This window comes from Eretmochelys imbricata, chromosome 14 (assembly GCF_965152235.1).
Source record: "Eretmochelys imbricata isolate rEreImb1 chromosome 14, rEreImb1.hap1, whole genome shotgun sequence".
Lineage (NCBI taxonomy): Eukaryota > Metazoa > Chordata > Testudines > Cheloniidae > Eretmochelys > Eretmochelys imbricata.
The window spans coordinates 44,913,698-44,985,075 of NC_135585.1; the positions used below are offsets into that span (position 1 = coordinate 44,913,698).

General features: G+C 49.5%; 2 protein-coding genes and 1 pseudogene across 2 annotated transcripts; 2 read left to right on the forward strand and 1 right to left on the reverse strand.

Annotated features, from left to right (window-relative positions):
- Window positions 1-5,955: 5,955 nt before the first annotated feature.
- On the forward strand, window positions 5,956-6,885 carry LOC144275123 (olfactory receptor 14A16-like). The gene has a single exon (XM_077834259.1). The coding sequence runs from the start codon at window positions 5,956-5,958 to the stop codon at window positions 6,883-6,885; it is 930 nt and encodes a 309-aa protein (XP_077690385.1).
- Window positions 6,886-10,320: 3,435 nt separating this feature from the next.
- Window positions 10,321-10,893, reverse strand: LOC144274121 (olfactory receptor 6F1-like). The gene has a single exon (XM_077832776.1). It carries the CDS (start codon window positions 10,891-10,893, stop codon window positions 10,321-10,323), a length of 573 nt encoding a protein of 190 aa, XP_077688902.1.
- An 11,658-nt stretch (window positions 10,894-22,551) lies between these two features.
- Window positions 22,552-47,589, forward strand: LOC144274122 (von Willebrand factor A domain-containing protein 5A-like; annotated as a pseudogene).
- The last annotated feature ends 23,789 nt before the right edge of the window (window positions 47,590-71,378 follow it).

The window sequence follows — 71,378 nt, forward strand, 5'->3', positions numbered from 1 at the left end:
CAGTCCGACCTCCTGCACAACGCAGGCCACAGAATCTCACCCACCCACTCCTGCGAAAAACCTCTCCCCTGTGTCTGAGCTATTGAAGTCCTCAGATTGTGGTTTAAAGACTTCAAGGAGCAGAGAATCCCCCAGCAAGTGACCCGTGCCCCATGCTACAGAGGAAGACGAAAAACCTCCAGGGCCTCTTCCAATCTGCCCTGGAGGAAAATTCCTTTCCAACTCCAAATATGGTGATCAGCTAAACCCTGAGCATTTGGGCAAGATTCACCAGCCAGATACCCAAGAAAGATTTTCTGTAGTAACTCAGATCCCACCCCATCTAACATCCCATTACAGGCCATTGAGCCTATTTACCATGAATAGGTAAAGATCAATTAATTACCAAAATCATGTTATCCCATCATACCATCTCCTCCATAAACTTATCGAGTTTAATCTTAAAGCCAGATAGGTCTTTTGCCCCCACTGCTTCCCTTGGAAGGCTATTCCAAAACTTCACTCCTCTGATGGTTAGAAACCTTCGTCTAATTTCAAGTCTAAACTCCCCGATGACCAGTTTATATCCATTTGTTCTTGTGTCCACATTGGTACTGAGCTTAAATAATTCCTCTCTCTCTCCGGTATTTATCCCTCTGATATATTTATAGAGAGCAATCATATCTCCCCTCAACCTTCTTTTAGTTAGGCTAAACATGCCAAGCTCCTTGAGTCTCCATTCATAAGACAGGTTTTCCATTCCTCAGATCACCCTAGTAGCCCTTCTCTGTACCTGTTCCAGTTTGAATTCATCCTTCTTAAACATGGGAGACCAGAACTGCACACAGTATTCCAGGTGAGGTCTCACCAGTGCCTTGTATAATGGTACTAAAACCTCCTTATCTCTACTGGAAATACCTCGCCTGATGCATCCCAAGACCGCATTAGCTTTTTTCATGGCCATATCACATTGGCGGCTCATAGTCATCCTATGATCAACCAATACTCCAAGGTCCTTCTCCTCCTCCGTTACTTCTAATTGATGCGTCCCCAGCTTATAACTAAAATTCTTGTTATTAATCCCTAAATACATAACCTTACACTTCTCACTGTGAAATTTCATCCTATTACTAAAAAGAAAAGGAGTACTTGTGGCACCTTAGAGACTAACCAATTTATTTGAGCATGAGCTTTCGTGAGCTACAGCTCACTTCATCGGATGCATACCGTGGAAACTGCAGAAGACATTATATACACACAGAGACCATGAAACAATACCTCCTCCCACCCCACTCTCCTGCTGGTAATAGCTTATCTAAAGTGATCATCAAGTTGGGCCATTTCCAGCACAAATCCAGGTTTTCTCACCCTCCGCCCCCCCCCCCCCCCAACCTCACTCTCATGCTGGTAATAGCCCATCCAAAGTGACCACTCTCTTTAAAATGTGTATGATAATCAAGGTGGGCCATTTCCAGCACAAATCCAGGTTTTCTCACCCTCCCCCACCCCCCTCCAAAAACCACACACACAAACTCACTCTCCTGCTCTCATACACATTTTAAAGAGAGTGGTCACTTTGGATGGGCTATTACCAGCAGGAGAGTGAGGTTGGGGGGGCGGGGCGAAGGGTGAGCTGGGCCCATCTCAAATTAATTTGCAATTTCCTGATAGAAATAGTCTTCTTCTGTCAGCCACACAACCCTCAGCTCTTACATAGCAGGGAAGGCCCAGTCCTGATCCCACTGCCGTCACTAGCAATAATCCCGCTGACTGCAGCAGTTCCAGGGGTTGATCATAGAGGTGCACGCTGTGTGTTCATTAGAGCAAATTTCTCCAAGGAAATTTCTTCACTTCACAGGTTTTTGTTTCATTTTTTCCCCATTCCATGGAGAGGTGGCCACATCAAGCAAAGGACATTTGTATGGATGGAAATGTAGGTGGGGAAGGAAATGAAGTCCAGTGTTGCACAGTTAGGAACGGAGAGAGCTACAAACATGGGCTGGGGCTTCCAAGCTGTCTTACCCCAGTTCAAACAGAGAGATGTTAATGGCATCCCTGTGTGTTCCCCCACTGGTCATTGGTGCTGATACGCTCCCCCCGGGGAAACCAGGAGGCACCCAAATTTCAAAGCTATCCGAGTAACCATTCAGCTTCTAGTGCACTTCCAGAAACTGAGCTTTAAACCATACAAAATGGTGGGAATGGAAATCCTCTAGCCCTCCTTCTGCATTGGCACAAGCGCACAATCCAACACGCAGACTTTCTTAAACTCCATTCTCATTTCGGGTCCCCCAAGATTTCGTGGGGGCCGTGCACTACCTTGGGTAAAATGAGACAGATTGAGACCAGTTTGACCTGCCTCACATCAATAGTTTGATCTCTAGCTTTGAGCAAAATAAACAAAACCTAGAAACTTGTAACGGGGCTCATATCTCCACAACCCTTCACTCAAATGACCCCACATTTAGTTCACTAATCCTACCCTGCACCCTCCTAAGGCACATTAAATTTCAAAAGAATCTGACTAAGCATGTCTTCTGTTTTTTCCTTTTCTTTTTTTTTTAAGAAAGGAGGACCTTTAAACAGAAGTCATGGTGCAACCTCAACTAGAAGGGCGTTGCTGTGATGGTAATAATATTCATCAGTTCATTTACTGGTTGGGTACCCATCTTGCAGGTTTCTATGAACCCTGCTATTGGAATATTCCAGGAGCATTGAGATGGGATTGTGATGTTCAGCAATGAGAATCTCAGAGACAGGAACAAACAAAAGACTCAACATCACAGCACTGATATTTAGCTCATGTAACCTGGCCTAGTTCCATAGCACTCTGCCAACTTACATTCACTGAGGAACTGGTCTAATTGACTTCAGTGGGGCTGGGGCTGACTTACACAACAGCTGTTTGGGGATCTGGACCCTTTGAGTCCAAGGCAGCTAGAGGTGATTTACAGAAACTGGGGCACTGACCCATTCACTCCAGTGGAGCTACCCTGATTTGAACTTGCTGAGGATCAGAACCACTGATTCCAATCGGTCTCGGGCTGATTTCTACTCTCTGGCTCTTTGTATTTCATCAGTTTCTCTGACATGAATGTCTCGTGTAAATTACACATTTTTAAACAGTGCATCTGTAGCCAAAGGAGCCTTTTATTTTAATGTCGTCTGCCGGAAGGAAAACAATGTTACTACTTCGAAAGAAAGAAAGAAAGAAAGTAAAAGACCTGGGCTATTCATCCCAATAAAAGTTGAAGATCAGATGCAGAAAATCTCCACAACACTGTCCCCAGTTCTGTCCCAAGTGGGAATGAATCGCTCTGTCACACTTATAAGTTATACTTGTAATTCATCTGAGTGGACAAAGAGCTAGGAAAGAGGAGCCTGGTTACGAATGTTTGACTCTTCTTTGGTTGAGTTTCACAGGCAAAGGATATAGGTTGGAAACTGCGTCATGGGCCAGATCCCCAGTTGGTGTAAATGGATGTAGCTCCCTGGAAGTCAATGAGTCAGATCCCCAAGTGGTGTAAATAGCCCTCACTACTCTGAAGTCAGTGGAAGTGTATCAACTTACACCAGCCCAGGACCTGGTCCTTAGTTTTTAGTGTTTGTCTCTTAGTGAGGAACTTGACGCAGCCAGGGCAGCCTGAGCTGTGGGTTCCTCTGGTGGCTGCATCCCAAGAGCTGCTGGTGCAATGCAGGAGAAAAACATCTCTGCTCCCCTAGAGGTGACTATGTGGAGTTAATGAAGGAACAGGCTATTCCAGGCCAACTGAGACTCTGGTGCCAAGAGGCTCTTAGCTATTGTAGATCCCATGTCTGTGCTACAAATATATGTTTTATTTTGCCATCCTGTGGGGACCCCCTTTGTGATCCAGCCCTGCCTTGTTTTTAGCTAAAGGTCCTTCAAGAGATGCTGTCATCATGTGAGATGCAGGGCAGGTGCTGTTCCCCCTCTGGGGAGTTAGGGTCAACTAGGGCAGGTTGTCAGGATGCTTTGCTCCTGAGGTGAGAGCAGAGCTGGGCTCACAGCTCTGGAGACCAGATTCAGCTATTTAGCCCCAGAGCAGGGATATCTTGGGCTGTGACCTTATTTGAAGCTGGCACAAACCAGGATCAGCTCGACAGCTGGGAGTGTCTTTCAGTCCCTGATCCCATTTAGTCCATCACCTTTCACCCAAGCCTGCCCTAGGAGGGAAGCAGGGAGCGCCCATCTGTGCTAGGAACTGCAGAGAGACCCCTGCAACTCAGGACATCCAGCGAAGGGATCTGACAACAGCTGGTGAATACGACAGTGTTGCGGGAAGGAGAGAGAGAGAGAGAACCAAACAATCCTGGCAGTGGGTGAATAGATAGATAGATAGATAGATAGATAGATAGATAATGACCAATGATTCCTAACACAGTCGGATCAAATGCATCGCAAATTGGAATAAAGACCAACAAAGTAAGTTTTCTATTTCAATTAAATATGTTAGAGTATTAATATATGGGGCAAATTTAATATCAGAAATATGAATTGCAATTAGAACTCTTGAAGACTTTTACTATCAAATTATGCAGATATCTAGAGATGATCAGATTTTTTTTTCCACCAGAAAAAATTGACTTTTCATTGAGGTTGTGAGAACCAAACAGTTTCAGCCGAAAACTGTTTGAACCTGAAAATTTTTAGGCATAATCAAAAAAAGTTTTCATTTTTATGGATATCAGAGACTTTCCATGAAAATATATTCAACTGAAAACTGAATTTTCCTTTGAAATAAAGTAGAAATTGTCTGACTACTCCTACCTGGAAACTTAGCTTTTTGCCAGGGTGGGGAACATGAATATTGTCCAATAACACCATAATTTCCAACCCCATTCCCTCTATTGCAACCGTGTTTGTCTGTTTCAAAGGGGTAGCTGCAGGATGGTAAAACTGAGTAAGTAGCAAAGTTGGTCGCCCAGAGAATGTGTTTTAAACATACTAACCTCTCTAAACTAAAGCCCTGAGAGTCGAAGCTCCCAGACAAAGGCTGTCTCTCTTTCTCCTACCCAAGGACAGGCAGCAGGTTGATGGAACTAGAACCCAGATCTCCACTTCTACCATCATAGCCTCTGTCCCACACTGCTGCCTGCTAAACAAAAATACTGTCAACATGTACACAGAACATGCACATAGGAAGACACAATCCATCCCCAAAAGAGTTCACATTCAAAGTACACAAGACAGAGAAAGGGAAGGGGAGAAAAGAGAGGCAGCAGTGACTGCTCCATGGTCACAAAGTGACAGAGGCAAGACTAGAACCGAAGTCTCCTGACTCACACAGCACAGAAATAAAGTCACAGAGGGGAACCACACAACCCAGCAGCAACTGAGCGATGCGACCAGCCCATAATCACCCAGCAATGGGAGTGCAGCTGGGATCTGGTGCCATAAATCAACGTGTAAGTAGGCATCAGGAGGTATGTGGGATGTTGGGGTGGAATCATCACAGAAAAGCTGCCATGCGGGAAGCTGGGTGATTCTGTGCTGTGTTTCTCAGTTAAGTGGGAATCAGACTGTGCTGGCATTTTAGTAGTTGAGATGAGTTGGCCAAGTTGTGAGCCTGCTGTCTGTAGCAATAGGGGCATAATTTTGGCTCAAATTGTTGGATTTGGATTGTACTTTGTTCCATCTTTCATCCTGCATTTGATCAAGCCACATCTTGGGCCAGATCCTCAGATGGTGTAAACTGACCCAGCTCCAGTGACTTTAAGGGAGCAATGCCAATTTACACTCCTGTTATAACACACCAGAGCAGTGCCCTGGTTGTGAGCGGTAAGGAGCCCTCACTACTCCAGTCAATGGAAGTGACAAGTGCTGTGCACCTTTGACATTCACACCATGAAATATCATGGAGAGGGGAATCAGAGTCATTCCCTCTCTCGCTATAACCCTGACCATTGCTCTTCTCCTTCCCTCCACAGCCATCACACGATGAACTAAGAAAGAAAATGTCCAACCAAACCACCGTGACCGAGTTCCTTCTCCTGGGATTCTCTGATGTTCGAGAGCTGCAGATTTTGCACTTCATGGTGTTTCTGGTGCTTTACCTGGCAGCCCTGACAGGGAATCTTCTCATCATCATAGCCATAGCTCTTGACCACCACCTTCACACCCCCATGTACTTCTTCCTGATGAGTCTGTCCATCCTAGACCTCGGTGCCATCTCTGTCACCATCCCCAAATCTATGGCCAATTCCCTTATGAACACCAAGTCCATTTCCTATTCTGGATGTGTCGCTCAAGTCTTTTTCTTCATCTTCTTTGTTGTAGCCGACTTCGCCTTACTCACCATCATGGCGTACGATCGATACGTCGCCATCTGCAAACCACTGCACTATGAGACTATAATGAACAGGAGAGCTTGTGTCCAAATGGCAGCCAGTGCCTGGATCAGTGTAGTTCTCTATTCTTCATTGCATACCGGGAACACGTTTTCGTTAACCTTCTGTGGAGGCAACATGGTGGATCAGTTCTTTTGTGAAATCCCCCAGCTATTCAAGCTCGCCTGCTCTAACTCGTACTTCAATGAAGTTGGAGTTATTGCATTTGGTGTGTGTTTAACCCTAAGTTGCTTTGTTTTTATAATTGTGACATATGTTCAGATCTTGACCACGGTATTGAGAATCCCCTCTGAGCAGGGCCGACATAAAACCTTCTCCACATGCCTTCCTCACCTCCTTGTAATTTTCATGTTTCTTTCCACTGGTGTCTTTGCCTACATGAAACCCATCTCCAGCTCTCCGTCAGCTCTGGATCTCGTGGTGGCTGTTCTCTATTCCGTGCTGCCGCCAGTGATGAATCCGATCATCTACAGCATAAGGAACAAGGAAATCAAAGCTTCCCTGAGGAAACTAACTGGGTGGAGGTTATTCAACTAGAATAAAATGTCTGCGTTTCTCTGATGAACATGGTTTTATCTCTTTTTTTTACAAATACAATCAACTGATGACATTATTGTCCCCATAAGAATATGGTGTGTGATTTTTTTATGCAAAATGCTGTCTGTATAGTGGTAAATCCACACTAACTCCACTAAGTCAGTGGAGTTCTTCCAGGTTTATACTAGTATAAGTAAGATGAAAATCTATCGATCTCCTGCTTTTATACTGCCACCCCTCACCATGTTATCTGAGTACCTTCCACATAAAATCAGTAGCCATTAGAAAGTACCCAGTGGACTTCATGGAGTCTCTGGTTCTTCTCCTTTTCTGGGGTCAAAACTTTGCTTGGGGTATGATGGCTTTTGGGTTTCTGTTTGCTGATGTGACAGAGTGGGATATGGCAGCATCAGATCATGAACTCTGTGTTTTGCTGTCTGGGTAAAATATTGACATGGTGACTTCAGAAGCCTTGGCTTGCTCAATAGCCGTCTATCGCTCTTTGTTCATGGCAGCTCTCCTCCTACCTGAGAAAGGTGCATGTTACTTTGCTGAAGAAAGAAGAGAAATCACTCAGAGAAATCAAGACTGAAGTCTGGGGCCTTTGATTTTTGTTGCCTTTCACCTACAGGCCCTGCTGCATGGAACAAGTCTTTTGCTATATAGGGAGTCTGGAAGTGAGGGGGGGAGGGCGGGGGCATGGCTGGTGTGTCTGGAAGTCTTAATTTTAGCACATGACAAAGAGACAGGGGACCTGTTTAAGTGCAGAGTCCTACCCTGTGTCAGGTGCCAACCATAATCCCACGTAAGAAAGACTTGCAGGAGTTTGTTCTATCTAATCTAATCTATCTATCGTAGGATTCCACACTGTCACCCATCACCATGCTATCTGAGCACCTTCCACATAAAATCGGGAGCCATAGCAAAGCCCCTAGTAGACCCTGAGGAGCCAGAGACTCCATTCCTTTTTTTGTTCTTCCTTCTCAGGGTAAAAGATATGATTGTGGTATCAGTGCAGTTGTTTGGTTCTTGCTTCTTTCTCAGATTTTTTAAATTTTATTTTAGCTGGTTTTTTTTGTTTTTCTTTTACTGGTGAATTGATTTGTTTCTTTATGAGGTGGGAGTGCCTGGGGACAGGAGCGCTGGAAGCTCCCTAGAAGTGTGGGGGGGGGGCACCGACACCTGAACCAAGGTCCCACCCCCACACGTCCTCTTCCCCCAAGTCCCCACCCTCGTGCCGCCTCTCCCCCCCAAGGCCCTTCCCCACGCTTGCTCCTCTCTGCCCCTTCCCCACCATCGGTCTCCCTTAAGGCCAGTAAAAAGTGGGAGAACATACCCTTCCCACTTTTAAAAGTGATGGGGCCATGGCCCCCTGCCCCCCCACCCCCATCTCCAGTCTGGTTCCTCTGCCTGGGGAGAGGCTGAGTGTTTGGGTAGACAGTGTTGTCAGTGTTTTCTTCTTTATTGGGCGTGCCCGTATGTCATCTCCTTGATGGGGTTTTCCGAGCAGTGGGTGAAGTAACATCCTGTATTGGCCCAATTTCTGTTGTTGGGAAAGACAAATTTCCAAGCTTACACAGAGCTCTTCTTCGGGTTTGGGACAGATGTTCAGAATGTCACAGCTAAATACAAGTTTCAGAGTGGTAGCCGTATTAGTCTGTATCAGCACGTTTTAAATTTTCATCCAGATTTGGGATAAAAACCAATTTCAAAATATTGGAATTTCCTCTACAATGAAAATTCCAACCAGCTCTAATTAGGCCTGGGACTTCCAAAGATGCCAAAGGGACATAGGTGCAAAAATTCTATTAAAACTCTCTCAGGTTCCTTTGTTAAACCCAGCCTACGTCTTTACCTCCTTTGAAATCCCCAGCCTTAATAAGTAAAACACTTTCCAAAAGGTAGGGGGATACAAAGGTAAAAGTTAAAGTTTATTTACACTTTGATGATAAGACTGGTCTAGATACAAATAAACAAAAATACAAATAAGTCAGGCATCAAGGGCAAGATATGTAAAGGTATTCAGGAACCTAGTGGGATTCTCAAAAGCATCTAGGCATCTATCACCCATTAAAATGAACAGTTCCTATCAACAGTTATGTTTTGAGAACTATCAGTTAGCCAGTTTTTAATCAATTTACTATTGTTTTTGTGTAGTGTTATTTTTAAATAGTGTGATGTTACCCTGAATCAAACCTTTAGAAAAATGCAAGTCTATCACGTCAATACCATTGCCTTTAACAATCAGAAATGTCACAGTCAAATCAAGTTCATTTGATAAAAAACGTTCTGTGAAAACATATTGATCACCATTAATTGAAATTCTTTCGCCCTTGTAATTCCTTTTTGTTGAAAAATGACCATTTTCAAAAATAAAAATTTTTGTAAAGAACTGTTGATTTAGTGATTTTTTTTCTTTTTTTAATTCAATTTTTCATTTCAATTTTTGACCACATTTCAACGGAAAACTTTATAAAAAAACATGATTGAATTGTTTCCATTTACCAATATGTAGGACCCCCAAACTTAGAACCCTTAAAAAGGGAAATAAATTTGATTTTTTGAAATTCTTCACTAATTAAAAAAAAAAATCCACCATCGTTGTTCATCATTCTTTATTTCCTGCATGTTGTTCTTTAGTCTGCTGTTTAATAATTTTTCAGCTATTGAACCAAGGAACAGACACAATGTCGTGTGAGTTGGCCAACCAGTCATACATCACAGATAATGAAAATTCTGGAGTTGCTACAAATTTAAACTTAGGACAAACTTCTGAGTGCAGATTCAGTGTCACTAAGGTCTTGATCCTGCACACGCTTTATGCACAAGCTTTCTTTCCTAGTGTGAATAGTCCCATTAGAGTCAAGTGGACGACTCAAAATAATATAATTTAGCACTTGAGTGAGGATCTCAGGATGGGGGCCTAAATGTGAATTGCTAAAAGTAATGTCTACATAGGGCCTGATCGAAAGGCCATTTAATTCAGTTGAAAGATGTTCATTCATGCCAATGGGACCTCTCGAGAGATTTTAAGGGACAGATTTTCAAAAGTATTTGTAGCTACCACTGAAATCAATGGGATTTTGGTGCCTCATCTGCTGAAGTGCTTTGGAAAAGCCCACTAAACAACTATCTGCATCTTTAGACATCTAAATATCTTCGAAAATATGCCAGTAGATTTTCAATAAAAATTAGGCTCCTAGAAACCACATCTTTCATGGTGTTTAGGGGCCAATCTGAATCTTTAGGTGCCTAAATTCCTTTGCAAATCTGGCCCTTAGGCACTTCTGAACATTTTACCCAAATACAAAAGTTGTAAATGTAAAACTGGAACCAGGATTAAAAGAACAACAACAAGGACGGTTACTACCAAAGGGAACATGAGCACAGGCTGAGAATCAGACCCAGTAACATCTAAGCCATTCAAAAACAACTTCATCGCCCACTGAATACCTTCCATAAAGGCTCCTTCATCTCTTTGTTTCTCAGACTGTCAATGAAGAGGTTGAACAGCGGAGTTACAATAGTATTCAAAGTGTTGACAGTCTTGTTCATGTCCAAGGCATTCTGTCTGGAAGGCCTGACATACAGGAAGATGGTGGAGCTGTACCATATAATCACAAGAGTGAGATGGGCAGAGCAAGTGGAAAAGGCCTTTTGCTGGCCTTGGGCTGATGGGATTCTCAGTATGGTGGAGAGGGTGTAAATGTAGGAGACCAGAGTTATTGAACATAATCCTAGGATGACGATGATCGAGATGATAAAAGCTGCCATCTCAATCACATAGGTGTCTGGGCAGGAGAGAATGATGAAGGAATCTATGCTGCAGAAGAAACGAGTAATGACAGTGCCACAGAAGGACAATCTAACTCTCAGAGATTCTGGGATAGAAATAGCCAGGAAACTACACACCCAGGAGCCAAGGGCCAGCTGAGCAGACAAGGTGCTGTTCATGATGGTGCTATAGTGCAATGGGTAGCAAATAGCCAGATAGCAGTCATAGGCCATGGCAGAGAAGAGGAAATATTCTGTGCCCCCCAGGAAGAAAATGAAGTCCATCTGCAGGATGCAGCTACTAAAGGGGATGGTTCTACTTTTCCCCAGGAAAATCTCAATGGTCTTGGGAACACAAGTTGTGGTGTATCATATCTCCAGCAAGGAGAGGCTGCAAAGGAAGAAGTACATGGGGGTGCGGAGTTGATGGCTGGCCCTCACTAGGACTAGGACGGCAACATTTCCTGCAACTGTCAGGACATACATCATGGTAAACACCACAAAAAGAGAGATCTGCAAATATTAACTACGGGGGAAGCCCAGAAGGATAAATTCCTATATCCTGGAGTAGATTTCCTTCTCTATTCCAGTCACAGGCTCCATCTGTCAAGATACAAGAGATCATAATTAAGGAGAAGCTTTGTTACATGGATTGTTAGACATCACAGGTACAATTTTCAAGGGTGCCTGTCAAGATTCCTTCCCCACTCTGAACTCCAGGGTACAGATGTGCGGACCTGCATGAAAGACCCCCTAAGCTTATTCTTACCAGCTTAGGTTAAAAAAATTCCCCAAGGTACAAACATTGCCTTGTCCTTGAACCCTATGCTGCCACCACCAAGCATGTTACACAAACTACAGGGAAAGAGCCCACTTGGAGACGTCTTCCCCCAAGGTATCCCCCCAAGCCCTACACCCCCTTTCCTAGGAAAGGCTTGATCAAATCCTCACCAATTTGTACATGTGAACACAGACCCAAACCCTTGGAACTTAAGAACAATGAAAAAGCAATCAGGTTCTTAAAAGAAGAATTTTAATGAAAGAAAAGGTAAAAGAATCACCTCTGTAAAATCAGGATGGTAAATACCTTACAGGGTAATCAGATTCAAAACATAGAGCATCCCTCTAGGCAAAACCTTAAGTTACAAAAAGACACAAAACCAGGAATATACATTCCATTCAGCACAGCCTATTTTACCAGCCATTAAACAAAAGGAAATCTAACGCATTCCTAGCTAGAGTACTGACTAACTTTTTACAGGAGTTCTGAGCTGCATTCCTGATCTGTTCCCAGCAAAGGCATCACACAGACAGACAGACAGACCCTTTGTTCCTCCCCCTCCAGCTTTGAAAGTATCTTGTCTCCTCATTGGTCATTTTGGTCAGGTGCCAGCGAGGTTATCTTAACTTCTTAACCCTTTACAGGTGAAAGGGTTTTGCCTCTGTCCAAGAGGGATTTATAGCACTGTATGCAGAAAGGTGGTTACCCTTCCCTTTATATTTATGGCAGTGCTTAAACGATATAGAAGCCTAAATCCCATTACAAAATCATGTAAGTTGCTTAGGAGCCTAAGAGCTAGAGTTTCAAAAGTGTTTAGATGTCAACGGTGCAGACTGACAAAAATGCTTAAGCAGGTTAGGCACCTAAAGTGGTTAGGTGTTTTTGAAAATCCCGCTGAGCATCTATCTGAAGCTTTAGACATCTTCATACTTTTGAAAATCTGGCTCTGAAAGATTAAAGCTCTTTTGAAAATTGGATGTAGGCTCTCAAGTCACCCAGGGCCAGATTTTAAATGGTATTTAGGCATGTAGTGGGATTTTCAAAAACACCAAGGCACCTAAACTCATTGGTTTCATTGATTCATAGATTGCAAAGCCAGAAGGGACCATTGTGATCATCTAGTCTGACCTTCTGTATAACACAGGACATAGATCTTCTCCAAAATAATTTGTAGAGCAGATCTTTTAGAAAAACATCCAATCTTGATTGAAAAATTCTCAGTGATGGAGAATCCACCATAACCGTTAGTAAATTGCTCCAAAACTTAATTACTCTCACTGTACGCCTTATTTCCAGTCTGATTTTGCCTAGCTTAAACTTCCAGCCATTGTATGGTGTTATCCCTTTCTATGCTAGACTGAAGAGACCATGAAGGAATTTATAGACTGTGGTTAATTCACCCATTTACCTTCTTTTTGTTAAGCTAAATAGATTGAGCTCCTTGAGTCTGTCACTATAAGGCGTGCTTCCTAAACTTTTAATCATTCTCATGGCTCTTCTCTGAACCCTCTCCAATTGATCAACATTCTTTTTGAATTGTTGACACGAGAACTGGACGTAGTCTTTTTCCTCTTTATGCATCCAAGAATTGTATTAGTCCTTTTGGCACAGCATCACCCTGGGAGCTCATGTTCAGCTGATTATCCACCATGACCACCAAATCTTTTTCAGAATCACTGTTTCCCACAATAGAGTTCCACGTCCTGCAAGTATGTCTTACATGCTTTGTTCCTAGATGTAGACATTCACATTTAGCCATAGTAAAATCATATTGTTTGCTTGCGCCCAGCTTACCAAGCGATCCAGATTGCTCTGTAACCCTGTCCTCTTCATTATTAACTACTTCCTCAATTTTGTGTCATTTGCTAACTTTATCAGTGATGAGTTTATGTCATCTTCCATATCATTAAAAAATGTTAAATAGAGTTAGGATATGAACAGAACCCTCTTGGACCCCACTGGAAACATACCTGTTCCAAGACAATTCCCTTTAACAATTACATTTTGAGACCTAACCGTGAGCCAGCTTTTAGTCCATGTATTGTGTGCCATGTTATTTTTGTATCCTTCTAGTTGTTTAGTCAAAATGTCAGGCAGTACCAACTCAAATGCCATAGAGAAGTCTATTATATCAGCACTATTGCCTTTATCAATCACAATTGTAATGTCATCAAAAATGATACCTAGTTAGTTTGACAGGATACCATAAACCCATGTTAAATGACATTAATTATATTACTTTATTTCTTTATTAATTGAGTCCCTTATCAGTGTAACGATGCTGGTTCTGGCGGGACCCAACGGAGAGTGCCCATTCAGGACAAATTGCTTCAAGCAGGGCAGTTACAGCCCAAGGCTGGGGTTTCTGTGCACACCAAGGCAAAGCAAACCAGCCAGACAGAGAAGACTTTGCTTTTGCCCCACTGGCTAACCACAAGTCACACAAGCAATTCCCTTAGACACCCCAGTTTCCCAGTATCACCACCAGTGCCACAAGTTATGAGGACAAATGGTGATGAAAACCAAGACCCCAGTAAAGGGAAAAAGCTTCTCTCCATCCCAAAGGACCAAGCCCCAGACCCAGGTCAATATACAAATCAGATCTGACCCACAAATCACGCTGTTGCCAATCCTTTAGAATCTAAAACCTAAAGGTTTATTCATAAAAGGAAAACGATATAGATGAGAGCTAGAATTGATTCAATGGAATCAATGACATACAGTGATGGCAAAGCTCTTGGTTCAGGCTTGCAGCAGTGAGAGAATAAACTGCAAGTTCAAATCAAGTCTCTGGAGAACATCCACAGCTGGGATGGGTCTTTCAGTCCTTGGTTCAGAGCTTCAGTGGAGCAAAGTCCCTCCAGAGGTAAGAAGCAGGACTGAAGACAAGATGGAGGAGCTGCAGCAGCTTTTTACAGTCTCTTGCCATGTGGTCTTTCTTTCTTTGTGCCAAAGACAAGCTGTCCATCACCTGGCCTAGAAACACCTGAGAGTTCTGTCCATAGGTAGGTCCCTGAATACCTTGCTGAGTCCCAAGGCGTGTCTGCCTTCTCTCAATGGGTCAATTGTATATCTGGTGGTCCTTAATGGGCCATCAAGCAGGCTAGGCAGAGCTGACACCAACTTGTCTGGGGTGTCACGGAGAAGCGTAGCATAAGTTTGCAATACAGACAGTATAGAGCCAATATTCATAATTTTAACTACAAAAATAATACACACAAATAGACAGCATAATCAGAACCAGCAAACCATAACCTTGTCTTTGACACCTTATTTGACTCCCTTTATACAAGATTTGGTGCCACTACAGGACTTTGGTTGCAACAATGATCTATACGGTCCCAGCTCATGTCAATCACCTCACAATCAGCCACTCCCTTATCTTGCCTGACAGGCCTATAATTACCTTGGTCCTCCCATTTACCCTTTTTCAATATTGGCACAACATTAGTTTTCTTCCAGCGTTTCAACAGTAAAGGCCCAGTGAGCTCCTCAGCTAGCATTTTTTAAACTCCTGGATGCGGGTTATCTGGATCTGCTGATTTAAAAATGTCTAACTTTAGTAGCTTCTGTTTAATTAGTGAGCTCCTGAGGTACTAGTGGGTTTGAGTGGGTTTTAGCCACCTCGATGCTATTGAAAATCCCACTAGGTGCCTAAAAACCTTTAAAAATCTGACCCTTAGCTGCTGTAGAAAATTTTACCCCACCCCACACAGTGACCAAATTCATTTGGTCCACAGATTTCCTAACATCTGGAGAAACAAATGATACTTTGTATTGAATTCTGTTCTTCTCAGTCCTCCTGATGAGAAACAATCTCATCATCCATGGGAGTGGACACTTCCTTCCGTATGCAAATAGCAGCAATTGGGAAATCCAGGACTCAGAGGGTGAAAACCAGCACATCAAATCAGTTTTTCATCTCTACCCCAGTCTTGATTTCTGTAGGTCACAAGAGATGCTCATGGAGTTAAACAGTTAAAATGCATTATTTGATGTTCCTTGAATGTTCAAGTCAGAATCCTAGTGCCTGAATAATTATTATCACCTCCCCTATCTCCCGAAGCCTCAATCAGCTACAACTTACAACTAGAGTTTGTCAAGAAACAGGGCAAGGGAAGGGAAGGGGATCCTGATCATTTCATCATTTTTCCCATTGACATTGGAAATGTTGATGGCACTTTTGACCTACTAATTGTTCATTCAATCTTCAGCCAGTGCTATTCCTTGTCAAAAGTCCCTCCATGCTCTTAGCTGGGATTTTCAAAGGGGCTTAAGAGAGTTTGGTACCCAATACCCATTGAACTCCATTAGGTTATGGACACACAGTATGTAGAATTTCCCTTGATTCTGGATGTCCATATTTAAGGGATGATCTTGACTTGCAGTCTGGAGAATCACTGATATGCAAATCCCATTTTAACAGATTACGGAATTTAGCATGAAGAAGAATAGGAAGAAAAATATCCCAGTTTCCCTGAAAATTTCCTTTCTTCTAATATTAAGGTAAATGGGTCAGTCTTGTCCTCTGCTATTTTCTCCTTCATGAATCTCTGCTGTGCTCTGCGGCAGGCACGACTTGTCTTTGTTCCTCAAAGGCTCTACGATGAACATTTTACATTGCTATATTCCAAGGCAGAGAATCCTAATCTCTAGTTCCAGCACAACATTGCCAAACTTGAACTCCTAATCTTTTCTCCTAGATCCTCCCTCATTTTCCATTCTCCAGCTCATTTCAGAACTCAGCTACCCTTCCCAATACACACCTTTGGAACACTGGGGTTATTTATGTGTCTTCTTCTGAGTCCAGGACCATGATTTTTGTCTTTGGTGAAAATTTTCAGAGGCAAAGAGGGCAATTCTGTGGCCCAACTCCCATTGAAAATCCTTTGACAATCTCCCCCTTTGTATCGAACATGAAAACTGATTTTACAGTTTGCCCAGGATCAAATTCTAACAACCGAGGAACAGACGTCATGACTAGGCTTGGAAGGATTAGATTTGTATTGGTGAATGTTGGTAAATGTCGATTTCACCACACACACACACACACACACACAAACTGATGAAAATGTATTTCCATCGATAATACTCAAAATTTACAGATAGGCAAAGTAAGAAAAATACTGCGGGAGAACTTATTAGAGTCAAAATCCAGTGATTTAGACTTTTGAATTAGGCTTACAAATAGATTAGTGAATGAACAGTAAAAACAGGTATGATCTGTTGAATTAAGGATATTTACTTTCTATAGTTTAACACATGATGTTGACAATTTGTGTTTTAATGGTTTATAGAGCTTTCACTTTTTGAATCTCAGTGTTAACTATCATTTGTCTGACAGTCTCCCACGCCCCACCCCCATAATTTTGTACAACTATGAACACTGAAATAAATAAAAAGTGGAGAAAATGCTTAAAAACAAACAGTGACAGTACCCATCAAAATTATAAATAATAAAAATAAAATGCTGCCAAGCCTATCCATGACATATTAACGTACAAGTGAGAACAGAACAAGAATTTCATACAGAATTATGTACCAGACAGTGCTTAATTGTCAATGCTCATTAAGTATAATCCCTAGCTTTTGTGCAATGGTTTTCATCAGTAGATCTCAACACATTTTACAACTGGAGTCAGGGTCATTGTCCCCATTTTACAAAAGAAGAAATTATAAACCAAAATAAATGTACCTGATTTTGCAGTGCCGGACCTTAGAGGCACATTCCATGCTCAGCTGAGACGGAAATAAGACTTTGCCCTCAAGGATAAACGATTGATTGTCACTGTGCAATGGGATTTTCAAAGGAGTTCAAAGCAATTAAAAATTCAAATCTCCTTGTGATTCAGTGGAATGTAAATGCCTGATTCCCACAGACTCTTTTAAAAATCGTACCCATAATGATTATCCTCCTTATGCTAATCTGAGCTAGTCTGGCAAAGATAATAATACCTTGTACTTATAAACATCTTTACATCTTCAAATCACTGTCCAGTCCTAAGCTATTTTATTCTACAACAGGTTGAAAAGAACTCCCTTTGTAGCCATAACTTCAGTGTTGTTTGGAATGGGCCCAATGCCCTTCTGTAGTAAATAATTAAGCATTATCAATCCTCTGCCATATGAGGAGACATTAGGGCAGAGGGGTAAAGGATCTTGCTTAGGGATGCATCGGAAGTCAGGGGAAAAGCCCGGAACAGAGACCATCTCCTGCCTTCTAATACCCTAAACTTCATCGTTACAGAGGGCCTGATCCAATGACAGAGGATGTCAAAGTTATTCTATTCATTCACTCTAGTAGACTTGGGAAGAAATTCATGGTGCTTTTTCACCTGTAGATTTCAAACCATTTTACCAAGGTGGGTGAGTGGGATTATTTCATTTATTTACAGATGGGGAAACTGAGGCACAGACAGTTAATCTGACTTTCACACAGTAAATGAGTGACAGAGCTGGGACAAACTCCAACTCCTTATTTCCCATCTACCAGACCAGGCTACAGCTGAGATTTCAAAAGCTGCCTAAGGGATTATGGGGCAAATTCTTAAAGGCTTTTAGGTGTGTAGTGGGATTTTTCAAAGCAGCTAGGTGTCTAATACCCATTGCAATCAAGGATTTTTAGATGCCAAGATACTTCTAAAAATCTCATTAGGTGCCTAAAAACCTTTAAAAATCTGGTTCTTAAACAAACAAATGCCCGTGAAAATGAATGAGGAGTGGGTGTCCATGTGGCATTTGTGGCTATGAAAACCTAAGTCTACCTCTTAGAGAACTATCCAATCCATTTTTACATTCTTATCTATGGGACTCAATAAATTACAGCAGCAGCGAGTTCCACAGATCTATCATATAGTTATTTTCTCTTCTGCATTCAAGAGTTGAAAAAGATGAGTGAAATTTAGAAAGTGAGAAAGTAAGTGAGAGAGAAGGAAGTATGTTACAGATGAACCAATTACTCACTGGGAAACCTATTCCTTCCAACCAGATATGGCCCAGTAGGTCACTTTACCAAGTATACAAAAAATAGGTCTTAATACAAGTGGTTTAAAGTATATTTCTGGGATCCTCTCTCTCTCTCTCTCTAGTGGACCTAACTTATTAGCTTTTGCTGACAGAACTAGCCAGAACAGAGCTCCTTCACACATTATATTCTCTCCTTAGACTGAGGCGTTCTTGGATTCTGAGGAAAAAAATGCATTGCAAGCCATATTTTTTCCTCCAGCTATAAATCAAACATTTAAAGGTTTCATACACAAAATCTTCCTACTATTGCATAAATTTCTATATTGATTAGAATCTCATTGCATTACCATTTTGTCATCACCCTGCTGTCTTTTTCCCTTACCAGTTTGTTAGCCGACGGCCAAGGATGTTTGGTGAGGTGCCAGCTATGCCCGTTTATACCATCCGTGACTTTAACCGCTAGGACGCACTGTCCCTTCGCGGCGGGCAGCCCGGGCTAGGCTGACGGATGCCCCAAGGTCCTAACCACCCGTGACTTTAACTGCTAGAGCTCAGAGCTCCTTCGCAGCGGGCAGTCAATACTGACTGACAGGTGCCCCAATGGCAGCACTAAGAGCCTCTCCACACCCGTGACTTTAACTGCTAGAGCTCAGAGCTCCTTCGCAGCGGGCAGCCAGGATTGACTGACAGGTGCCCCAAGAGTTTGCCCCGTGGAGGCGGCACAACTCAACGCTAGGCTCTTAGTACTCTCACCTAATGGCCAGGCTTTAGAGCCAAAACGGCTGAGGTTCTTTAATTGTGTTGGCTGCTTTACAGTAAACCAGAGAAAACAAGTCAGGCTTATGCATAAATGGTTACCAAAATTTATTAAGCTAGATTCTAATCATATGGTTACAAAATTGCTAGTGCCTACTTATTTAAATGTAGAGATGTTACACACACAAACAAGTTACAAAACTGAAGCCACAATCCCAAAGAAAGAAAACAAAGTATAGAGCTCTATTTCAAAATATGTGTACATAAAGATAGGAGATCAGGTGTGGGTGCTTCTTACCCTCCTTGCATCTCTCGATTCCAGCGGAGCCAAGCCAGGATCGGTCACTCAAGTCCGCGGAAAGACGAATAAGGGACAAGGCGTAGGGACCCTCTTAGCTGCACAAGCCTTGGGAGGCTGTCACTTATCTGACCAGCAGATAGATAGTGAAAAGCACTCAAAAATCATGGTGCTGTAGGTCCCCTACTTATACCTCTGTACTCCTTTATTCTCTTTCTCCTTTCTTATGCCAAATTGAGGCTGGTCTGTCTGGGTGACGCCAGCTTTCGCAAGAGTAGTTTACACTTGCAAGGGAGAGAAACAATAAGTGTCGACTACTGGACATTTCTTTTATCAGGGTAAATATTTTCCCAACTAGGATGTTGGTGTGTGTGCATCACACTAGTTAGTAGGGGCTAAAAGCCATGTCTGTCACAGGGCCTCTGCCTGCTGTGAGCTTAATCGTTGTATCTGCTCCCAGAGGCACATTGTAGCAGCACACCTGTGCTTTCACAGCTTCAAAGGCTGTGCTGGAATATATGTTAAGTGCCCTGTTCCGGCTTCCTCCTGTGTTTCCAGCAATGCTGGTCTGAGGGGGGGGGGCTGGCTGTCTGGCTACACTGTTTCGTTTATGTATGGCAACTCAACAGGTCCAAGAAAGAAGACAAATTTATGTTCCTCAGAAGTGCTCTTGGGATTTGGTCTCAACAGAATTTCACTGTCTTCTCAAGAATGTGCCAAACCCCTGGCTTAGTGAGGACGGTGTCCTTGTTTAAAGAAGAGCACTGGAAGTTAGGAGACCTTGGTTCTGTGTCTCCATTGACTTGCTGATGGACCACTGTGAAATTGTTTAAGTTCTTTGTTCCTCAGTTTCTCCATTTGTAAAAGACAAAAGGACAGATTTCTCAAGGTATTTAGATGCCTATTGAAATTTCCAGAAGCACCTCGGAACCTACAACTCATTGATTTCTGTGGATGTTAGGTGCCTCTGTCCTTTTAATAATCTCACTAGGTGACTAAATACTTTTTCAAATCTGGCCCTAAGTGGCTGCCCAAAGTTAGGCAACTACGTCCACATTTAGGCAACCTAATAGGTGGTCTAAGATACAGAAGTATAAAGCACCAGAAGCTAAAGACATTCAGACATCTGAAGAAAGGCAGATAGGCACCTAGTGGGAATTTCAGAAGTACCTATGCAGGTTAAGCACATAACTCCAATTCAATTCAATGGGGTTTAGGGGCCTAGGCCTTTGAAAATCCCACTAGACACCTAATAACCTTTGAAAATCTGGTTCTAAGACACTTTGGTGCTTTTGAAATATTTGCCTCTAGTCTACACAAAAAGTTGTACTGACATAATGAAAGGTGTGATTTTATACCAATTTAGCTAAAAGAGTGCAACTTTGTATAGGGATATTATATTGGTTTAAACCTCATGTATATCAATTTTCAGGTGCAAACTGAACTGATATAACCAGTTTTCAACCTAAAGAGTCCACAAAGGCACAAAAGTTGCAGTGGACTAAATAAACATATTGAAGTTAAGTTGCTGTGTCTTCTCTGTATAGACAAGCCCTAGGGCCAGATTTTTAAAAGTATTTAGGCACCTAGTGGAATTTTCAAACCTTCTAGTTGCCTAACATCCATTGAAATCAATGATTTAGGTACCAAGGTGCTTTTCAAAATCCCACTAGGTGCCTAAATACCTCAACTAATCTGGCCACAAATCACTTTTGAAAATAGGATTGACAGTTAAATTTTCAAGTGCAGCTAATTGCCTAAAGAGCCAATGAGACTTAAGCTCCTAAGTCACCTAGGTGCTTTAGGAAATTTTACCCTAAGGCTCCCTAGTGTGCTTGAATGTAGTATAGTTTGAATTCTAGGGACTTCAATGGAAGTTAGACACCAAGGTGCTTTTGAAGATCCTGCTAGGCACCTGTTTGTCTCTTTAGCACCTTTATACCTTTGAGGATCTCAGCCCTGGTGCTTAGCTATCCAGTTCCACCGGGTTGTCATTGTGCTCATGAAATCCTGAACTGCTCAGAGCATTTGCCATCCACAGTGTAATATGCCGAGTTTCTAAAACACCTTCAGAAAAAAATACCAGGTTCCTAGTGCTGGCCAAAATATGGCCATTCACATGAAATTTACTCAGTGAAAATTACTGAGCAATATCAGGCATCATCCTGGTAAATACAATGGGAATTTGCTGGGCTAAGGACTGAATAAAATTTAAGTCAGGGGTAAAATAATTGCTGAAATTATGCACCTGATCTCCCTTCCCCTTCCAGAGATTTAGGCTGGGATTTTCAAAGGCGACTAAGGGAGTTAGGTTTCCAACTCCCATTTAAATTAATGAAATTTGGGCACCTAAATTCCTTTAGGCACATTTGAAAATACCAGTCCACTTTGGCATGGACTTAATTGAGGCAGGACTGGCCCCTAAAGCAGAAGCTACTCCCCATAATAGTGTAATACATGTGCGAAGAGAATCAGGATCTGTGACTTTATGGCCCTCAACTCAGTGAGAGATTCATGATAACATCGTTAGGCTTGGCAACATGGACACCCCATTCTAAGTGATAGGTCAGAGCTCCTAATGTAAATGAGCTGCAAGGATGAGAGCATGTGTGTTTGTGGCTAGAATACAGAAATTGTGACTTATTGCAGTTCAGAGCCAGTGGGCAGATTCTGTACGCCTTAGGGTGAAAATCGTCCTTTGCAGAGAAGTACTTACCTTACACCTAACCCTCACAGAATCACTTAAGGAGGTCTTCAGTAGTGCAGCGGCTGAATTCGATTCCTCATCTCAGCATGGGACACAGGACCAAAGACATAGGTTGACAGAAATCTACAGCTGATATAGTGAGTTGATGACCTGTATGATATGAATTAGTAAGTCTTTGCTCACATTGTGGTGGAGAAATATCAACATTGCATTTGTCACCAGTTTGCACCCTGTTGTTGGAGTCTAAGGAAAGCATCTGTAACAGTGACCAGTGCCTGGTGTTGGAAGAGTCCTACACATGGGTCTAGTCTGGTGAAGAAATGTGGACAGGCCAAGGTAATACTTATGCTAAGCTCACTGGCTTCAGCCAAGTTTTTGCTCGACATGAGTGTTGCTTGCGAAATTCGTCCGAGTGGAGAGACTTCTTTAAAGAATGCTTACAGCGGCTGGGTAAGACAAAGGTGTTTTGTACTGTGTTGAAGGACATAGATAAAAGGAATTTAATCAGTACAATACATAAAAGGTATTGCCAAAACGTCCCTGTATTGTGAAAAACAGAAAAGTCCCTATATTTGAGTGATACGATCCAAGTAAATAAACCAATTGGAAAAGGGACACGATGACATAAAAGTAGCCTGGACAGAAAAAGTTTTGTAAACTGAAGCCTGCACATGTATATACTATGGGTTAAGTAAGACACAATGCTTAATGTTGATTGGATGGTCAGATAACGTGTAAAGGTATAAATATGCTAGAGTGTAAGGGAATAGTCAGACCCTCATAGGAAAAATCGACAGTGACTACGCCCCCAAGAGAAGGTAATTGGGCAATATCTTTTTCTGTATATCTGTCATTCATTGCTTTACCATGCATTACCAGCAGGAGAGTGAGTTTGTGTGTGTATGGGGGTGGGTTTTTGGAGGGGGGTGAGGGAGTGAGAGAACCTGGATTTGTGCAGGAAATGGCCTAACTTCATTATCATGCACATTGTGTAAAGAGTTGTCACTTTGGATGGGCTATCACCAGCAGGAGAGTGAATTTGTGTGGGGGGGTGGAGGGTGAGAAAACCTGGATTTGTGCTGGAAATGGCCTAACCTGAAGATTACTTTAGATAAGCTATTACCAGCAGGACAGTGGGGTGGGAGGAGGTATTGTTTCATATTCTCTGTGTATATATAAAGTCTGCTGCAGTTTCCACGGTATGCATCTGATGAAGTGAGCTGTAGCTCACGAAAGCTCATGCTCAAATAAATTGGTTAGTCTCTAAGGTGCCACAAGTACTCCTTTTCTTATTGCTTTTATGGTAATTGTAACGTGCAGGGCCTTGCTTTTGGTTCAAAGAAAGGTTTGAATGAATAAACCTGACTGTCTCAGTCTCGAGTGTATGGTAATCCTCACCAAATTCTCATACTTCAGAAAGAGCTGTAAGAGGCCACATGCAGAAGCAGTTATGGGAACAGCCTGCCCATACTGGAAGTTTCTTCTGTTAGTACAAGCAAAAGTGAACAAGAACAAATGTAATGCATGATAGCAACTGCGAGCTGAACAGAAATTTCAGCCACCCACGGGATCATAAACTGTTCCTCAGAAAGTACCTCATGTGTGACTTTTTCATAAGACCTCAGAAAGGATGTAAACATTCTGTGGAGAACTAATCATAAGGGAGTTTGCAAACATACAAAATAACTCTTCCTCTCCCAAAGACCTTGTATTTTCCATCAATATCTGAAGCAACCACCAAACTTGATCTGAGGTTAGAAAATTATTTTAACTTTGTTAAAAGGGTATTATCTAGACCATCCCTGACAGTTTTCAGAGTAACAGCCGTGTTAGTCTGTATTCACAAAAAGAAAAGGAGTACTTGTGGCACCTGACAGTGTTTGTCTAACCTGCTCTTAAAAATCTCCAAAGATAGGGATTCCATAACTTCCCTAGACAATTTATTCTAGTGCTTAACTACGCTGACAATTTAGAAGTTTTTCCTAATGTCCAACCTAAACTGCCCTTGTTGCAATTTAAGCCCGTTACTTGTTGTTCTACTTCACAGGTTAATGAGAACAATTTACCTCCCTCCTCCTTGTAACAACCTTTCATGTACTTGAAAACTGTTATCATGTCCCCTCTCAGTCTTCTCGTCTCCAGACTAAACAAGCCCTTTCCCTCCTCCCCCCCCGCCCCAATCTTCCCTCATAGCTCATGTTTTCTAGACCTTTAATCATTTTTGTTGTTCTTCTCTGGACTTTCTCCAATTTGTCCACATATTTTGGCCAGCACTAGGAACCTGGTATTTTTTTCTGAAGGTGTTTTAGAAACTCGGCATATTACAGTTTTGCTGTATTTGTGGGGCTTGCTGTCTGTTGCTTAGCACAGGTGTCTAGGAGTGAGGGTACCTGGATTCTGTGCCGAGCTCTTTTAGGGATGTGTAGAATAGCTGTTGTATCAAAGGACCAGGAATCAGTACACTTGGGTTCTATTCCCATTCTTTGAGGGGAGTTAGGATCGTGGTTGGAGCAGAGCGGGGGCTGAGAATCAGGGCTCCTGGGTTCTATTAACGGTTCTGGTTGAGAAGTATGTTCCACTGACTAAACGGAGAGAAGAATTGCAGACTCCTGGCACAGCTGGTCAAAAATGTTTGAAATTCACAGTTTTGAGGAAATTCTTCATCAGAATTTAAAATTCTGATAAAAAAGGGATGCATTTTTTGTGATTTTGTTTAGGAAAATTGCTTCCTTTGTTCTTTGGTCCTCTCTGGCCCTGAGCTTTGCTGTAATTGGCGCATTGCATGGCCTTGCACACCTCAGTCTCAATTGGTCAAAGGAGGTTGCAACTGACTCATTTTCAACCACCCAAAATGAATGCAGGTTTATATATGTAAATGGTTATTTATGCTCCAAAATTGAGTAGCTGTCCTCTTAACTGCAACTTTGTATAACATCCCCACTCCAACTTGGGACTTCAGCAGGCTTAGAACCTGAGACTTTCTGCACAAAAAGAATTAAATGTCCTCTTGCATTGTAGGAAGGAAATTGACAGGTACAAATCTCATGTGTTCAGTATTGACCTAAGTCTGCTCCCACTGACTCAATGACAATAATCCTATTGACTTCCTTCCTCAGGAGCAGAAATAGGCCTATACTGAGAACTTTTGAAAAGCTCACCCTATTTAGCAGGGATTTTCAAAAGAGACGATGGGGTTTTGTTCACTTCTAAAGGAATCTCAGATTGTGCTGAATGCCTAACACCCATAGGTCTCATTTGAAAATGATTTGGCTCCTGAATCCTGAAGAATTTACAGGAAAAATGTTGTTTCTTCTGTTGACATTTTTCAGAGTTTTGTCAAAAGGACAACTCCCATTCCCGCCCCCCCACACACACACATCCAGAAAACAACTTTTTATTTGAACATTTTCAATTTAAAACAACAAAAATATCAATTAAAATAAAATCAATCTTGGGCTTTGGATGCTGACCGTGGAAAAAACATGTTTCATTGACAAAAACTAAAAATTGTCTTTTTCAAGGAACACCTGAAAATGGAATTTCTATCCGGAAAGTTTCTTTTTGGTCCAAAAGCCACTTTCCACTGGAAAAAAAGTTTCCACAGGAAAATTTAGGACAAGCTTAAATTCACCCTGTGAGCAGGAAGGCTCCAGAAATGTAATAGCAATAGGATATTTTCAGCCTTAAACCATTATTTCCTGCCTCTTTTAATTATCTGCTCTTTCTGTGCATCAAAATCATCTGTAACCCACAAAGCCACGGTTGTGTTTAATCAGTTTAATTTCATGTCTTCATTTGTTTTGGCAGGTAAAGCTGACCGCACTGGAAAAGGGCTATCACACCAGTGTGAAGGAATTTATTCTCCTGGGATTCCCTGGGACCCAATATTTGCAGATCTCGCTCTTTGTGCTCTTCCTTGTCACAGGAAATGTGGCGATCATAGTCCTAGTGGCAACCAGCCGTCCTCTTCGCACCCCAATGTACTTCCTTCTCTGCAATTTCTCCTTCCCGCAGGTATGGCAGACCACAGCTTGTATCCCAAAGACGCTTGCCAACCTTGTGTCCCAAAGCAAATCCATCTTCTTCGTCAGCTGTGTCCTACGGATGTATTTTGTTTTCTCCCTAGGATGCACAGAGATTTTCTCTTGGCTGTCATGGCCTACGATTGCTATTTGGCTATATGCTATCCTTTGCTCTACAGCTCCATCCTGAACAGCACCTTGACTGCTCAGCTGGCTGTTGGGCTCTTGGTTGTGTGGTTTCCTGGCTATTTCTGTCCCAGCATTTCTGATCACCAGGTTGTCCTTCTGTGCCCTAGTGTCATCCATCACTTTTCTGGGGACCTAGCACCGTGGATAGTTCTTTCCTGCACAGATACCTACCTTATTGATCTGGTGGCCTTTATCATCTCCTTCATCGTCATCCTGGGCTCCTGTGTCATAACCCTGCTCTCCTACCTTTACATCATCTCCACTGTACTGACAATCCCATCAGATAAGGAATGGAGAAGGGCCTTTTTAACTTGCTTTTCCCATCTCACAGTTGTGATTATCTGGTACGGTTCGACCATTTTCCTACATGTCAACCCTTCCATGCAGAACTCATTGGAATTGACCAAAATAGTCACCGTCTTGAATACTATTGTCACAGCCCTGTTGAACCCTTTCATCTACACACTGAGGAACCCAGAGGTAAAAGAAGCCCTGAAACATGTATTCAGGGAAGCGATGTTTTTCAAAATGTGCTGGAGGTCATTGGCTGTCACAGAAAATGTGGTGAAAGAAAAATGAGTCTGCACATGAAAGATATACCAAAGTTGATAGGGTATTGAAAAAACAACAACAATCCCTGAGGGCCAGAAGTCTAAAGATAATTAGCTGCCCAACTCCAATGGAAATCAGTGTGAGTTAGGTGACTAAATACCTTTAACAATCTGGTCCTTAGTGTCTCACATCCTTGAACATTTACAGCCAGATTGTTAAATGTATTTAGGTGCCTAATGGGATTTTCTATGAGTTTTAAGGGCCTAGATACTTTTTAAAACCCCATTAAGCACCTAAATACCTTTCAAAATCCAGCCCTTATGCATTGTTATCCTCTTACTTTGTATTTAATTTAAAATGAAACAAATTGCACATGTGCCAATTATTTATTTCTATTAAAGCCTGGCCTGTGGAGAGGATAGAGATATCGACAGGCTTGGCAGAATTCAATTTTTAATTTTTATAATTTTGACAGAGAATATCAAGGTTTATTTGTGAGCATTTTTTAAAAAAATATTGTCTATTTGTATTTTCACACTTGTGGGAAATTACTGTGGCATGTCAGACAACAAGGTGGGTCAAAGAATAATTATTTAACGACAACTGGTTTTTTGGACCTTTTTTTTTTTTGGGCGGTTGACGTTCTGCGTGGCGAAACTGGCATTTTTCATAGATATTTAGGTCAGAAGGGACCATTATGATCATCTAGTCTGACCTCCTGCACAACGCAGGCCACAGAATTTCACCCACCACTCCTACAAAAAAAACCTCACACCTATATCTGTGCTATTGAAGTCCTCAAATTGTAGTTTAAAGACCTCAAGGAGCAGAGAATCCTCCAGCAAGTGACCCGTGCCCCATGCTACAGAGGAAGGCGAAAAACCTCCAGGGCCTCTTCCAATCTGCCCTGGAGGAAAATTCCTTCCCGACCCCAAATATGGCGATCAGCTAAACCCTGAGCATATGGGCAAGATTCATCAGCCAGATACTACAGAAAATTCTTTCCCAGAAAATTCTTTCCCAGGTAACTTGGATCTTACCCCATCTAAAACCCATCACAGGCCATTGGGCCTATTTACCGTGAATATTTAATTACCAAAACCATGTTATCCCATCATACCATCTCCTCCATAAACTTATCGAGTTTAATCTTAAAGCAAGATAGATCTTTTGCCCCCACTACTTCCCTCGGAAGGCTATTCCAAAACTTCACTCCTCTGATGGTTAGAAACCTTCGTCTAATTTCTAATCTAAATTTCCTAGTGGCCAGTTTATATCCATTTGTTCTTGTGTCCACATTGGTACTGAGTTTAAATAATTCCTCTCCCTCTCTGGTATTTATCCCTCTGATATATTTATAGAGAGCAATCATATCTCCCCTCAGCCTTCTTTTAGTTAGGCTAAACAAGCCAAGCTCCCTGAGTCTCCTTTCATAAGACAAGTTTTCCATTCCTCGGATCATCCTAGTAGCCCTTCTCTGTACCTGTTCCAGTTTGAATTCATCCTTCTTAAACATGGGAGACCAGAACTGCACACAGTACTCCAGGTGAGGTCTCACCAGTGCCTTATATAACGGTACTAAAACCTCCTTATCCCTACTGGAAATACCTCTCCTGATGCATCCCAAGACGACATTAGCTTTTTTCACAGCCATATCACATTGGCAGCTCATAGTCATCCTATGATCAACCAATACTCCAAGGTCCTTTTCCTCCTCTGTTACTTCTAGTTGATGCGTCCCTAGCTTATAACTAAAATTCTTGTTATTAATCCCTAAATGCATGACCTTACACTTCTCACTATTAAATTTCATCCTATTCCTATTACTCCAGTTTACAAGGTCATCCAGATCCTCCTGTAGGGTATCCCTGTCCTTCTCTAAATTAGCAATACCTCCCAGCTTTGTATCATCTGCAAACTTTAGTAGCACACTCCCACTTTTTGTGCCCAGGTCAGTAATAAAAAGATTAAATAAGATTGGTCCCAAAACCGATCCCTGAGGAACTCCACTGGTAACCTCCCTCCAACTTGACAGTTCACCTTTCAGTAGGACCCGTTGTAGTCTCCCCTTTAACCAATTCCCTATCCACCTTTCAATATTCCTATTGATGCCCATCTTATCCAATTTAACTAATAATTCCCCATGTGGCACCGTATCAAACGCCTTACTAAAATCTAAGTAAATTAGATCCACTGCGTTTCCTTTATCTAAAAAATCTGTTACTTTCTCAAAGAAGGAGATCAGGTTGGTTTGGCACGATCTACCTTTTGTAAAACCATGTTGTATTTTGTCCCATTTACCATTGACTTCAATGTCCTTAACTACCTTCTCCTTCAAAATTTTTTCCAAGACCTTGCATACTACAGATGTCAAACTAACAGGCCTATAATTACTTGGATCACTTTTTTTCCCTTTCTTAAAAATAGGAACTATGTTAGCAATCCTCCAATCATACGGTACAACCCCTGAGTTTACAGATTCATTAAAAATTCTTGCTAATGGGCTTGCAATTTCTTGTGCCAATTCTTTTAATATTCTTGGATGAAGATTATCTGGGCCCCCCGATTTAGTCCCATTAAGCTGTTTGAGTTTCGCTTCTACCTCAGATATGGTGATGTCTACCTCCATATCCTCATTCCCATTTATCATGCTACCATTATCCCTAAGATCCTCTTTAGTCTTATTAAAGACTGAGGCAAAGTATTTGTTTAGATATTGGGCCATGCCTAGATTATCCTTGACCTCCACTCCATCCTCAGTTTTTAGCGGTCCCACTTCTTCTTTCTTTGTTTTCTTCCTATTTATATGACTATAGAACCTTTTACTATTGGTTTTAATTCCCTTTGCAAGGTCCAACTCTACTTGACTTTTAGCCTGTCTCACTTTATCCCTACATATTCTGACCTCAATAAGGTAGCTTGCCTTACTGATCCCTCCCTTCTTCCACTCCCTATATGCTTTCTGCTTTTTCTTAATTACCACTCTAAGATGCTTGCTCATCCAGCTTGGTCTACAACTCCTGCCTATGAATTTTTTCCCCTTTCTTGGGATGCAGGCTTCCGATAGCTTCTGCAGCTTTAATTTAAAATAATCCCAGGCCTCCTCTACCTTTAAACCCATAAATTCTTCAGTCCAATCCACTTCCCTAACTAATTTCCTTAATTTTTGAAAGTCAGCCCTTTTGAAATCAAAAACCTTAGTTGCAGATTTATTTTTGTTAATCCTTCCATTCAGTTTGAACTGAATTAGCTCATGATCACTTGAGCCAAGATTATCCCCTACAACCATTTCCTCTATGAGGTCCTCATTACTCACCAAGACCAAATCTAAAATAGCATCCCCTCTAGTCGGTTCGGCAACTACTTGCTGAAGGAATCCATCAGCTATCGCATCTAGGAAAATCTGAGCCCTATTATTATTACTAGCACTCGTCCTCCAGTCTATATCTGGGAAGTTAAAGTCTCCCATGATCACACAGTTTCCATTAGTATTTACTTTATTAAAAACATTAAAAAGGGCTCTATCCATATCCAAATTAGATCCCGGCGGTCTATAGCACACCCCAAGCACTATCCCAGGGGAGGCTCTATTAGTTTTCTTCCCCAATTTAATTTTTGCCCAGACAGACTCAGTCATATCCATTTCATCGCTTCTTATTTCTTTACATTCTATCTCATCATTGATATACAGTGCTACTCCACCACCTTTACCTTTATTTCGGTCTTTCCTAAACAGCACATACCCTTCAATACCTGTAGCCCAGTCATGACTACTATTCCACCAGGTCTCTGTTATACCTATAATATCTGGTTTCACTTCCTGCACCAGTAACTCTAGTTCCTCCATTTTGTTACCTAGGCTCCTTGCATTAGTGTACAAACATCTTAATTTTTGCTGTTTAGCCTCACTCACATTCTGTACCCTATTAGGCACGGTTATTTTACTACCAGTATAACCTATTAGACTTGTATCTACACTGCCCTTCCTCCTACCTACCTCCTATTTCCCGACATTTACTGATAAAAATTTAATCCTTCCAAACCAAGGTAAGATAAACCCACAGGAACCTCAAATCAAGACCCCAGTGGATTTTGAAGGGGATTCAGAATAAAGTTCCGGTTCCAGTTCCAGACTGGGTAAAAACCCAGATGGGTATTTTTGTAGGCTTCTTTTTTTCTTTGTTTTTAGTACACGAGCATTCCAAAATTTTGGAAAGATTGATTTCGCACGGATTCTGCTGGTTTGGACTGAAAATATGTGAGAATAGCTTACAAAATTTTGATGATGTCAAAACTGAATCCAGAATCTTAGTCCTGATTCACCTTTAAAATCACAGTGTGAGTGGAGGGGGATCCCCACCCCCCACTCCCTGATACCCCCTCACCCTCGCTGCGAGCATCTCAGCAAGGAGAGGAGACGTCATTAGAAATCATGAGATTGGCTTTAAATAATAAATGTTGGGTTCTTTTGATTTGCTGTCTGGTTTTTGAGTCTGTAGGGTGCACTTCATGTTTTTATGCTTTTCTCTGTAACCATGAGTGTGCCCTGGTGGCAAGAGGACTGGACTGCGACTAGGAGAATGAAGTGAGCTGTAGCTCACGAAAGCTTATGCTCAAATAAATTGGTTAGTCTCTAAGGTGCCACAAGTCCTCCTTTTCTTAGTTCTATTCCTGGCTCTGCCATTGGCTTGGTGGATGACTTTGGACAAGTAATGGTGTTAGGGGGCTGTATAGTCTGCAGTCAATCAGGAAGTGAATGGGTGGGTGGGTGTGTGGGCAGGGGGAAATGGGAACTGTGGATGGGGAAATTGGAATCATGTTTGGCTAACGGCAGGAATGGAAGAGGGAGACAGGTCTAAGGCTCTTTGGTATCAGAGCTGGGAAGAGGGACACTAAGGAAGGAAACTGGAATCATGCTTGCTGGAACTTCACCCCAATAAACATCGAATTGTTTGCACCTTTGGACTTCGGGTATTGTTGCTCTCTGTTCATGTGAGAAGGACCAGGGAAGTAAGTGGGTGAAGGAATAAGCCCCCTAACAAATGGCTTCTCTCTGTGCCTCAGTTTCCACATCTGTAAAATGGGGATAATGATTCTCACCTCCTTTACATAGTGCTTTGTGATCTATGGGTGAAAAGAACTACCGAAGAGAGAGGGATAATGATTATGTAAAAGAAAATATGAAAGCTGATCTGTTGATTCAAGCAGTTGAGATTTGAAGAAAAACAACAAATATTGTGAGACAGACATTAAAAATCATAAGAAGATCCTAGCCACACTGACGTCAACGACAGAACTTAATTTCAGTGGGGCCAGGATTTCACCTTACATTGTCCAGAATTTTATCTTAACCCAACATTCAAACCCTTTGAGGCTTGCCTGCTGTCTTGGCCAGACCTTCAACTGCCAATTTACAGTAGATTAGCATCCAGTCTACCAAATGTACTTAAAACATAAGGATCTGTTATGTACAATTAATATCGCTTCATAAAATAACATGGAACTGGTTAAGATTTTGTGCCATCTGATTTACCTAATATTCACATAAAGATCATTGTAAGTGGTCACTCACTGATTCACATAAGCAGTGTCCATGTTTCCATTGAATCTTGAGCCCATTGAGTTTCATGAGTGTAAATTCTAACGTTTCCATGCACTCACAGGTGTTAGAATCATGAAATGCCACCGAAATGTGGTGCTTTTGTGGATAGCTATCACTTTGGGCCTGGTGGAGGCTGTTTCAAAATGTTAAAGGTTATGAAAGTGATATGTACAAGGAAGATTATGTCCCCAAATCATTCTCAACCAATTTAGTTTATTCTGTGAATTCTACTTTTGTGAGACACTATGCACTTGATTAGTCTGAATATATTTATTGTTGGAATACCTAGGTAGTACGATAAATTAGATTAGATAGATAGATGTGTCTGGGGACACAGAGAGAGATATTTTTTGTTAACTGTGATCTCCATACAGTTAATACACCTTCATTTCCCCTGATACTTGAATAGAATTTTACTGGTAGCTTTGGTTTCTCTTGGCAAACATGGATGTTTCAAATGGAATTTCTAGATTGTGCTTCACTGGACCATCGGAGCACCTGAAACAATTCAGGAAATATCCTTTGATGGTTCACAAGGATAAAAGAATAATTCAAGTTACTGATTTCACAACATACTCAACTCAGTGTACAGTGATAGCAAGACACAGAAACACAGCAATTAATGTGAATGAGGGACCTGATCACCTCATACGATATGATTTTTATTGTGAGCTTTTTGTCTAATATGCAGTATAAATCCCAGGCTCATGGTTTGAGGATCTGAGTATTTAAATTAAAGACTTATTTATCCTTCCTATGGAGTTATTATCAAGTTGGGATACAAGCTTGGGTACTGATGTTACAAAGGGACATTGGACCAAATTCACATCTGGTGTAACTCACTTGACTTTGGAGAATTTGCCCTAGTGTCTCACAGGAACAGAGTGGTGGACAAAAATCTCCTTCAACATGAGCCCTATGTAAATACAAAAGAGGGATACACATTACACTTTAAAGTAAGAGGACTGCAGTTACAGTGCAATGGCCCTCTGAGCTGAGCGGTGACTGCGCCTAAGGCTGTGACTTCCTCTGCCTCCATCAGAGGGGAAGGGCCCGTCCCCCTCCCTGCATCCAGACGGGGCGGTGGCTGAGCTGAGAACCCAGCTCCCACCCCAGAGCAACCAGCTCAGGATGGCACGAACTCTCCTTCTGCTTGTGCTGGGTAAGTGACCTCCCTCGGCCCGCATCCCTCTGTCTGTCTGTCTGGAGATCCCCCCGTCCAGCATCCCTCCATCCCTCTGCACCCCCATCCCCTCCCTGGAGCTCTCACCCCTTCTCTTCTCTTCCCTTCTCTCTCCAGATTCTCCCCAGGCCGGAGTCCCCCGCAGGTAACAACCTCTTCTCTCCTTGCTGAGAGACTCGCAGCGAGGGTGAGGGGGTATCAGGGAGTGGGGGGTGGGGATCCCCCTCCTCTCACACTGTGATGTTTGGAACTGCAAGGAAGGGGGGATCCCTGGGTGCCCCCTGTGTCATCCCCTGGGTGGGTCAGGCTGCCCCGTTCACAGGTGCCTCCTATGAACCTACCCCAGAAGCAGCTACGGTCCAGAGCCACTTCCGTGGGGGTGAAAGAGCGACCCCAGCTGATGCCTGCTTGTGGGGTCCATTTGGTGGGTCCCAGCTCAGGCCGTAGGGGAGAAGATGCCCCCATCCCCCTGGGCACTACCTCATTGGCAGCCTCAGCAGAGAGAGCGAGGTCTGGAGGGGCCATGGAGACTGACCTCCTACCTCCCCATTACAATGAGTCCCCCCAGGCCAGAGACCCATGGGTATGGGGCTGTGTGTGGAGGGGGGGGCTCTCTCTGCCCCAGCTCTGGGCTCCCACCCACAGAGGACTCAGGGCTGGGGGCGCAGATCCAGCACCATCCAGCGGGACATTAAAAGAAGGCTCTGCAGAGACCCCAGAGGAAACGCAGTGGGTGGAAAAACTCCCCACTCCCTTCCCCACATGCCGCAGAGCTTCCTCATGCTCTTGGATGCCTTCTCACTACTGAGAGACCGGTGTGAGGGTCGACTGATGGGTTCTCCCCCGTTTCCACCACTGCCCCCTGGATGGAGAGTGTGGGGTGAATACCCTGATGGGAAAGGGGTATCTTGGAGTTGAAACATTTGCATCCACAATCCTCCCCGCTTTTTGCACCATAAAGAGGCAGGAAGGAGCAAGGGGCAGTTTGGAGACCCCCTCTCCCCAGCCCCAGTTCAATGCGGGGACATAGCAGGATGTGTGGAGCGAAGAGTTTGCAGACAGTCCCTGGCTCCCGGCTGGGGGGGCGTTGAACTGTGCAGACGGTCCCTGGGTTCTAGAAGCTGGGGACGGGGAGCTGGCAGACGCTCCCTGGCTGGGTTGGGTGGGGGGGTGAGGCGTTTGCAGACGCTCCCTGGCTGGGTTGGGTGGGGGGGTGAGGCGTTTGCAGACGCTCCCTGGCTGGGTTGGGTGGGGGGTGAGGTGTTTGCAGACGCTCCCTGGCGGGGGGCGGGGCTCGCGGGGACACTCTCCCTCCCAGCCTGGCTCAGGGCCTCGCTGCTCATGGACCGAGCGAGAAGGTACTGGGGGTGCAGATCGGGCTCCAGTCGAGCCCCCTCCCCTGGGGGGCCTGGCCCCAGCCCCCCCTTCCCCTCCGTGTCCAGGGCCCCCCACCTCCTGGTCTGGGCCCATCCCCCGACTCAGGGCTTCGCCCCTGCAGAGTCTCCCCGCCCGGGGTGTAGGGCCCTGCGTGCCGGGGCGGGTTTGGGGGTGTTTGGAGGGAGGTGACCCCGAAACGTTTCTGCTCCGCCCCCCCCCCCATCCACCCTCCCTTTCCGCGCTTCTCCCTGCGTGGGTTTCCCAGGGGCCATCCCCGTGGCGCCCGGCCGGTGTGACGACACAAATCTCAGCCCTCCCCTTTTGCACCGGGGGGCACCGGCCCTGACCTGCTCCCCACAGGCTCCTGGGGTCCGCTGGGTCCCATGAGGGGTCGGAGCTCCCCACCCCCGCCCACCCCGCCCTGCGGCTCCGCCGCACCCCAAGAAGCAGCTGCTGCAGCAGGAGCCGCCGCCTGTGAATCGGCCGAAGTTTCACGCCGACTCCCTTCCTCCGGGCGGGGAATTAGGCATCAGAGTTCAGTGCCGGGACCAACCGACCCGCCCCCGCGCCCCGCTGGAGCCCTGCCCTGGCCTCAGCCCTTTCCCAGCCTAGGGAGCGCAGCCCAGAGAGGCGGTAAATACCTGCGGGGGGAACGTGGCCTGTCCTGTGGCTGGGAGTTGCAGGCAGATGAATTCAGGCGAGGAGGGAGGCTCACCTGTCTGGCGGGGAGGGGGGGGAATTAGCTGCTGGCCCAACCCCCTGGGGGCTTGGGTGGATTCTCCATCCTGGGCCATGTGTGAAGCCGGGCGGGAGGTTTGTCTAGAAATCTGCCTACTTCCCCCCCCCCCCCGACCCCCCAGGTGATCCCAGTCTCCCCGTCCCACCTTCCAGCTGGGAATTCTCCAGGGGGCTGGAGTGGTGGCGAGCAGAAACGAGGCTCGGAGAGTGGGGTTGGGAGCCCCTCTCGCTCACGGCAGCTCTGGCGTTCCTAGCCCCCATCCCACCCTCAGCTCCCGCTCCTCCGCAGAGACTCCCTGCTCAACTCAGAGCCAGATTTCTGCTGCGGGAGAAATCAACCGGCTGCCGCCCTTTTACCCCGTCGAAAGGCAGCAAATCCAAGGCCCAGGCCGAACGGCTCCGGGGCGTGGAGCAAGAACGCCGGGAGCCCCTGGGCACGGCCAAGGGCTGGATTTCACCCCCGTTGGGGCGGAGGGTCTATGGCAACTGCTCCAGCCTGGGGTGAAAGCTGAGTAAATAGCAGGGCCGTGTCCCTGCCAAGAATGGCCAGGAGCTGGAGCCTGCTCCACAAACCTCTGCTTCTCTGCAGGGCGACAGTGGGGAGAAGGGCCTAGCCGGGTTAACAACCCCCCAGTGACCGAGCCGAGTCCCCTGCAACCCCTGTCGCTGTTCCAGGGGCCCCCCCAGGGGCTGGGGATAAAACCCAGCAGTCCTGGCTCCCAGCTCCCTCATTCTAACGCACGAGTCCCCCATCCCCCTTCATTCCGTCTGTCCGTCTGACCCCTGCACCTCTCCTTCCTTCCATCTGTCCATCCATCCCCATACACCCCCCTATGTTTCTCTCTCCATCCCCCAACTGCCAGCTGTACCCCAGTCCCTGCCTGCCCCTTCCTGCGGGGGGCTGGCGCAGTTGGGGCAGAGCCGTGACTCTGATCTCAGGAGCTTGGGCCTGTGGGACTCCCTGCCACAGGACCTGGCTGAGCAGAGGGGTGGGGCTGGGGTCTCAGAGCCATCGCCGAGTGTGTGTGTGTGGGGGGGAGTGTCAAGGCACCCTGTGCTCATCAGTTTCCATGGGAACCCCGTATCTCACCCCCCGCCCTTCCCCTCACACAGATCCCCGACCCCGGAGCCGAGATGATGAGTTGCAGCCTCCTGACCAGCTCCAAGGAGCCGGGTGAGTCAGGGCTGCGGGGGACGGTGCCGTGAGGGGGAGGGTTGCCCCATGGCTGACGTGGCTCCTCCCCCCGGTGCCCGTGGGGGGCCTGTGGCTGATGTCCCCCTCCCCCCAGTGCCCCTACACCACAGCTCAGTGTCGGTGTTGATCCGAGGCTTTGTGGCGGACATGGGCTGCCAGTTGCTCTGCAGGAACGAGGAGTCGGGGCCCGTGGAGTCTGTGTTCAAATTCCCCGTGGACGCCGAGGCGGCTGTCGATGCCTTCTAGGCCCGGCTGCAGGGGGCCTGGATCTAGGCCCAGCTCCAGGAGAAGAGACAGGTGCTGGGGGCGGGGGTCCTGGGGGAGAGAGAGGAGGGGACCGGGCTGGGGGGATCTCGGGGTAACCCCATCTCTCCCAGCAGGTGCATGAGCTGTACAGGGATGTGCTGGTCAGGGGGGGCAGGGGATCTTGGGGGACAGGGATCTCAGGGTGACCCTGTCTCTCCCGGCAGGCACAGGAGCTGTACGGGGACGGAGCCACCCGCTACGTGCTGCCGACCATGCTACACCCTCGCTACATGCCCCACAGTGAGACCCACAGATCCCCCTGCGCCTCTGCTACATGCCCCACTGTGAGACCCACATATCCCCCTGTCCCCACTCCGCGCCCTCCGGTGAGACCCACAGATCCCCTACCCCCATCACAGTGACACCAACAGACCCCCACCCCCCCCCGCACATGCCCCATGGTGAGACCCACAGATCCCCCCATACTCCCCTGTACCCCAGCTGTGTGCTTCCAGCCATGCTGCACCCCTTTTACATGCCCCATGTTGAGACCAGACCTTTAGGTGCCCTAGATCCCGCATAGCTCCCTGTACCACATAGCCCCCAGAACCCCAGCTACACACCCCACTGTGAGTGACCCCGCAGCCTGTACCCCCTGAAACCTCCATAGCCCCTTCTACATACCCCACAGTGAAAGACCCATATAGCCCCCATAATGCCCCATAGGCCACTACTGTCTTCCCTGAGGTAAGTGTGCCCCACCCCCCCAGGGTCTGCAGTCCCCGTCCCAGGGTATATGACCCACCCTAGCCATCTCGAAATCCCCTGATATCCAAGCCCAATACCCCCCCAATAACTCAAACCCCCCATCTTCCCCCCACTCTCCCAGCCCCCTGGCCCTCACCCCTGTGTCTCTCTCTGCAGGGTGGGATGGGGAGAACATCACCCAGGAGGTCCCACGGGTCCTCCAGGGGGAGCTGCCCTACACCCTGAGCCGAAGCGCCATGCTGCAGTCGCCCCACGGCATCGACCACGTGCTCTCCAACTGCCCCCTCACCCCCCTGAGCTATACAGCCGGGAACCTAACCACTGCCCAGGTAAGGGCTCACCTGGACACCTGGGTCCCAGCCATCCCTGCTGGGAGGAGGGTGCTGGGGGTGGGGTAGGGTTCTGGGCTGAGGGGTGGGTTCCAGGGAACGGGGCTGTGGGTGGGGGGAAGGTCCCGGGGGTGAGAGATGTGGTGTAGGGCGCGGGGTGGGTCCCGAAAGGGGGAGCATGGGCCAGACTCTTTGGGTGATTGAGGGGGTGGGGGATCGAGTGACAGCAACGGATCTGGGGAATTTCCCAGAAATTTCCCCTCCACCTAACCCGGGGGGCCCAGCCAGCGTTCCCAGGGTCTGCCCCTCACCCCGTCTCCATTGGGGGGTGCCGAGCCGGGCGCGAGATCCAGCGGGACCCTGCCCCCCCCCCCCCGGAATCGTGTGGAGGTGACTGTGTGTCTGTCGCCCCCCAGGTGTCACTGGCCCAGGCCCCCCCGTGGGACAGGGAGTTGGAGCTGCTGGTGTATTACACGGAGCCACCCAAACCCGGCGCGGTGCTGGAGGCCGAGCTGCCCGGAGCCGAGCCAGGTGCGGGAGGGGATCCTGAACCCTACTACCCCTGGGCAGGGGCGCAGAGGGGGATCCATAGGGTGGGAATCTGGGGAGGGTGAGGTAGGTGCTGAGCGGTGACATAGGATCGGGGGGGGCATGGTGCAATGAGGGGGATGATGGGGGAATGGGGAGTCCTAGGGCTGCTGTGGGTGGGTGCTGGGGGAATCGGGAGGCAGGCGAGGGTGGGGGGACAGGAACAGGGGGTCTTGGCAGAGCTGGTGTTGGCAGGGCGAGGTGTCTGGGAGCAGGCGGGCACTGGGGAGCACTGCAGGTTTGGGAGGCATGGGGGAGAACTGGGGATGGGAGAGCAGGCACTGGGGGGCTGGGTACGGGGGTGGGGGGGATTTAAGGGGAGAGGGGGTGGGGGAGGGACAGAGCAGTGGGGGTGGGTCTCTGGGGACAGTCATGGGGCTCTGAGGGGGTGGCTCATGGGCTCGACCCTATGCCCACCCTATTAGGGGGCTGGCCCCCATCTCCCCGCAGGCTCCCTGATGGGCGACCTGGCCGTGATGATGACCCTGCTGCCCAGAGTGCCCGAGGTGGTGCCGGCCCAGAGCCAGCCGGGGAGTTTGTCCTCCTGCTGGGCCGCTCCGGCAGCACGGCCTGCCCCATGGACGCAGAGACCTGTCCCGCCAGGGCATCAGCAGCACCAAGGGACGGCCAGGCGGGAGGCTGCGCTAGATGGGGCCGTGCCGGGGGAGCAGCCCAGGCTGGCTGGGCCCGTGGGGCTGACTCTCCATCCGTCTGTCTGTCCCCAGGAGACCCTGGTCCTCCTGTTGAAGAGTTTGCCCCTGGGCTGTTATTTCAACATCTATGGCTTTGGGTCTGAATTCGAGTCCTTCTACCCGTGAGTCCGAAGAGCAGGGAGGGGGCTGTCTGGGTTAGGGGGCAAGGCTGGTTAGCTGACAGAGGGTGTCTCTTGGTCAGGGGTCAGGGTGTGTCTGTAGGTTGGGGTCAGGGCATGTCTGTTTGTTGGGGGCAGGGGGTGTCGGTGGGTTGGGGACAGGGCTGGTTAGGGGGCAGGACATGTCTGTTTGTTGGGGGAAGGGCTGGTTAGGGGGCAGGGGGTGTCTGGGGCTTGGGGCAGGGCTGGTTAGGGGGTGTCAGTGGGTTGGGGGTCAGGGCATGTCTGTTGGGGACAGGGCTGGTTAGGGGGCAGGGCATGTCTGTCTGTTGGGGGAAGGGCTGGTTAGGGGGCAGGGGGTGTCTGGGGCTTGGGGCAGGGCTGGTTAGGGGGTGTCAGTGGGTTGCGGGTCAGGGCATGTCTGTTGGGGGCAGGGCTGGTTGGGGGACAGGGGTGTCGGTGGGTGAGGGGGCAGGGCTGGTTAGGGGACAGGGGTGTCGGTGGGTGAGGGGGCAGGGCTGGTTGGGGGACAGGGGTGTCGGTGGGTTGGGGGCAGGGCTGGTTGGGGGACAGGGGTGTCGGTGGGTTGGGGGCAGGGCTGGTTGGGGGACAGGGGTGTCGGTGGGTGAGGGGGCAGGGCTGGTTAGGGGACAGGGGTGTCGGTAGGTGAGGGGGCAGGGCTGGCTGGGGGCAGGGTGTCCCTGGCTCCGGCTGTCCCAGCCCCAGACCTGTCGGCGCCCCCCGCAGGCAGAGCGTGGAGAATACCCAGCAGACCAAGGCCGAGTCCCTGCAGCGCCTCCAGCTGCTCCAGGCTAACCTGGGGGGCACCGAGATCTTGGAGCCGCTACGAGCCGTTTACCGCAGCCCCTGCCGGGACGGGCACCCACGCCAGGTGCCGGAGCCGTGGGGCCAGCCGGAGGGGCATCCTGGGGCGGGCCTGGAGAGTGATTGTGGGGCCGAGGGGTGATGTGGGGGGTCTCAGAGAGGGATGCGGGCCTGCGGGGACAGACTCACAGACTTTCAGGACAGAAGGGACCGTCCTGATCATCTCATCAGGCCCCAGCTCCTCGCTCCCCCCGGGGACAGCCCCACCCCTGAGGCTGAGTCACCGGCACCCCCAAACCCTGAGTTACAGGCGTCAGATCACAGCGACTCCCCCCAGTTGCTCCTGAGTGCCCCAGGCTGCTGAGGGAGACCAACCCCCTCGGGTCTCTGCCAGTCTGAGCCAGGGGAAAACCCTTCCCCACCCCAAACGTGGGGGTCAGCTTGCCTGGAGGATGGGTGCAAGACCCCCCCCTGCCAGCCCCCTGGGAAGGATTCTCTGCAATAACTCTGAGTGCCCCCCCCCCCACTCCCAGTGCCCCGCTGCCGCCCATGGGGTGTTTGCTCCCAGCTGTCGCTGTGGGCCATACGCCATTACAGACCCCTCTTTGCCCAGCTTCCCCCCCCCCGCAACACTCCCCTCAGAGGCTGTTCAAGGGGGAGATCCTGGGAGAGGGGATTGGAGAGGGGCTGGGGGCCCTGGGGGGCAGCCGTGCGGGGCCAAGGGGTTGCTCGGAGTGGGCCTGGGGCTCTGGGCCAGATGGGGGCCACTGCCCCTGGGAGTGTGAGCAGGGCGTGGCACGTAGCAACCCGGGGGGGGAGGTACCTCTGTATAGAGCTGGGAGGGGCAGCGCTTTGTGCTGTGCCCAGCTCTGGGGGGTGCCCTGCAGCCGGGAGGGGCAGGGAGGTCACTGGTGGGGGGTCAGGAGGGAGCTCCTGGAAAAGTGCCCACAGCAGTCGGTGGGTTCTTGTCTCCAGGGGCCGGTGAACAGGTGATGGTTTGGGGTCATGCCTCGGGGTTGGGGGTCACAGAGATGGGGGAGGTCAGCAGTCCCCGTCTGTCAGCCCCTCAGGGGAGATCTCTGGGAGGGGAGGGATGGGGCTGGGGGTCTCTGGGAAGGTCAGTGGGGCAGACTCTCCAGGGGGCTGCTCCCGTTCCCAACAGGGAGGGGGTGTCTCCAAGGGGGATGGGGTCCCTGGCTCTGACAGCGTCTCTCCCCCCCTCAGCTGTTCGTGTTTACGGACGGGGAGGTAGAGAACACCCAGGACATAATCGCAGAGGACCCACAGGTAACTGGGGGTGCCTAACCCCCCCCCCAGCTCTGCCCCCATTAGCATTGCCATCATGTGGACCCCCACCACCATAGTGCCCAACATCTGCCCAACCCTTTGCCTCACCCTGCCTCCCAGCCCCGCCAGCATGGGGAGCCCCCCAAGTCCAGCCAGCCCTACTGGCCCCTCTCCAACTGCCCTGCCCCCACCCAGCACTAGATGGGCCCCACCAGCTCTGCCCCTCCCCCTCCGGTTTCTTCCACCCCCCCGCCACAGGTGCTTCTCCTTCGGCATTGTGGACGGGGCCTCCACGGCTCTGATCAAAGGCTTTGCCCGGGCAGTGGGGGGCAGCGCCGAGTTCATCACCGGCTAGGACCGTGTGCAGCCCAAGGTGAGAACCCAGCAATCCTGGCTCCCAGCTCCCCCACTCTAGCCTACTAGACCCCACTCCCTTCCAGAGCTGGTGACAGGACCCAGGAGTCCTGGCCCACCATGTGTGTGCCGGTCCCCTGCCAGGTGCCGCAGTCTCTGAAGAGGGCCCTGCAGCTGTCGGTGACCGGGATCTCACTGAGCTGGGATCTGCCCCCTGGGATCCAGGCGGAGCTGCTGCACTGGGACCCCGAGGTGATCTTTGCTGGGCAGCGGTGCCTTGTCTATGCCCAGCTCCGCGGGCAGCCCCAGGTGGGAGAGCGAGGTCCCCCGAACTGGGGTGCCCCCAGGGCTCGGGGTCAGTGACTGAGGCAGGAGCCCCACAGTCCCCTCCTGGGCGATAACTCTGGCCCCTAACGATAGCCATTGGCTGGAGGTCCCTGTGCTACCCCAGCCCCATTGTTCTGAATGGGGAGAGTTCACTCCGACCCCTAATGATGGCCATTGGGCTGCAGGTCTCTGTGCTACCCTAGCCTCATTGATTTCAGTTGGGATTGTTAACTCTGACCCCTAATGATGGCCATTGGGCCAGGGATCTCTGTGTTACCCCAGCCCCATTGATCTGTGTTGGAATTGATAAATCTGACCCCTAATGATGGCCATTGGGCGGCAGGTCTCTGTACCAGCCTGGCTGCATTGATCTCAGGGCAGGTCTACACTATAAGTTTTCATCGGTGCAGCTGCACCGCTGTAGCACGTCTGGTGAAGACGCTCTAAGCCGACGGGAGAAGCTTTCTTGCCCACGTAGCACCGTCTGCACGGGGGGCTAAGGTCCGTGTAACTACGCCACTCATGGGTGTGGATTTTTCATGCCCCTGAGCGATGTAGTTCTACCAAGGTATGTAGTGTAGACGAGACCTCAGTGGGGATCGATAACTCTGATCTCTAATGATAGCCACTGGGCTGGAAGTCTCTGAGCTGCCCCAGCCCCATTGAGCTCAGTGGGGATTGTTATCTCTGGACCCTAATGACGGCCATTGGGCTTACTAAGCCAGCCTCCCAACTGTGTTCATTGGGTGTATTTGCCCCCTTTGTTCTGTTAGCTGGATCTGAGGGGTCCCAGGGCATCTTCTCCCCCCTTGCATTCTACCTCTGACCACCTTTCTTTCCCCACAGCCCCCAGACATTCCCATGGGGGGCATCACCCTGCAGTATCACATCCAGGACCAGACCTACAAGGAGACGCTGCAGTTCTCCCTGCAGCCACAGGATGGAGACAGGTGACAGCAATGCCCCCCTGGCTCCCATCCCCCACCCCAGGCAGCTGGGTCCTGCCTCCCTTCCCCAACGTCCTCACCCCAGCAGAACAGAGACAGGATGGGACCAGCCCCCCTTCTGTGACCACTAGACCCCACTCCCTTCCCGGGGCCAGGATAGAACCCAGGAGTCCTGGCACCCACCCACCCCCATCCAGCTAGACCCTGCTCCCCTCTCCGTAGCGGCTGGAACCCAGGCGTCCAGGGCTGACCCCGTGAATCTCTCTCCCTGGCACAGGCTGCCCGTTCACCGGCTGGCCGCCAAGTCACTGCTGCTGGAGCTGGAGGGGGCCGTGGGCGCGGGGTCGGAGGGGGACGGGCGCCGGGCACTGGAGGCTAGCTTGAGCTCGGGGTCGTCTGCTCCCTCACGGCCTACGTGGGGGTGGACGTGGAGCGGGGGCAGCTGGTGAGGTGGGATGTCCCGCTGGCAGGTAACCCCCAAAGCGGCTGGGGCTCCTGGCACCAGGGGGGGACTCAGCATGTGGGGGGAACTCGGGTGGGAGGGGGAACCTGGCATTGGGGGTGGTACGGAGAGGTGGGGGGAACCTGGCGCCAGGGAGGGATCCCAGCACAGGGGGATCCCAGTGTAAGAGGGGGGGACCCAGAAGGGGCATGCAGGAGGGCATCATGTTTATGGGGTAATGTCCCTTTGCCCCTCTCCCTGCCCCCCTGACTCCCGGGGGCTGTGCTGCCCCCTCCCTGCTCCAGGGTGACGGCGACCCCAATCCCCATACCTCCGGGGCATGGGGAGAGCAGGGGCACTAGCATCGTGAGACGGGGAGTAGCACCGCCCCCCCCCCCCCCCAGCCGGAAGAGAGGGGTCTGTGCCAGACAGACGGACAGAAGTAGACAGGCATGCGGAGACCCAGAGTCAGACAGGGACAGAGACCGAGAATCAGCCGACAGACCCAGACGGGGACAGGACGGAGAGACGCAGAGAGAGAAACAGACTCAGACAGACAGACCGACCCGGGCAGATGCAGGGACAGGAGGGGCGGGCGCATTGCTGTCATGAGCAGACCTGGCTAGTAGGGGCCTCTTGCCCCCCAGCATCCTGCCCTCATCCATGGAGTGCAGCACCCACCCCTGCATCCCCTGGGGCTGGAGGAGGGGTCCTGGCTGGGGGGAGAAGAATGGGGCTGTGGGGACTGGATCTGGGGGTCACAGCCAGGGGGGAAGGGGCAAGAGCTGGGAGATCCTGGCTGTGATGGAGCTGCGGGGAGAGGAGGATGGGGCTGGGTGTGGGGGGGTCCCAGCTCGGGGAAAGGGGCTGGGGGGTATGGAGGAGGGGTCCCAGCGGTGCGTTGGCTCTAAGTGCCTGGGGGGGGACGGAATTCTCTTCCCTCCCTTTGCTTCTCTGGGTCTGTTTTCGTGTCCGTCTGTCTCTGTGTCTGTCCATCTACTCGCTAAATTTCGATTTCATCATGGACTATATGGAGGTGATAGACTGGGTCTCATAGACCCCATCTGCGAGCGGCCGGCGAGCGGAGTGCGCCTGGACGAACCGAACCAGCGCAGCGTCTTCGGGCGCTAGTCCCGTGACTTGGCTGCGGCACGTGAGTACCTCTGCCCCGCATGCCTGCAGCTCCCAAAGTCCAGCGCCGGCCATCTCCTCCCTCGCAAGCGCCTGTCCTGGCTCCGTGGCCTCCCAAAGCTCAGCCCGGGGGGGCCCAACACAAGGGCAGACAGTCCTGCAATCAGGGGGCCCCACCGGAGACGGCACCCCAGAACGGTGAAGGGGGCTGGGAGTCAGGACTCCGGGGGTGGGCCAACGCCAGGGTGACGCTTCATCAGGTTAGAGACCCATGTGCCCTGAAGGTCACGGAGCTGTGCAAGTCTTTAAAAACGACATAGAAAACGAAGGAAATTCCTGGGTGAAAAACCTTTGTGTCGCTGAGGGAGGGGGAATTCTTGGCTGTTTTTTTTAGTGTTGTGAAGCAAATTATCTCGAAAGAAAATGACTAAAAAAATAAGGAAACCCACAGGCAAAAAACTCTGTGAAGGTGGAATTTGGGGTGTGAGTTTGTGTCAGTGAGCTAAGGGTGTGTGTGTGGGGCAGGGATCAATAGTTTTTCGTAACAGGAATGTCTCTGAGCAGTTTTCTCTGAAATAAAGGCAGAGGGAAATTCCCAGGCAAAAAAACCTTGTGAAGCTGGGTCTGAGCTTGGAGGTTTGTACAGGCGAGTTCAGGGCAAAAGTCTTTATTGGCACCTTCTGGTTTATAAACGAAGAAACCACGAAAGGCAGAAATTTTAAAGTTGCCTTAAAACCTGCATTTGGAGAGTCTGGAAATACAAAGTGACTGTAGCCCAGATAACTTTAACTCTGCCCCGTAACCCTGGCCCATGCATGGCTATAATATCATATAAACTCTGTAACATCCCATCCCCCGCTACCCCTTTAGACTCTTGTGTCTCTCTCCGGCCATAGGTCTGTATCGCAGGTTGTAGTGGGGGATAGTCCCGGGGACAGACTGTGTTTGAGAAACACCGTGGGGTTGTGGAATTAATGCCTGGGCAGGAACAGTCACAGGGAGTTGGGTGCCCATCTCGGATTGAAAGTTAATTGTCATCCCATGGGTGCAAGAAGGGGCGGAGTTAAGGATGACTGTGGTGGGGTTAAGGGTGCAGAAGAGCAGGTTAAGGACACCCATAGAGGGACAGAGTTAAGGCCACACAGAGGGTGACCGTTAAGGCTGTTGGCTGTCCCCCAGCCTGGACAGGCCATGTCGCTGTTCTGTACCCACAACCCTGTGCCAGCCCCATCTCCCTGTGTCTCTCCCCAGAGCGGGCACCGGAGGAGTCTCCCTTGCTGAGGCTGGTGTCTCTGCAAAATACCAACGTCTTGTGGAACCTGGACCCCTGGCTGGCTGCTGTGCTGGGGGTGAGTGAGACCGACGCCAGGGGGAGGATACCCAGTGAGGTGAACGGGGGTGCAGAGGAGAGGGGAGAGATCTGGGGCAGGTGCCATTGATTGGGCCTGTTCTCTGCTCCCAGATGAGATTGGGGGCGACCCATTCGGGGCGGGGGTCTGAGGGTGATTGGATTAAAGGACCCCTGAACCTGGAGCACAGTGGGCGAGACGGGCCCAGATCGGGGGGCTGGGAACCCCCTAATGGGGTCGGAGCATTGGATCGAGGGGGCCCAGGGCCAGATGGAGACGCCCAAGTTGGGCCCTGTCTCAGGCCATCTCTCTACTCCCTGGACATGGCACTGGGCATCTGGGTAGAGGGTCCATGGTGCTGGAGCGGGGGCTATAGGAACCCTCCGAGTCGGGGTGGGGGGATGGAGTAGGGGGTCCCTAGAGAAGGGGGAGGGCTGGGTGAGGGATGGAGGTCAGGGGAGGGGGCCAGGCTGGGTGCTGACTCAGGCTGTCTCTATCCTGCCCCCCACAGGACGTGACCCCCAGCATCTGGGCCACGGTGCTGGCCATGGTCTGGCTGCACGACTGGGCCGTGGGGTAGCGTGACGAGTCGAGCTGCTGGAGGCCAAGGCTGTGGTCTGGGTGCAGGACTGAGCAGGTGAGAGGGGGCCTGGTGGGTGGGGGGCAGGGACAGTGTCCAAGGTCTCGACCCTGAGAGTCCCTGCCCCATGGGGCCCCTGAGCCTGGGCCCCAGGAACCTCCATCCTCACGGCCCAGAGCCATGAGCCTTCCCCCCATGTCCTATAGCCCAGCCCCCTTCAGGGCCCTGAGAGCCTATGCCCCATGGGTCCCCATTCCTGAGATTCCTGCCCCCCAGGGCCCCACAGCCCAGCCCTCGAGACCCCCCATCCCCAGCCTCTCCCCATCCCAATCCCAGCACCCTTCCGGGGTTTCCATGCCCTGCCCCCCAGCACCTTTACTTCCCAGCTTCCCAACCCCCACACCAGTCCCCCACGTGCTGTGAGCTCTGTTCCTTTTGCCCCCAGGCCCTCCCCTCGTTCCCCGGGCTGGTGTCTCTCCAGTGCTCCCCTCTCATTTCAGGGGCCTGGCTGAGCGAGTGCCTGGAAGCCGCCAACGCCCTGCTGGGCTGCAGCGTTGGCCCTGCCATCTTCGGGCTCTGAGCCCCCTCCAGGATCCCCGCACCCACTCCCCAATCTACCCTGGGCGTCCAACTGGGAGCCCGAGGGCCAGCAGGGGACACTGGGTGCAGACCCACCTGGGCGGCCTGTGCCCAGCCCGGAGCAAACCCCCAGCTGGGATCCCATCTCTGCCACCAGTTCGGATGCATCTGCCTCCCACTGGCTGAAGAGGAGCGATGGCTGCCCCGCAGCTCCACCCCACTCTGACCCACTCTTGAGTAACCCCCACGCTGCTCACAGCCGCCGTCTCCTCTCTGCATTGTGGGGGAGTCCTCGGGATCGCCTGCATCAATGTCGCACATCTCTTCACTTTTTACAAATGATTGAGGGGTCCCTCTATAAACAGCCCCCGGCCCCCACCCCAGAGGTGGCTGCACTGACCTCGCCCTGCATGAGCCATCCAATGTCAACCTAGTCCCATCTGCACGGAGTTCAGCTACTGGACAGCCAGCCAGACCAACAGGATCTTTCCTTGTCCAAACACAACCTCACTTTGTCGTAATGGCAGTTTTCTCTTCGCTGGACAATCCTGAACGCAAACATGAGCACAGTGATTGGCTTAATTCTTCATTTCCTCTCTGTCTAGGTCCAGACTAGAGCTGGTCAGTCATTTTCCAGCTGAACAGTGCTGTGTTGGCAAGTGCAATTCTGTGGTGAAGGCTGAAAGGTGGAATCAGGCAGCAGATGGAGGAAGCTTGCCCCGTGCTGCGTGTTGTGAATCCCTCCCCATTCACCAGCTGCTGAATTCTCTACCACAGGAAGAAATGCTTCAAAACCTGACCGTCCATCTTGATGGTTAATGCTCGCGCTGTGTCCATCCTGGGCAGCACCGGGCCCTTCTCAGGACATCCTGGGACTCAAGCAAACAATGAAAGACCTCAGCTGGTTAATTCCCTGGAAAGAAAGTGCTATTTTTATCAAGAAACTGCAGGAACATACAGAAGAAGCAAACAGTTTTCCCACTTCATGTTAGCCAGCACTGACCTCCTTTGAACAGCTTTCAGCATATGACTCTGTGCTGGGTGGTGTCCTTATTTCAGCCTTTCCGTGTCTGAGAAGGCAACTCAGCAAATTCAATTTACAGCCACATTGCGCAGCGACTCCAGGGAAGGATTAAGATACCAGGAAATGGATTAATCGCCTTAAGGCCTGAAGGAATGCTGCCCTGGGACGGAGATTTCCCCAAAGGCCAGACGGAATTCAGAGATCTTAATTCTCACTTCCCGCTATGAATAGTGGAACTTCAATACCAGCAGTGACACCCTGGTCCATTGAAATCAAAGGCAGTTTTGTCTTTGACTTCAACGGGCACAGTATTTCAGCCCATATTACGAGGCTTTTGCAAATTGAAAATCCCAACCTACTATCCTGTTCCAAACCCACTGAAGTCAGAGGAAAGGCTCTTTCAGAGAGAGCTGGGGAACCAGCTCCCATTGAAAACTCCAGCCAGAGTGAGTCTTTCCAGTGGTCTTTAGATAAACTCCGTTGGTAGAAGCTGATTACCTAGCTCCCTTCGGCGCCTTTGGATATCCCAGCTTCCAGCTGACTCCAGTGGACTTTGAAGCAATCCCAGTCTGTATTTCTGAGCCGATAGATAGATAGATAGAAAATCCACACACACAATAACAAAATAAAATCATATAACCATCTGTACTCACACGTATGTGACCATAAACAGCCTCACGTACTGTAGCACACCCATTAATGTATGAACCCTCCAGCCTGTAATGCCCCATCCGTTCCCGTCTGGTCCTAGCTCCTAGGTCCTCTCCTTGGCTCTGGCTGGGCTTGGCATGCTAGCGACTAGAGCAGGGGACTGGCCCATGGCGTTCCCGGGTTCTGTTTTGGTTCCTGGAGGCAAATGTGGCCTGGTGGGTTGAGTAGTGGGGACTGGGACTCAGGACTTCTGGCTTCTACTGTGGTAAAAGCATCACAGAGAAACCGATGTAAACACGCTGAGCATAGCAGGAGTCACCCGTCAGTCTTATGGGGCCCCAGCAGGTCAGAGTCTTTCCAACGCTTCCGCCAGCCCAGAAGGTCCTGTCCGTCGATGGGTCCGAGTCAGTTCAAGCTCATCCTTTCAGAGCAAAAGTCCTTTCTTTGTTTCCTCGTTTCTGGAAAAGCCAGCTTGACCCAATGTGTGCGAACCCCCATGAGGGCGTGGAACTTCTGGGGAGCAGATCAGTCTGCGGTGGGGTGTCTACGCTGCATTGTAAACCCAGGCTTGTGGACTCGGTGTTTCCAAGCCCGTGCTTGAGTGTCCACGCTGCATTGGAAGCCTGGGTTTACAATGCTGGGTCTGGGTTAGCTGTGCTAACATGTCCGTACTGCACTGTGCAGACCTTCTGACTCGGGTCTGCGGCTTGACCCGCGTCCACACTGCACAATGACAGGGCTTGGACCCGAGTCTCAGTGGGAGTTGGGCTCTGACCCATCCTCCGAGCAGCATCCTGGGACCCCGAGTGCTTCCTGCGCTGAGTCAGACTGACCTGTGTGCACGCAGAAGGGGGCCTTGGGCTCAGACACGAGTCAGAGTCCGGGCGTAGGGTGCAGCGTAGACATAGATGGTGAGCTGCTTTGCTTTACTCACCCCTCCCCTGGTATTTTTGGTTCCTGGAGGAGCTGGTATAGCCCTTTCCCATGGATTTATGTAAAATTCCTGGCCCACAATGATACATAAACTTAATACAGTGTGGTCCTCGAAATATTGATGGGGTGCGATATCTAAGACTGGCCTGCAGAGAGCATCCCAGTGATGCCCTGGATTGGGGAACATGGGTGCTGAGTTCGATTCTCAGCTCTGTCACTGAATCATAGCGTGATCTTGGGTAAGTCTCTTCATTGCTTTGTGCCTCAGTTTCCCCTTTGAAAAATAGGGATGAGGATGATGATGATATTCCCACTTCCAGTTGTGCTATGAGGATAACTCGAAAAATACTTGGGAGTCAGACATGACAGTGCTGGGTGCGGTATAATACCTCGGGCAGATACATGATGGGTAACATCTTGGTCAGTTACTGCAGCAGAAATAGTTTTGAGCAAGAAACTTCACTTATCAAATGTATATTTCACACCTCCTCTTGGAATAAATCCTTTAATCTTTGAGTCAGCGAGAGTAAACCTAGACTATCCCTGACAGGTGTTTGTCCAACCTGGTTTTAAAAACCTCCAATGATGGGGATTCCACAACCTCCCTTGGAAGCCTGGTCCAGAGCTCGATTACCCTGAAAGAGAGTTTTTCCTAATATCTAACCTGAATCTCCCTTGCTGCAGATTAAGCCCATTGCTGCTTCTCCTCCCTTCAGTGGCAATGGAGAAAAATGGATCACCGTCCTCTTCAGAACAGCCCTTCGCTTATTGGAAGCCTGTTGGCAGGTCCCCCTCAGTCTTCTGGTCTCAAGGTGAAACATGCCCAGTATTTTAACCTTTCCTCACAGGTCAGGTTTTCTAAGTCTTTGGTCATTTTTGCTGCTCTCCTCTAGACTCTCTCCAATGTGTCCACATCTTTCCTTAAGTGTAGTGCCAAGAACCGGACACAGTACCCCAGCTGTGACCTCGCCAGGGCCGAGTAGAGCAGGACGGTTACCTCCCGCGTCTTACACACGACCCTCCTGTTAGTACAGCCCAGAATGCAACCAGTGCTAGGGCCTGTGTTACACACGAGGGAAGATGAGATGGTCCCATAGTTTCCAAGGCCAGAAGAGACCAGGGAGTCATCTCCTCCTGTCCAGTCCCTATAATGCTGCTTCCCTCTCATTCCTTATCCTTTGCTGCCCTCTGGCGACCGCATGAAGCAGCCAGAATTTCATGGAGATCTGCTGTATTCTCCATCTTTTCTCTTTACCAGTTCGCTTCCAAATGCTTCCCATTTGTCAGTCAAAACTCCTGAGCAACAAGGGCTGGTTGGGGCGCTTGGACTGTGGATGGGATCGCAGCGCCCCAGGCACTCGCTGAGATTTGCCTTTGTATTGAGTCACCAGCAGGGAACACACGTAGGCCCCAATGCTGGTGAGACAGGGCCAGTGGGAGGTTGGCCTTTGATCTCAGTGGGGACAGGTTTTGCCCCCACTGTCTATCTAGGTAGGTAAATGCCTCTGAGCACGGTCGTGTCTGAGGACACGCAGGGATGAGATGAGACCAGTGGAGCTACGTCCGGGTCACACCACCTGGGGATCTGCCCAGCGACTCCAATGGAGCGACGACTGATTGTGGGCCAGATCCTCAGCTGGAGCCAGAGTTTAAGGTTGATATTTTCCAATCCTGACCAGGTGATTTGGGCACACAATTCCCATCACATTTAGTTTGAAAACATCAACCTAAGCATCGCGCTCAGTGCCACACAGGGAGTCTGGGGCAAAGCCAGGAACTGAGCTGGAAGTTCCGGGGGCCAGTCCAATGCCTCCAACACACGATCAGGCGTCACCACCACGCTGGGGTCAGTGGGTGAGGGTCTCTGGCCTGTGCTATGCCCAGAACAGACTATATCCCAGGGGTCCCTTCCGGCCTTGGAACAGCTGGGAACCTATGAGTCTCCTAGTGAAACTGATCCATGGCTGTTCAAAAGAATTGTTTAGCATTGAGCGTCCTGCTCCTCAATGAAAATTGCAACCTCTACTTTTCCCAAATGAACAGCTTTAGAAAGATTGATTTGTGGCCAACATTTTCAAATGGGGGGACCTAAAATTAATAATAATAATTAGGCTGGAATTAGGCACCTAAATCCGACTGAATTTCAATGGGATTTGGACATCTAGCTTCTATAAAGCTGCTTTCAAAGTGCCAAACTTCGCTCTCATCTTGCACAACCGTAGACCTCAGCCCCATCTGGCGAAACTGAAGCACAGAGAGGAGATGGGTCACACTTTCCAAAGCATCTAATCCTAGTATCCAGAGGGACAGGTTTTTAAAGGTATTTAGGTGCTTTGTGGAATTTTCACAAGTGCTTAAAGAAGTTAGATGCCTAACTCCCCTAGAAATGAAGAGAAATTGGGCATCCAAATCCCTTCAGCAGTTTGAAAATCTTAGTCTTTACGTCTCTGTTTTAGTCTGGGTGTGTTTTTCAGGATTGCTGGGCAGCCCTGGCTCCCAGACAGGTCACTGAGAAATGCAGGTGCCCAACACACCTACAAGTCTGGCCACCTTGATTAGTAGGGATTTTTGCTGGCTAACTTTAGGCACCTGAGTTTGAAAACTTTTGCCTAAGTGATTTGGCTGAGGTCGCAAAGAAAGTCAGGGCCAGCTCCTATATTAAAGCTAAGGTCTCTGGATCCCCATCACGTGCTTCAAACTATTCTTAAAAAGAAAAGGAGTACTTGTGGCACCTTAGAGACTAACCAATTTATTTGAGCATGAGCTTTCGTGAGCTACAGCTCACTTCATCGGATGCATACTGTGGAAACTGCAGAAGACATTATATATACACAGAGACCATGAAACAATACCTCCTCCCACCCCACTCTCCTGCTGGTTATAGCTTATCTAAAGTGATCATCAAGTTGGGCCATTTCCAGCACAAATCCAGGTTTTCTCACCCTCCGCCCCCCCCCCCCCAACTCACTCTCCTGCTGGTAATAGCCCATCCAAAGTGACCACTCTCTTTACAATGTGTATGAAAATCAAGGTGGGCCATTTCCAGCATAAATCCAAGTTTAACCAGAACGTCGGGGGGCGGGGGGAGGTAGAAAAAAACAAGGGGAAATAGGCTACCTTGCATAATGACTTAGCCACTCCCAGTCTCTATTTAAGCCTAAATTAATAGTATCCAATTTGCAAATGAATTCCAATTCAGCAGTTTCTCACTGGAGTCTGGATTTGAAGTTTTTTTGTTGTAAGATAGCGACCTTCATGTCTGTGATTGCGTGACCAGAGAGATTGAAGTGTTCTCCAACTGGTTTATGAATGTTATAATTCTTGACATCTGATTTGTGTCCATTTATTCTTTTACGTAGAGATTGTCCAGTTTGACCAATGTACATGGCAGAGGGTCATTGCTGGCACATGATGGCATATATCACGTTGGTGGATGTGCAGGTGAACGAGCCTCTGATAGTGTGGCTGATGTTATTAGGCCCTTTGATGGTGTCCCGTGAATAGATATGTGGGAACAGTTGGCAACTGGCTTTGTTGCAAGGATAGGTTCCTGGGTTGGTGGTTCTGTTGTGTGGTATGTGGTTGTTGGTGAGTATTTGCTTCAGGTTGGGGGGCTGTCCGTAGGCAAGGACTGGCCTGTCTCCCAAGATTTGTGAGAGTGTTGGGTCATCCTTCAGGATAGGTTGTAGATCCTTAATAATGCGTTGGAGGGGTTTTAGTTGGGGGCTGAAGGTGACAGCTAGTGGCGTTCTAACACTGCTGTTACTCTGAAAACTATTCTTATGAATTCTTCTTCTTCTCCAAACTTACACCAGTGAGACCAAGGTTAGAAACTGACCTCTGGAGACAAATCAGGGTCTCAGGTGCCCCAATGCATTAGCCCCACTTAAGTCACGGAAGGTGAATTCTGATTCACACTCTGAAGACCCAGAACTGTAACAGAAGTTTAACATTTTTGGTGATATATTGTATGTGTATATGTGAGGAAGGGGGAATTTTTGGTAATATTTTTACGACCTCACTATGTGCTTCGGTTTCCCCTCTATGGCACGTGGTTACCCAGTGCGGGGAAAAGGACTCAGTGTGTTTTCAGGAAAGGCTAAAAGACAGAGGAGTGTGTGTGTCAGCTCCCTGTCTGGGTGGCATGAAGAGTCATTAAGGAACTGGTTGAAACTGACCCAGATGAACAAGGGGGCCAGCGAGACAATGCCAGCGCTGCCTGGATTTCCCCCCTTCTCGCAGGGTAGCTGAGCCAAGACACCCACCTTGCCAGCTGGAGAACGGAGGACTGGGAAGGGGTGAGCTGGGGGGTCAGAGGTGGCTTCCAGATGCTCTCTCTCCTGGGAACTGACTACAGAGGTTCGACAGACACAGCCTGGACATTGGGTTCACTGCGGCTGGGCGGGGCCCCGGGCTGACCAGAACAGACGATGTTTTCACCTTCATTTCTCTGTGCTAACCTAAGAGCTTCCTAGGCTGTGTCCACGTGACTGATAAACCCAGCTGTTTTGCACACGCTGCCCGAATGTCACCGCGAATCCTGGGGGAGGCGCCCGGGACCCTGCACAGTGGACACATCTGTCTCAGGAGTCTGGCTCCGCTGGACAGAGTTCACGGGATGAAGCAGGGGGGCTGGAGCCCCAGAGGGTCAGTCCAGGAGGTGGTGAGGCCACGTGGCCTCCCCTGAAGGGAGAGTGAGACCCTTTGGGGGTCTGGCCCATCGAAGGGGATCCACCAAGGGACTGTTCCAAAGCTGGGGGGCGCACCACAGATCCTGTGGATCTGGGACAGTATGTGTGTGTGAGGCTGTGGGATCTGCTGTGTATTTGTGTGTGTGTGTTTTGTTGTTGTCCCCTGCTGGAGGGAATGAGGCCTGCTCAGTGTGTGGGTGCAGGTGCATGCATCCCTGCTGTCCTCTTCTCTCGCTCGGGTGTGGGAGGCGGGATGCGTATTTCCCTTCTGCGCCCTCTCGGAAGGAAGGACACTTGTTCTCTGAGAGTGGGTGGGTGAGGAGGGAGAAGTGCAAGCTGCTTTGTGATGCCTGGAGACAGCTCAGTTCTGGCCTGGGCCTGGCCTGGCAGGGGCTGCCGGAGCTCAGAACTCCACAGAAATACCAGAGCTCTGAGGACGCAGGGCCTGGGCCAGGCTCCTTCGCCTGCGTGCTGCAGACAGGGCAGGAGCATGGCAGGAGGAGAGCTGCCGGTCACAACTGTGGTGCATTGACAGAGCTCTGGTGGGGGGTGGACTTGGATCGCAGAGGGTCAGGACGGATGGGAACTGTCAGTGCTGTGTGTTTGGGGCAGGGCAGCAATGACAGCTCCTTGCTGTGATGTGTGGGCAGCGTTAGGACGGGCACAACAGGGGTATTGTCAGTCAGGGCTGAGATCCCTCAGCAGAGCTGTCAGGGAGTCAGGGCTGGGACCGCAGGGGGCTGCGGGTCGGGATGGAGGGGCAGCAGCACAGCTGTGTGTGTGTGAGCCCAGAGATGGAACGGGGTGGGGGAAAAGGGGGCTGTGGGTTAGGACTGAGGACATCTGCAGAGTTAGGGGTTGCGGGCAGGACAGCAATGCCCGTCAGTCACTGAGGCCTAGAAACCCGGAATTGCCATTTGCTCAGTGCCCCTGGGCCGTGACGCCTTTGCTAACCTCGTGGGAAACTGAGGTTTGTTTACATGTCTGTTTCACTGCACCCCCACCCCATCCCCCAGCCCCTCACATTCCCTAACTACCTGAGGGTCTGATGGAATTTACGAAGAGGGGGATCACCTGTCACAGGCACTGGGAATGAACGGCTTGACTGCTTTGGATTTACCCATCGGGGCTATCTGCATAGGAACAGACCCGTCCCTTCCTTTGTCTAACTTTAATCAATGCCTCTGACTTTCTGTTCTAATCAGCCCCCACGAGACTGCCACCGAGACTGGCATTTCCCAGCAGCGTTGCCATTCTAATGGCCCGTGGCGGGACCCATTAAAGCAACGAGTAACTTTGTTTCTGCTGCTGGCCCGTAATTCCTCGAGAGAGTTGTCAGCTTGCCAGGCTGGGCCCAGCCCTGTGTTGGGCTGAGCCCTTCTCTGAGTGCTCATTAAGACATGCGAAGTTGTAATGACCAGTGTGTCCTCCTGTCGGTCTCGGTACACTCACAGACACTGCAAGGCTCATTGGAGAGAGTTCTTTTTAGAAGGAGCTTTGCTAACAGGAATGGTTTTAATGAGCACAGAATGAAGCAGCCTTTTGGGTTGGTTTGTTTTTCTGTTTGTTTTTTTAAATATTTTTGTCCTAAGCAGAGCGTCAGTGAAATTAATGTGTTTCAAATGAAATGGATCCAGGCTGTACAGCAGGTCACCATCGCCTCCTGCAGCACCCCTTGCAGCTGAGAGGGGCTCTGCTGGATGCTGCTTCTGTCTTCCCCCCGGCGATCACGTTAACTTTAAGGCTAGTAGGGACCATCATGATCATCTGGTCTGCCCTCCTGCACATCGCAGGCCACAGAACCTCACCCCACCCACTCCTGGAATAGACCCCCAACCTCTGGCTGAGTTACTGAAGTCCTCAAATCTTGATTTAAAGACCTCAAGTGACAGACAATCCACCATTTACACTAGTTCAAGCCAGCAAGTGACCCCTGCCCTGCACTGCAGAGGAAGGCGAAAACCCCCCAGGCTCTCTGCCAGTCTGACCTTGGGGAAACCCCCCCAAAAACCTCCATGTTCCCATGTCAACTTTTGAATTAATCACACATGTATCTCTGTTAGTTAATGCTCCATTCACCTTAGTTCATAGCACTGTCAGGGTGCTCACGGCAAGAGAATCTCTCCTGTCTCATGTCAAGGAGAATAAACACATGCAAAAAAAAAAAAAAACCAAAACCAAACATTGACATAATATCCCCTCTCTTAGGGTTGGATTTTCAAAGGGCTTTGAGAGCGATATAGAGGCCCAGCTCCCCTGGAATTTCAGCTGGCCCCCGTGAGGCCCTTTGACAATCCTGGGCTCTATCATTTTCTTCACTAACTTGGTGTTTATATCCTGGGAGGCAGTGGCTGGGGAGCTGGGAGCCTGCTGTCTATTTCCATGCCTACCACTAACCAGCTGGGTGACCCTGAGCAAATCACATGACTCCTCCGTGCCTCAGTTTCCCCATCTGCAAAAGGGGGTTAGCCATGCTTCTCTTTCTTGTAAGGACTTTGAGCTCAAGAAAATTGCACTGGGTATGTGGGTGTGATGGGGTGTCCACCCCACACAAGCCCTGAGTGGGTTAATGTGGGCTGGGAGGGGCAATTAACCTTTGATGCTGCACCTGGAGGGAAACCAGGGCTTGATAGGGCCTAATGGCAGGTGAAGCCCAGCTGTGGGAGGAGCTGGGCGAGCATTATCAAGCCAGGAAGCCCATGCAGGAATGAGCTGCTGGGAGGCAGGATGTCTGCAGTTGTTCCTTGGAGAGAAAGGGAGTTGGCCTGGGACAGGGAGGAGATCCAGGGGGATAAAGAAGCCCTGGAGTTGTGCCCTGAGCCAGGGAGTCTGACAAGAGATCTAGAGGAGTGAAGTAGCAAAGGGGCATGGAGGAAGCTCCAGGGGTGAACCCAGGGGAAGGCAAGGAGATAGACCTGGTTGCTGCAGCCCAGCGCTCTGAGACTGAGCAGGCCTAGCTTGCAAGTCAGAGGGTGCCTGGGTCCCCCCACCGGCAAAGTGGCCCAGGACCTGGCGTTGGGACAGAAGCTGCCTGAGAAGGCAGATGGATAGCTTGTCGGCTGGGACTGCGTTACCCTGGGATGCCACATAGTGACCTGGCCGGAGGGCTGAGTCACAAGAAGGGAGCACCCTGAGTTATAGGGAGGGGTAACAATGTGAGCAACTCATGGAAGAGGGCACCAGATGGGGAGAGAACTGATTCCCAGACCAGCTAGGAGGAGGTGTGCCTGTGTTGAGTCACTCCCTTCCCAGGGAGATCAGGCTGAGATTTCAAAAGTGCTGAGGGGATTTGGATGTCCACAACCAGCTGAATGGCAGTGAAAGTCTGTGTGTGTCTGTACTAAGGTCAGGGCTCGCTCATGCGCATTTACAGAGATGTCCTGGTCACTCCAATTTATGGTCCCCACACAGCTCTGCAGTATTTTTTGGGCCCTGCCTGCCTGCCTATGGGGGTCTGACCCCTTCTTCTAGTCTCCTCCTACCTGAATCAGGTTCAGGTGGAGCTAGCCTTTCTGTGGGCCAGGATCAGGGAGCCCTTGCCCCTCTGGATGGGGGAGCTGAGAACAGGCAGGTTTGGGGCATGTACCAAGGACACACTGCTGAGAAGGGGGGTGCTTGACACACCAGAAACTCTCCAGCCCTGGGGTGGGGGAGGGGAACCCCCAGTAAAGTGAACAGGGGCAGTTCACGTGCCTCAGAGCTGTGCTTTCAGGCTGTATTGAGCCCTCCTGGGTGTTCTCTTTCAGCTGAGAACCTCTCAGGGAGATGAGTGGGCCACTTCCCACCTCTCTGAGCCCAATCTGCTGCAGATAGATGGGTGGATCCTCTCTCCTTCATTCTCCCCCTGCTTCATACAGTAATGGAGTGCCAGGGTAGCTCTGCCCTAGCCAAGGTTGGGAAGCCCTTCTTGTTAAGTGGATGACTCCAAGTGCTCTAAAATTCACATGCTTATGCAGATTGTGTTAAAACTTGCCATGGCAGTCCTGGTAGCAACTACAAACATTGCAAGGCATTGCTATTGCACTAAACCAGTGGTTTTCAGCCTGTGGTTCACAGACCGCTTTGGGGTCCGTAGTCTGCGTAAGATTTCCACAGGGGTGCATACCTTCCTTGGAAATTGTTTAGGGGTCTGCAATGAATAAAGGTTGAAAGCCACTTCACTATAACCAAAGTATGGGGAGGAACACTGCGGAATCACAGAGCAACCGTGTGGCTAAGGGGAAAGTTTGTGCCCTTCCATACCATTGCGTTCAGCAAAACTCAAACTTCAGGTAAGGTAAAAGCCCAAGTCACCTTAACTCTGCCCTCAGTGCGTGCTGCCCCTCCCCCATGACCATAATACACACGCTGCCTCTCTGCCTTGTCACGGCAACGGACGGGTATATCTACAGCTGCCTGGCCCTCAGTGCTGAGTCAGGCCCTGTAAAATGTAACCAGACTTTTACAACTATGATGCTTCTCGGGGTGCCCAGGGCTGGGAGTCACCTTGTTACCCCCTGCCTCCAGCACGAGGGAGTCCTGCCTGTGCTGGCTGAGTGAGAGTTCCGGACACAACTGGCCGCTCAAACGCTCTCCTTTGGTCTCCAGCAGCCCTGCAGCCTCACAGTCGATGCACCCCAGCTCCTGAGTCCTTCAAAGTGTCCCCTTCTGGCATCCACCGCGATCACTGGGTTCCTTAGTTTCACCTTACCGCCCCCGCCCCCGGTCCTCTGTCACACAGCACTTGAGTTCAGTCACAGTAAAACAAAAGGGAATTTATTTAATAAAGAACAGAGATTCGCACAGAAACAAGAGTGAGTGACAGAAGCAAATGGCTACATACAAAACAAAATCATAAAGCACAAACTAGGGCCTAAGCTTACTCATGGTCACCTTTCCTATCTAATAAAGTAGATTCTCACCCCAAAGTTCAGTCTGTCACAGGGATTGCAGGCCCCACGGAGCTAGGACCTGGTCTTTCATAAAGTACCCCTGCTCAGCCAGGTACCTCCTCAGTGAACGAGTGCAGTCTCTTTCTCCTGTCATGTACGGAATCAGTCTTTTGTCTTTATTCCCAGACAGGGCCGTCCCCTCCCTGTCATTTCGTCTTTTTTGCTTCCACGGGGTTTTGATGTTTATAGTGTCTTTGGCTTTCCGTTGATTGTTCTGGGTTGGTAGACAATTGAGCGAAACGTTACATAATAGATGAGCCAGGGAGGGATGACAACTCCCTCCCAGTTAAATGGGCCATCACCAAGACACGATTCCTTGCTGACTAACTCTTACTCCAAGACCATAAGGGCAAAACTTTTAGTACAGCTACATTATTCCCTATATGTACACCTCGCAATAATTGAGTAGCAGTACATTACAAGCTTTCAGTAGACACCTTGGATGCTACCCTTTATGGATAAACACGTTGAAAAAGATGTATTAGTTGTAGTGAGTTTGTCAGTTCTGAGACAGGAGTTGCTTGTAAACAGCAAACTCTTTGCCAGTTGGCACCAAGGGGCCCCTGTGTCACAACAATCCCTTCGCTGTTGCATGCATGATACCAACTAACTCTATGCTTTCCCTACCCGTCATTAAAGCCGCAGACCACTCTCACATCCTATCTCACTGCTGTCAGTACCCATTCCAATACAGAATAATTTAGGTCAGTAGTTTTCAAGCTTTTTTTCATTTGCGGACCTCTAAAAAATTTTGAATGCAGGTGCAAACCCCTTAGGAAACCTTAGACATAGTGTGCGGATCCCAGGTTGAAAACCACTGATTTAGGTTGTGTCAATAGCAGGGCACTGGGGTCATCTTGCGCTGGGCAGTGAGGACCTCTCAAGGTTCCTTCCCACCCTGCATTTCTGTGATTCACACAGGAACGTAGAGTGAAGCAACTCCAAGCTTGTCAGCAGCAAGGAAAACACCCTTGGGGTTCACAATGCCTGAGACAGATACTCAGGCTCCATGGACAATGAATGGGGAGCAACAGGACTAAGACTGGGAGTCACAAAAGCCAGCGTGCTCTGCAGGCAGGCACCTAAGGTAGCCCCTGGGAGATGCTAAGAGGAGTGTGTCCCAAACCTGCCCCCTCAAAAAGTTCAGCACCTAAATCCTGGGCTGGAGGGAGGTGCATCCTTCTGACTGGGGCTCTCAGCCCCTCTCTTTGAATCAGACACAGCTGCCCCATAACTCTGAGCCTCAGGGGTTACAGCACTCCCCAAGGACATCCCTGCTCTAAAGGCGTGTTCATTATTTAAAGTCAATCAATTATGACCCTACTTGGAGTGTAGCTTTTAGAAGGAGACTCCAGCCTTCCTGTAAAGTCTCCAGATGATGGCAACTCCACCACATCCCTTGGTAAATGGTTCAGAGTTGTGATGTCCATAGCAATTGGAATCTGGGTTGAATGACTGAAAGACATAATCCTTCCTGCAATGTCTGTCACTAAGTCCAGTAATTTTGTCAAGTGTCCGTCGCACAACATGGTAGTGCTGACCTGTGCTCCAAGAACGATTTGGGGATCTGGAAAAGCAACCTTACAGTGAAAGACTCAAGAACCTCAAACTATAACTTAACAGGGAGAAGGTGAGCAAAGCTTCCACAAAGAGTTGACTTGAAGTACCTACAGGGAGGGGTTGATGGTTGCCAGGGACTCTTTAGTCTCCTAGACAAAGGCGAAATGAGAGCCAACGGCTGGCAGCAGAAGGGAGACAAATTTGGGTGAGAAAGAAGGGGCATATTTTTAACAGTGAGGACAATTGGCCATTGGAACAGTTTGTCCAGGGCTGTGGTGGATTCTGGGTCATTTGCAATCTTTAAATCAGGGCTGGATGCCTCCTTCTAAAAGATCCTCTCTAGCTCCGGGACAAGCCAGGGGTGTTGCCAGGGGTGGGCTCGGGCTAGAGGGGGTTCACCCCCTGCCAGATCTGAGCGAGCCTCCTGCTTGGTGAGAGCCCGCTGGCTACCCAGCAGGAGGACGTGCAGGGAGAGTCCCCGTGGCCCGGTGTGGTGCCGCGGGCAGAGTCCATCCTGAGCGTGCCCAGTGTGCCAGGCCTGTCCCCGGTGTGGGGAGTAAGATGGAGGGAGGGGAAGGGAGGGGAGGGGGAAGGGGCTGCAGGGGAGGGAGGGAGACAGACACAGCCACTGCTGCCATCGGCACTGCCACACGGCTGCCTGTGCTCCCAGCCCCCCACCGCCCTTCCCTTTCCCCCTCCAAACCCCCATCATAGACCCCCCAATTAATCCCTTCCCACAGTGCCCCTCAACCCTCTCCCATAGCCCCCCAACCAACCCTCTGCCATAGACCCCCCAATACCCTCCTGTAGTCCCCAGCCAACACCCCCACCACAGACCCACATATAACCCCCAACCCTCCCCACAGCTCCTGTTTAAATCCATCCAACCCCTTTTACCCCATCTCCAAATAAATACATTCACCCACCCTGGAGAAACCCAAACCCCACAAAACCTCCTTCTGCCACATCCCCCACCCACCACACTACACCAACCCCCTTCTCCCCACATATATCCACCTCATGGCACACCCCTCCAACTACACACCCCCAGAAAACATCACCCTGACAGCACCCCCTCACCCCACCCAGACCTCCCCCCACCGCTGCTCATCATCCCCCCAGCCCCATTGCCTAATAAACCCACCTCTGAAAACCGTCCCTACGCCCCCATCCCCCACCATCTTCAAACCACTTCCCTCCCCACACCTCCCTCTGTCTTCACCCCAGCCCCTCCTGCCACTGCTCCAGCACCCCGACTCCCCCCAGGGCCCTTTTGTGGCCCCCAACACCCCGGTCCATCTACCCTACCCATCAGCCCGAATGCCCCCAGCTCCTGGCTACGCCAACCCCCCTCTCCCTTCTTCAGTCGCTCCGGTCCCCTGGGGCTCACCCCGGAACCCCCCACAGGGCCCCTCACCCCTTTACCCTGGCATCCAGCATCCTACCTTCACCATATGTGGGGCTGGGGACCTTTTTCCCCCTCCTTAGCCCTCCCCTTCCTTGTCCCCTTGGGGTGGTCGGAGGTCTGAGCCCCACTCATTGGAATGAGCCGCCCAGCAAATCTGAGAGTGGGGAGAGCCAACAGGCCAGAGCAGGGAGCCAGGCCCAGCCCCACAGGACGCTGCTGTGGGGTGAGCGTGGGGCAGGCTGGCTCTCCAACCTCCCTCCCCTCCTTGCTGGGGCCTCATCTCCGCACCAGCCTGGGATAGAGACAGCGACCCCGACACCGGAGAGTGGGGCCTGACCATTTCCCTGAGCTTCCCCAAAGGGTATCTTCACCAGCCCCCTAGGGCGATGGGCCTGAGGGGGGAGTTGCTGGCTGGAAAGCTCCAGCCTCTGCTATGCGGGAGATGTGACTAAAATGATCAGAATGGATTTTTTTCACCTTAAAATCTATGTATCTAGGAGCTCCTCTCCCCCCTCCTCTCCCCTCTCTCTTTCTTCAGCTGAGTAGAAAGGAGCACAGTGCAAACCACCTCCAAAGATTTTGACAGAAAACTGAAAACAACAGAACATTTTTTTTTTTTTGAGAGAGAGAGAGAAAAGGTGGGTGAGGTGTTATCTTTGATTGGTCCAACTTCTGTTGGTGGGAGAGACAAGCTTTCATGCTTACACAGAACTCTTCTTCAGTCTGGGAAATGTACTCGGTATCACAGCTCAGTACAAGGTGGAACAGATAGTCTATCATAGTTCACACGCATTTCAGGGGACCGTTCAAGTTGAAATGTCCCATTTAGTCGGGGATCGGTCCTGTGTTGAGCAGGAGGGGTTGGACTAGATGACCTCCTGAGCTCCCTTCCAACCCTGAGAGTCTATGATTGGGGACAAAACTGTGTGAGCGAACACACTGCAATGTCACTCCAAGCGACAAAAGTCTCCTGTTTTTGCAGCAAAATAAAACCGCCTCAACGAGAGGCGTAGAGCTTTTTGTGGCAACGTTTTGGCAATAAACTGTCAGTGTGGACACCACACTCAATGATCTTTCCCAGTGTTGTTCCTCGCTGTGAGCAGACTGTCTCCAGGGCAAGAAGCTTCACAGCTTCCACCTTCCTGGGTCTGACCTCGGATCATTCAGCATCCCCTTCCTCACCGTGTGCCTCCCGCAGTGAGTCCGCACAGGCGGGGCTCCCGCGGAAGCCAGAGGGCCCTGCACCCCAACTCTGCCGTCAAACGTGACTCTCAGCCAGCCAGTAAAACAGACAGTTTATTAGACGACAGGAACACGATCTAAAAGAGAGTTTGTTGGTACAGAGAATAGGACCCCTCAGTCAGGTCCATCTTGGGGGGCAGGGAAGCCAGACCACGTCTGCGCCTCCCTCCATTTCCCCAGCCAGCTCCAAACTGAAACTCTCCAGCCCCTCCTCTGGCCTTTGTCTCTTTCCCCGGCCAGGAGGACACCTGGTCTCTTTGTTCTCTGACACCTTCAGTTGGCACCTTGAGGGGAGGGGCCCAGGCCATCAGTGGCCAGGAGACAGGGAATTAGCCAGTGTCTATGCTGAAGGTATGACACTGGCCCTCTGGGGCTCTGCAACTATCATACCCCCTTATCCCCCCACCAAGATACTTAAGAAATGCATAGGGGAAACTGAGGCACCCACAGAGGATTCAGAGAAAACATAAAGAACAGTCTCACTTCGTCACTGTGCTACATAAAAAAAAACCCTTAATAATAATAAAAACTTTTTTTGTTCTACACATAAAAGCACACAACTCATATTTTAATATCCATAGTCTTAAACTTTCTGATGCGATGGATGTGCCCTCTCTCCACCACCGCAGCAGCCCCCAAGCTGGGGTTGGGAAGAAGTGGGGTTCTCTCCCCCACCACAGTAGCCCCTGAATTCGAGCTGGAAAGGACGGGGGGTGGGGCGGGGGGCTCTCCCTTGCCAAAGCAGCCACAGAGCTGCAGCTGGGAAGGAAGGGATACTTTCAAATCTGGGGGCGGTGGAGAGGCTTTGTTTGTGTTTGTGTGTGTGTGTGCGTGTTCTCTTGGGAAGCAGAGAAGTATCAGGTCAGAAAACCCCTCCTCCATTATAGTCTCCAAAAAAAGTCTCTCATATTACAAAAATTGTAAGTAAAAGCCAGGCAAGGCATGTTAGATTATCTTTTGTTTTTGCTTGTGCATTTTTCCTTGGCTGGAGGGAGGTTTATTTCTGTTTTTTGTAACTTTGAAACTAAGCCTAGAGGAAGTTCTGATGGGTTTTTGAATCTTTTGTTACCCTGTAAAGTTATCTTCCATCCTGATTTTACAGAGGTAATTTTTACCTTTTTGTTTTTAAATAAAATCCTTCTTTTAAGAACCTGACTGATTCTTCCCTTGTCCTAAAACCCAGGGGTTTGGGTCTGTACTCACTTTGTAACCAATTGGTTAGGATATTGTTCTCAAGCCTCCCCAGGAAAGGATATTTTGGGGGGAATAGGAACTCCAAATGGTCCTTTCCCTGATTCTTTGTTAAATCACTTGGTGGTGGGAGCATACCGTCCCAGGGCAAAGAATTTGTGCCTGGGGGAAGTTTTAACCTAAGCTGGTAGAAATAAGCTTAGAGGGCTTTCATGCGGGTCCCCACATCTGTACCCCAGAGTTCAGAGTGGTGAAGGAACCTTAATGGGGGGTGGGGGGTGCAGGCTCTGGGGTGGGACAGGGAAGGGGATGAGGAGTTTGGGGTGCAGACAGGGTGCCCCGGGGCAAGGGCCAGAGAGAAGGATTCCCCAGCCCTCTCCATGCAGGCAGCAAAGAGCTCCGGGGGTGGGCCCCCTACATTCCCCCCCACATCCCCCTCCCGCACCACACTCACCTCACACCACTGTCACTGCACTTGCTCCTAGGGCCCCTCTCAGGTACAGGAAGCCCACTCGTCTCCCCCGTGGTGGGTGTCACCGAGGGGGGAAAGCCTTGGTGGGGGTGGGGCTGCCCTTGTCCAGCGTGGAGCAGGAGCGGTGACTGCAGGTGGGGGGACCCCCTGTGCTGGTGGAGGGTCCCACCAGAAAATGAAAGGGTCTGAGGGGGAAGGGCAAGCTCAGGGTCAGTCTGCCCTGGCAGTGGTAATTGGGGGGCACTAGGGCCCTGCGATGGCAGGTGATGCAGGAAGGCAGCATGGAGCTGCATGGGAGAGACAGGGATACTCTGGGCTGCGGGGGGAGGTGCACAGGAGCAGCAAGTGGGGGCCAGGAGACACTCGGGGGAGGCACATGGGGGCGGCAGGCGGGGCCGAGGGAGAGACACGGCCCCGAACCCAGGTGGATCCAGGAGCCCAGGCCCTCAAGATTACTGGAGCCCAGGCACCATGGGCCCATACAACTTGCCGCCCCTGTCCCCATGGCCATGGCGGCAGCGGGTTGCTGGGGCGGCAGCATGCTCTCCAGGAACCCTCCAGCCTTCCCTATCAGCTCCGCAGCAGCAGAGCCCGGACTGGAGCAAGGGAAACGCAGAATCCTTCCCTCAGGGCTGTCTAGGGTGACCAGATGCCCCGTTTTTATCGGGACAGTCCCATTTCAGGAGACTTTTTCTTATATAGGCGCCAATTACCCCCCACCCCCTGCCCCGTTTTTTCACAGTTGTTATATCTGGTCACCCGAGGGCTGGCACATTGAGAGCAGAAGTCCCTCTGGCAGTTAATGTTGCTCTAAACAAAGCGGGCGAGGGGTGTGCAGCTTCTTGACACACCATGTAAAGTGATCAGTTTGTAGGGAGGCATAAAGCCCTACACTGATTGCTCTGAGAGGATTCCCCCGAGCAATTGGGGAAGGCAGGACTTTATTCCTTACCTCTTGTAACAGGGCAACAAAGGGTTAAGGAGCTGCTCTGGCCTCAGCCAGCCCCACTCCAACACACCTGCAGGGCAAGCACAGACTGGGGGGAGGATTTAAAAGGGAGCAGGAAAGCTCCCTTGTGGGTAGACTTGGCAAGAGGTGGAGGGAGAGAGGCTGTCTGGGTCGTTGGAAGCACTAGGATCTGGAGAGAGGTCTCTGGATCCTCAGGATGTGCAGGTTAGGAGACATGTGGTTCCTGCCTAGGCCACATAGGGGCACCGTTTAGGGGGGAGCAGGGGAGGGCTCTTACCCCCATGTTTTGGCCCAGAGGCCTGCTCACAGGGCATGCCTTAGGCCCAGATGAAGCTCCTAGCTTCAGCACAGCTTGAGTGTGATAAGTTCTGTGCTGCTCCCAGCTTCCCCCTTTGAGCCTGGGAGTTTGTTTATAAACAGAGGCAGGGTGATTAAGATCACAAAAGGCTTGTCATTCAATTCAATTAGGGATCATTGGATGATCCTGAAAGCATTGCCAGGCAGGCCAGTTAAAAGATAGGAAACAAAGGTTAGGAATAAATAATCTGTTGTCAGACTGGAGAGAGGTAAATAGTGGCGTCTCCCAAAGGCCTGGCCGGGGACCAGTGCTATTCAGCATATTCCTCCATGATCTGGAAAAAGGGATAAAGAGTGAGGTGGCAATATTTGTGGATGATATGAAATTACACAAGATAGTGAAGTCCAAGACTGACTGCAAAGAGTTACAAAGGAATCTCCCAAAACTGGGTAACTGGGCAACACGATGGCAAATGAAATTCAGTGTTGATAAATGTGAAGTAATCCAAATCCCAATTATACATACAAAATGACAGGATCTAAATTAGCTGTTAGCTGGCAAGAAAGGGATCTTGGAGTCCTCGTGGCTAGGTTCTGTGAAAACATCAGCTTAACAGGCACCGCTAATAAAAAAAAGCGAACAACATGTTGGGAATTATTATTTGGGCTCTGCCTCAGCCTGCAGCGCCCTTGCTGGGCTTGGTAACCCTCTCTGGGTGCATGTATGCCCCCTTCTTTGGGGCCAGTAGAGGAACCCTCTCCCACCTTGACACAGGTAGCAGCCCAGGCCTCTGTACTCAACAGCTAGGTCTGCTCTTTTCTCTTTGCTGCAGGTTTCCCTGGGCACATCCTACCTCTCTTCTCAAGTTCCCTTCTCGGCTTTCCTTGCGGCTTTCAACTTCCTACCTAGTTCTCATTCCAGTTCATAGCCCAGCTGAGCTTTATCACTGCTGAACTCTGGTTCTTTTGGGACCAATACATGGTCCCTCTGAGATAGGACTCATTCTGTAATCAGTTGAGCTAAGCCCCAGGCTCTGCAGCCCAGGGGAAAGCATTCTCCTTTCCCTGTTACACACCTGCTCTGCCCAGCCCTGCTCTTATTGGGTGGAGGGGGTGAGTCTTGCCCACATACTCAGTGTTTAGCTGATGGCCATATTTGGGCTGGGGAAGAAATTTTCCTCCAGGGCAGGTTGGCAGAGTCCCTGGGGGGTTTTCACCTTCCTCTGCAGTATAGGGCACAGTTCACTTGCTGGAGGATTCTCTGCACCTTAAAGTCTTTAAACCATTATTTGAGGACTTCAGTGGTTCAGACACAGGTTAGGGGTTTATTACAAGTGTGGATGGGTGAGATTCTGAGGCCTGGATTGTGCGGGAGGTCAGACTAGATGATCATAATGGTCCCTTCTGACCTTAAAATCTATGAGTCCATGAGTTCAGACCTCTCCACTTCAGACCTGGTTTCCAGATGGGCTAAGTTCACAAAGGCTCGACTGGCTGCAGTTGGAATTTTCTTGGTTCTGGTGATTCTGACATTCAGGCCCTTCATCATTCAGAGGCTGACAGGTTTGTTGAGAGGATAGTAAAACCCCATTGCTGATCAGAAGGAGGTCAGAGTCCATTCTCTAAGAGCTGAAGGTTCATTTGTCCTGCTGTGGGAAATGGAGCTGGAGATGTTATGTGAATGAGACTGCATGATGGAGTTGGAGACTGAGGGACGGGAGCCTCCTCCCAGAAATGCTCCCAGGAGATCAGGTTGAGGACATCTCTGGGGAGGCTCTTGCGAGGAAAAAAACAAGGGTGGCTCATTGATGGAGATGTCTCTGTCCTAGGGATGGGGGAAGCTCCCAGCCAGGCTATGCAGCAGGGATCCTATTTCTCCCCCAAGAAACCCATATGCCCAAATAAGTCAATGGCTCTTACCTCCATGAGAGAGCGGGCTCTTCCCTCTCAGCCTCTTTGAGAACTACCACTGCTTGGTTTCATAGGAAAAGGTGAAGTGTCCCCACTGCTCCCTGAGGTGGCTCAGCTTCTGACTGCACCCATCTGAGAGGCTGTCACACAACCCGGGGCCTAGAAGACATGGGGGGAGGAAGCTCCTCTTCATGTCAGACTCTGAGAGCCCAGAGAAGGGCCAAAGGAAGAATAAAGGGCAGGAGATGAAGCTAGCCCGGAGCCTCTGTCCCATCCTCACCTCCTCAGATGTGGAGCTTCCTGAGCTTCAGTTGGGCAGACAGTCTGTAGCCCTGACACAAAGGTCCTTCTGCGCCATATGGGGCAGGAAGATCTCTGCCTAGGAGCACAGGGAATGGGATGGGGGTGACATCAAGGAAAGAGGGGAGGGGTATGGGTGTGAAGGAAAGAGCTCCTGCCTCAGATGAAGGAATTTGGGGGGCCGAGGGAAGGACCAAGGTCCACAGAGAGGGGAGAGAGTTTCTGTGAGTGCCAGGGGCCTCCATTTCCGCTTCCACTAGCCCCCCATTTACAGTGAGACAGAGCAGTACCTGCAGCAGGGAGCGGGACTTGCTGAACAGGGAGGGGAACCTTGAAGAGCATCAGATGAGCCACAGCCCTTGCAGCGCCTCGGGCATCTGGTGCAAGTGCCGGATGATGTGAAGCTGACCCATGACCTTGGCTGTGACATCCTCGTGCTGCAGGGGAACGAGAACATGTCAGAGACTGAGACACTCCCCAGGAATCAGGGAGGATTAAGGGCACATGGAACCAGCACCTGGTCCCTGAGCTCCCACTTCACGCCGCCCCTTGCCTCCAAAACCCCGCCCCTCCCCCCCCAGCTCCCTTCTCTCCCCACTCATCCAGTCGCTCACACTTATGGCCAGTAAAAAGTGGTGGGCCCTGGTCCCCCCTGTTCCGGCACCCCTGGAGGAGAGTGGGAGAGGATGAAGAACTCCTTTCAAATATAACCTCCCCCACCTCCCCCCAACCTCAAAAAAGCACAATTTGCCAGCAACTGCAAAACACGCACCTAACCTATCCGGGCCAGTCACGTTGTGTTGTGTGTGACATTCCCGTCCTGGGGTGGTTTATGTCTTTGAGAATGTGAGCCCTGCAGGCCTGGGTGTTTCTCTAAGTAATGTGACCTTAGTGCTCCTGATGAGAGCCATTGTTTGTAAATGTTTCAGTAGCAGACATATTTATTATTCATGTACATACAGACATTTATTCATAATTAGAACTGGTCAAAAATAGCAAGGGTGGAGAGGTTCATGAAAGTTGAAGAAGAAACCACTCCCCCTTCCCCCCCGCCATATTCTTCAAACTTATTTGCAAATGTTTTTAATGATCAAATTTTTGTTTAGTTTTGATGGGAAAAACTCCACCTTCTCTCTCAAGTGGGCAGAGAAATCCAAAATGTTTTTTTTTAAAAAGGGAACTTTGTTCAAATGAACAATGTAATCCAAAGTGGCATTTTTAGTTCAAAGGTTGCATTGTCAGTGTAAAACCCTTTTGAACCAGCTCTATTACTGTATAACAGGATGAGTTTATTTTTCATGATGCATTGTTTGGGCCAAGTTCCAAGTGGTATTTCAGTCTTTGCACAGCTCTTCTCTTCTTGCGTCTGCACCTCTCATAAACTGTGGCCTTAATCTCGGCTTAACACTTACATGCAGGTTTAACTTTAATTAGTGCTGTGAATAATTCCATTTCAATGGGACAACTCTGAGGTCGGGTTTACGCTACGGCCCTATATCGGTGTACTACGTCATTTATTTAATTTTCTTTCTTTTATATATGAAAGTTCTTGAGAGGTTAAAGCAGGTAAAATACATGAACAGGTTGGGACAGTCCAAGTTTGTCCGTGCAAAGTGACAACAGAGATGTGGGATCTGCTAGTTTTCCATAAGTCTCTCAGGGTTACCCAGGATAACTTTGGGGATCTCTGTCTTGCATTGGGAATGTTCCCTGAAAGTGTCCAAACAGCTCAGAGATACAGAACCATTCCCTGGATCCATTCTTATAGCTGTCTTCCCTGGAAAAGAGTCTGGCAAGTGTTCCTGTCAGCTCATTGCTAAGTTATCTGCCAAAACACTAAAGTTTTCAGGTGCCTAAGTAGCCCCTGGAATCATGGTGAAATTATCCTCCCCGCCATCACCAGAATTGGAAATGGTGCCCCGGAGTGCACGGTACCCTACCGTGCTTCCCACATGGGAGCTGCAATAACAGGCAACTCTGCAAGTTATCTGCATGCCTCTGCACGTGACCCCCATGCCTGTCCATTTCCTTGGCCACATGTATCCTGTCCCCATGCTGGCGGCTAATCCAGAAAAAGAGGGAAAGAGCTCACCACTGCGACCACCTGAGGGAGGTGTTGGGTTGAGATCAGCTGGTCAAAGCAGGCAATAGGGACAGAATCTGAGACTGAAGCTCCTCGAGGGACCTCTGACCTTTCCAGACCTGCCCT

What these genes read in the sequence shown, in the direction of transcription:
- LOC144275123 (XM_077834259.1), top strand. Translation starts at nt 5,956, where the DNA reads ATGTCCAACCAAACCACCGTGACCGAGTTCCTTCTCCTGGGATTCTCT.
- LOC144274121 (XM_077832776.1), bottom strand. Translation starts at nt 10,893, where the DNA reads ATGGCCTATGACTGCTATCTGGCTATTTGCTACCCATTGCACTATAGC.